We start from the raw sequence: 71,547 nt of genomic DNA on the forward strand, positions 1-71,547 counted from the left end.
AGACAATGAATAGATCTTGTTTTTGCCATGCAAGACCCTCCAAAAAGTGAACTAGTATGGGATTTGTGGCTGCCTGATTTGTGTGTCATAAAGAAGTTATTTCATTCATTCAGGAAATTGTTTGGACCTATCTATGTTATGTGTGAAGCAATATACTGGGGATCTGTGAATGAGACACATTAAGTCCCTTCCCTCAGAGAGTATACATACATGAATCTTGATTTATATCACCCAAATTGGAATGCCCATGTGAGAAACTGATCATACTAACAAAGGTCATTTAAAAAAATTTAAAACATACCCACACACACACACATATCTTCTAGCTGAATTCACAAGAAACAAAAACAAAAAGTCAACTTTCAATAGTTAATCATGAATAGTGGAATGTTACTTTCACGTAATTTGTCTCATTTTTTATAGTTCTATGAATGCAAAAGCTAACATAACAATTTGGTGGAACTCTTGTATTAATTAGTTCAGTTCTTATTTCCTAAGCACTCAGCACCAACCGGAAATATTTTAAATGTTTCTCTCTAGATGTTACCTAAAAATTTCTTAGTCCACTATCTATCTTCAGATGGAAGATTCTTTCTTCAATCTAAAAGGAATTGCATATAATGAATCTATTGGATTGAATGGTGGCCCCCAAAAAGATATGTTCATGCCCTAAAACCTAGAACCTGTGAATATTACATTATTGAAATAAAGGGCCTTTGCAGGTGTAAGTAAGGATCTTCCAATGAGGAAAGTATCTGGCTTTTCTAGGTATGCCTAAATCTAATGACAAGCGGGGTCTTAAAGACAGTCCTTGTAAGAGTTGTTTTCAGAGAAAAGACACAGAAGAGGAAAAGACACAGAGCAGAAAAGAAGGAAGCTGTGAGAACACAGAAGCAGAGTCTGGAGTGGAGCCAACCAAGTCAAGGAATGCCAGCAGCCAGCAGAAGCTGAAAGAGCCCAAGAACCTTTCAGAATTCTGACCTCCCCAACTGTGGGAAAATACCTTTCTGTTGTTTATACCCCTCAGTCTGTGATCACTGGTTACTGCAGCCCCAGGAGACAGTGAACAGAAGCATTTTGGTAAGGAACCCTAGGTTCAAGTTCCACACCTGGCAGTTAGTCCCTGTTCATTCCTTAGCAAGTCCCTTAGCCTCCCTGAGCCTCCACAGCCTTATTAGTAAAAAATGGGATAATCACACCTGTGCTACCATCCCCCAGAGTTCTGATAAGACTAAAATGAAATCATGTCTGTGAAAACACTCAGAATGCTGTAAAATTCTATGCAAAGATGTGTTATCATTGTTATTATTATTATTACTAATATTACACTTAATCTGGCATTCCAAATGAGGTTTGGAGCCTAGGCTTTTTACTCAAACCCACTCGCTGCAACTCTTTATGCAAATTAATACTTGCCTAATTTTAACAATGTCAACATTCTATCAATTCTTAATATCAAATTTTATTTATAGAATTAAGCTATCACTAATATACATGGTATACCTCTTTAGCGCTAGGATTTAATGAAGGTCTAATTACCACTAACCCCATCATCTATTTTATTTCCCTCCAGATATCTTCTACTACTGTCATACTAATTTAGTAAAGAGACCGTCTAATTGGTTTATTGCCCCATACATATTAACAAATCAGTTCGAGCTGATTTGCCTTCAACAATATCTGTGAACTCACTTAACATAATCATAATTCTTTATCTAGCTGACCTTAATTATCCCATACTGAGTTTTTCTCAGCAAAGAATGAACCATTAATAACCTGTTCTTCCTATTTTGGTTTTTCCCCAATAGGTAGATCCTGATCTACTGCCAGACCTAGTTCTTCTTTCCTAAAATGAAGTATATTTATGAAGTATAGACATAAACTAAGTATACTGGTTCCACAAGTTATGCACAAAAGTTAGTTTCATAATTCTATAATCTTCCTTTATCTATGTATGTTTATATATGAATTTTTCCATTTTTATTTCACATAAAACATCTTCAAACACATTCTAAATTATTCAGAGGTTGGTTCTACTGCCAGCTGCAAATATCTTTCCTTCAGGGCAAGTTTGACATTAAAAAAAAAAAAGGTACTTTGATAATGCAGTCTTATACCAGAATGTATTCAGAATGTATTTTCTTGTGTCTTAATCATCCTATTCTATATTGGAGTTGAATGGCGTTCAATCTGCCTAAGATCTAACTCAAAGTACCATAAAAATTTTATTGTCTGAAATGTTTCCTCTTTAGAGATCTTTAAGTAAATGTAAAAGAATGCTTCCCAAAAACCAGCTGAATGATAAAAACTTTAATGGACTCTGAGATTTGTAAATGTAATAATCACTTGCAATTATTATCATCAATAACATACATCCTTAAAATGAGACATCCTTCAAGAATGCTAAGGGTTCCTAGCAAGCCACTGAATTGTGGGTAATACATTATTTTAATATACCTTACTTCACTACCTTTCAATAGGGAGCAGTTACATCACCACCAATATGCATGCTAAGCATTCAGTTCTCAGGACGGTCACTAAAAAATTTCAAATCAAAAATTATACTTAGGGGGCGCCTGGGTGGCTCAGTGGGTTAAGTCACTGCCTTTGGCTCAGGTCATGATCTCAAGGTCCTGGGATCAAGTCCCAAATCGGGCCTTCTGCTCAGCAGGGAGCCTGCTTCCCTCTCTCTCTCTGCCTGCCTCTCCATCTACTTGTGATTTCTCTCTGTCAAATAAATAAATAAAATCTTTAAAATACAAACTATTTAAAAAAAAATTATACTTAGGATATCCACTGCCATTATTTGTATATATAGGTGAATATCACCATATGGCACTATCCATAACTTCAAATATAGGCTTTATCCCCCTACAAATGGATTTATAAATGTACTTACTGCATCATCTCAAATCAATAAGAAATTTAGTAACAACAGTCTCCTAATTTTCATGATCTCTAAATGGCCTACAAAAAAGTAAACTGTAAGCCTCTTCCAACTGTAGCCTCTACATTTTTCAGTCAGTTCCACATGAAACTGCCAAAATACTACATATTCTGTGAAATGTGTTAACTCCCCTGATAAGGAAGATCTTGCTTAAAAGTTCTAACTCTGGATCCTTGGAAGTCTTTTTAAGAAACTCAAAAAACATTCTGGGTTGCCTGGCTGGCTCAGTCAGTAGAGTATGTGACTCTTGATCTCAGGGCTGTAAGTTGGAGCCTCATGGTGGGCATAGAGATTACTTAAAAATAAAACCTTAAAAAGAAAAAGAAAGAAAGAAACTTAAAAAACATTTTTTTTTTTAAAGATTTTATTTATTTATTTGACAGAGAGAGATCACAAGTAGGCAGAGAGGCAGGCAGAGAGAGAGAAGAGGAGGAAGCCGACTCCCTGCCGAGCAGAGAGCCCGATGCGGGACTCGATCCCAGGACCCTGAGATCATGACCTGAGCCGAAGGCAGCGGCTTAACCCACTGAGCCACCCAGGTGCCCTTAAAAAACATTTTAAATAGCCGCCCATTCCCCCATCACCTATCTTAGCAACCAAAGTATAGAATCTGGCCCCTCGCCACTAGAGGGGGGTGTTTCTTCTATTGGTTTCTCTTCCCCCTAATTTGGCTCACCAGAATTTCTGGTTGAACTAGAAACAAGCCTCAAGATAAATATTCTGACCTTTATTTCCCCTTCATACTGGTCCTTTCATTTTATTTCAGGCTGTACATTGCCACTAAAATATCAACTTCAATCCCTAATTATTTGTATTACTACGCCCCATATCATACTTCCTTGCCTTTTCACAAATGAGTAACAAGCTATACAGAGCTGATTCTAGAGACTTCGACATTAGTTCCCTGGAAAATAATCAGAAAATCCAACCAAAAATGAGTATTTGTTTTTTAAAAACGGGGTTTTTTTATATGCTATAGTCATATGATTTCATTTGAATCACAATAATACTATGGGGAAAAAAAAGACAATTATTAACAAACTTTTCAAAGAAGAAACTCAATGTTTTCAAGTGACTTGCCCAATTACAGGTGCCAAATAGTAAAGCCATAATGAAGACTCAAGTACCCTCGCCCCTAGACATTTGTGGTGTTACTTAGTGTATGCCATGAGTAAAAGACAGGAGAAGAGAAAATAAATCAGTTCCTTACTGCTTTCTGTGAAGACCCCTGCTCTGAGGCAGAGCCCCTTAAAGAAGACGGAGACAAGAACTGGCCAGTCAGAATCTGCATGCACTTTATGAAGCCAGAAGAGAGGGGAGGGATGAGCTCTGACAAAACCAAATCTATCATAATAAAATCAAATCCATGGGTGGCTCAGTGGGTTAAGCCGCTGTCGGAAACTGCTGGAGACTCAAAGTAGGTATCAAATAAAAATAAATAAAAAAAAAAAAAAAAAAACCACAAATCAGAAACTGCTGGAGACAAATGCTTCAGAATGGCTGTCTGGCTGTAAATGGCAAAATCCCAGATCATGCTGGCTTACACAATAAGGAACTGTATTATCTCACAGAACTAGAAGTTCAGAGGTAGATCAGACCAGGTACAGTACAGTACAATCAGCAATTCGGCAATGTCATCAAAGGCTCAGGTTTCTTCTCTAATTCTGCCAACTTCTAGGTGAGCTTCATCCAAAGCTAGCTTCTCTCATTGTCCTAAGATGGCCTGAGCAGTTTCAGCCAACATACTCACACGTAATATCATCAGAGGAAGAAGTACCATCTCTTTCTTTTAACTCTTTTTAGGGACAAGAAACTCTTTCCCAGAAGCACTCTGGCCCCCCTCCAGACTTCCTTTCCCATCTCATTGGCCAGCATAGGTTACAGGCCATTCCTAACCCTTCACTGGCAAAGGAAATAGGATCAACCATAATTGCTTAGACCAATCATCTGGGGTAGAATGAATGCTCAAGAGTCAATCACCAAGACCATACCATGGGCAATTTATAATGATGAGTATTACTATGACATTGTTTTCACTCCAGAACAAAACTGTAATTTAATTATGCTGCTTCCATGATCATAACTATGAGGCATGTGCTTTGCCTGAGACTCAGATAATTACTCCTTGCTCACATCTCATATTTATCATCATAGATTTATTCCTCAGATACAAAACATTTTATTAAAACCTTCCTGTTCGATCCCTTATTTTTTTTAAGTCTTTAATGCAACATTTTAGAGCAAGAATGGCAAACAGGTTTGTTTCTCACATCTACTCCAGTAGAAACAGCTACCTAGAACCCACTTCAAGACAGATCCAAAGCTGAGTTTGGATCCAGTGAAAAATAGTGACATGACTCATTAGTGATATCTTCCATGACTTGGGTTTGGGTACAATACACTGAGTATTTCTGCCAACCCCTGTTTAGAGAAAATCTCTTTAAATAATTATCCTCAGTGATAGTAGATTTCTCTGTTGCAATGCCTCTTTTATTTTAGTGGGGATCCACTCCATCTTCTCCCATCTCTTCATTCTCCTCATGTAATTTACATATATATTCACATAATATACCTCAGGCATGAACTCCAAAAATTACTTTATATATAATCAATTCCACAGGAATTCTAAAAACTGACCCCTTTTGTAAGTCCATAGAAAGGCCTGGCAGAATGGCTTCACTTACAAACTGTCTTAGGTAAAGGAAGCAAAGGAGGGTCTTTGGGACCCAGTCTGGAGGTAGGCCTAGGCAGGACTGAGGGGTAGACGGAAAAAGAGAACGGCCATCAATTCCCAGTTAAAAAGGACGAGTCTATGGTTGCCAGACAAAAACCAGAAAGGAACTAAAATCTAATCCTGGGCAAAGGTGACTGATCAATAAGTGGAGGGTCCTTAAATAATGACAGACTACAAACAACATGCAGAGATTATGTGTGTAAAATGCATCTGAAAAGACAGGGAAAGGCAACAGTGGTTATTCTGGGATGAATTAATTCACGGCTTTTTTCTTTTGTCCTTCTATTCCTTATCTACATTTTTCTGAGTGTCCTGTACTGCACATACACTGCCTTCTTAATGAGGGGGAAAAAGTAAAGGAAATACGTTTTTATCTTATCGTTTGATGTTTTGGTTGTTCCAATTAACCTCTAACTGCCTTGTAGTTTTAAGATCAAGCTTGTCCAGCTATTCTCCTATGGCTGGGAAGCAAGGTTGTTTTAACTTGTTGATATCACAAGCAACAAAGTATTCTTGCAGCTAAAAATTAATTTGAAACATAAAAGGATAAAAATTATAAAAATCCCTAAAAAAATTGGTCAAAACTGTTTAATCACCCTTATAATATTCTGAAATTATCACTACTTAAAAATTTGATAACTTAGCATATTTTTAATTAAATTTATTTATTTTCAGCATAACAGTATTCATTATTTTTTCATCATACCCAGTGCTCCATCCAATCCATGCCCTCTATAATACCCACCACTTGGTACCCCAACCTCCCACCCCCCCAACTTAGCATATTTTTTAAGTCAAATCATTTTTTCACCCAAATTGCCAGTTGGCCAGTTTGCTTTCACCTAAACTGTATTTAGCCAAAATAACTTTTAAGTCAAACTGGTATTTTACAAAGAACATACTACCAGCATCAGGGGAAAGTCTAAAGGCAGAGATAAGAAATAGGATCCCCACACGACATTCAGTAATAAAGAACAAGCAAGATGGCCTGAACAAGTATGAAAAAAGAAAATCACCTAGTGCAATGGTTCAAGAGTAGAAGAAAATCTTTTATCAAGGAGCTGTAAAACTAACCCCAATAGCTTAGTAAATGTTAGTAAGGATACCAAGTTAATTAAGTTTCATCCACCTGCTTGAATTTTCTCCTTGGGTAGACAATGCTAAGGTTTTCCCCAGGTTCCCTATGAGGAAACTTAATCTGCCTGGGGTTCAAATTGAAGATGAATGTTCCCCCAAATCACTCTACAATGATACACTTTCCCAATAAATGAGGTTCTGGAGCTAGCCACTATGTGATTGGGGAATCCAAACCAGTGTTTTTGACATATTATGGTTCCCATTCCAAATTCTGGAAGGTAATATCCCATAGTGTCAGACAAAGTAGAGATGGCAGATGATGGGAATTTGTACATAAAAAAACAATCCCAATTGTACTGCCTCAGGAGTAAAGGACTCAGGTAGTGGACTTCAGGTTCTACAATAGCTGGTCATATGGCTAGAAAGAGCTAGAAGACATCTCTAGTGTGAAGTCTTCAAAGGAACGTGATTATAGTTGGGATTTCTTTTTAGCCACTTGTTCAGGGGAAAGTCCTAGAGAGCCTTCTGAGCAGTCGGTATTCACTCAAATACTAACTGACTTCCAGGCCGTTGGTGTTGCTGAGATAAACAAGGAGGTAGGAGGGCAAAAGACATCATTGCCATTAAAAAAAAAAAAAAAAAAAAAAAAAAAAAAAAGGTGTCCTATAGGAGGGAAAACAATATGTACAGAGAACTGTACATATATCCAATTACAACAAAGTAGGTGTAAAAAAAGGATAGATAAATCAGTCCCAGTTTTTGGTAAGAAGCAGAACAACATGGAGATAAACTATTCACAAACACTGTGGGAACAACTGAGGAGCCCTTGGAGATAAATGAAGTTGGACCCACCCTCCCATCACACCATACACCAAGAAAAATGAGCAAAAACTTGAGTGCAAAATAAAAACCACAAAACCCTAGAAAACAATGTGAGAGAATTCTTTCATAATCTTGAAGTGGGGCAGGCTTTTCCAACTATGGCCCCAATTCCAGAAGTTATAAAAGATTAACAAATTCAACTACATTTCAGGAAAAATCTACTTAGCAAAAACATCATAAGCAACGATAATGGGGGGGGTGTTGCAACTCATATTACAAAGGGCAAATATTATACACATCAGTTACAAGGTGGTTTTTAAATGAATCCCCCATATCCACCCAAGAAAGGCAAAGGATTAAAGACACATTTCACAAAATAGGAAATATAACTGGCTCCCAAATATATGAAAAGGTTTTCAAACTCATTCGTAAGAAATATAGAAGTTAAAACTATATCAAGAAAATGTTTTATACCTGTCAGACTGGAAAAATCCAAATGTTCAATGACACATTTTGTGGCAAGAATATGGGTAACAAGACATTCCCATACATTTCTGATGGAGGTCTACATCATACAACCTCCATGGAGGGCAATTTGGTAGTACCTATAAAACTACAATGAGATATACTCTTCGGTCAGCAACTGCACTTTTAAGAATTTACCCTATACATTTATACCAGTATGAAAAATCTATGTAACAAAACTACTTATTGCAGTATTGTTTCTAATAGCAAAAGACTGAAAATTTCCCAAATCCCCATCAATATGGGACTCATTAAAAAAAAAAAATGATGCTATATCCACACAATGATGTGGAAGAGATTTCCAAAATATATTACTAAAGTGAAATATATCTGGGGGAGGGGCACCTGGGTGGCTCCGTTGGCTAAACATCCAACTTTTGATTTCGGCTCAGGTCATGATCTCAGGGTTGTAAGATTTACCCCCACGTAGGGTTCCACGCTGGACATGGAGCCTGCTTAAGATTCTGTCTCCCTCTCCACCTGCCCCTCCCCCCCCCCCAAAAAAAAAGAGATCTATCTGGGATATTTTCCCACTGCAATGGAAAGAACTCCAAGATACACTGTTAAGTGATACACTGTTAAGTGAAAAAGGAAGAATAATGCATATAAGCTTCATTTATATAAGTGAAAAACAGAATTTATATTTGTTTTGGCCTGAATATGTATTTCGAAACTCTGGAAGGATGGGAATTGAATAGATGGGGAACAGGGTGGAAGGGAAATTTTCATTTCTAAACATTCTGTTGTTTGAATCAAGTTAATGCATTACCTTTTCAAAATTGAACACTTAAAATGCTTAATATAGTAAATGTTTAGTAGATGAAATACTTCCAGTTAGATCTACAAAATACTCTACATTTGGGACCCTCAGTCTGTGGATGCTAGATGCAAAGAAGGGCGCTTGGGGAGGCCTTAAACAGCAGCATCCAGAACTGAAAAGCCAAGCATGGTTCCGGCTGGAAACCTGATGACTAGAAGTGAAGAACTCACTGATAAATGGGTTGCTTACGCCCAGGGCAGAGACCACGAAGGAAAGAGAGAAGAGTACAATCTTGTGAAAGTACCACAGTAAAAGAGGCCCATCAAAAGAGATAAGCCACAGATTAAGATTAATTCTTAGGGTAGCTGAGGTCAAAATGTGGTCTAATTCCTTAGGATACTGAATGAGTTCTTAGTTCAAATGCGTATCACAGAGTGGTAGAACTCAGGGTGTCTGGCCCTCGATCAGGACAACTAGAAGTCTCTGCAGACTAGGGTCCATGGTGAGCCAGGGTAGTGTGGTAGCAATGGCATGGGGACAGGCAGCAGACCTCCTCTGCTGCTCTCTTATGCCTAAACTCCAAGGAAAACTCTCAGAGAAATTAGTAAGGTCATAAGGCTGGTTAGAATAAAGAAAACAGAATATTTTGAATAAACTTCCTGAAAACTACTTTCATTCATTCATCAAATGTTTACAGAGCACCAACTCTGTGCCAAGAACTGCTCTAAGTGGTCAAAAAATTCATCCCCCAAAATAAGTATGTTGGAAATCATTTAAACAAATTATCAATTTGCTTGTTAATTATTACTAACAACAAAAAGATATTTTAAAACATTTTGAGATAACAAAAGCTTCTCTTAGAAAATTTTTTTGTGAAATATGAAAAAATCACTTAATTGACAGCTATAAAATACTATGAAACTATGGAAAATGAATTTCGATTTTAATCCAACTTATTCCATTGTCTCAAGAGTGAAAACACTGACTTAACATGTGAACTTAAAATAAGACAATCATTCTCCAAAATTAGAAATAATGAAGAAATTTGTTTCAATTTTACTAAACTTCAATAGGATAAATCTTTAAAATACAGCTTTCTATTCTCATCACTAAAATTGATAAAACAGGAAAACATAACTGGAAAAGGGAACTAATTCAGAACAGATGTCAGGGAGGAATTTTTCCAGTAGTAGTGAACTATAAACATGTGGAATAAATACTGGAAAATGTATTACAGTTAAAAAAAAAATCAGAATCAGTTACTAATTACATGATCTAAGCAGGAAACCAGATACCTAAATATGTAGAACAGGCATTTAAAAAATAGCTCTAAATTAAAGGACAAACCATGTTTTTACTTCCTAAACCTCAGATAATACACAAACCTGCAATGTGTTAAAATGCAGGTATTTCTCAAAGCCTATAAAGTCGACTCTTACATATCCATAAAGATGTATCCAACTGCAAATGTAACAAGTTTGCAAACAGAATTTATTGTATTCTTTCTGCCTGATGTGCTAACGTTTTTTCAACCTAATACCTACTTGGTACTTTCCTTTTGACCAGCCTTCTTAATATTTCACCCTATCTACTTACACTCTACAAAGAGATATAAAGACTTACAACCCCACCATCACCAATCATTCTCTATGAAAAAGAGAAAAGGACAGCTAATCCTTGGCTGCTACTTCTAAGAAGAAATGGTTTATGCCTAGCATGCACTGAGGATCAGAAAGGAACTGAAACAAACAACACTATCCATTCCAATGAAAGTTTATTAATTTGTATGAAGTCAATTTGCTACTCATCCATATTCAAATGAAAGTACAAAAACAAACTCCATAGCTAAATATAAAATGACTTTTGGACTACCCAGGTTTCTGCTTGTTTCTACTTTGTGGATAAGAGAAGGCTGTGAAGCTGGCAGTACATTAACTCTCTGAGGCTACCGAGATCTCATTCCATGGCTACAATTAATTACCAAGCAGGCCAAAGCAGTTTAATATAATATTACTATTAGAAACGTACATTATATACAAAAATTATTGTCACTACAGCAACCAGGTAGTGACAGAAGACCAGACCAGAGCTGACTCTTGATTCACCATACACAAGTGGCCTAAAAAATGCTTCAACTTTAGAACCAAAACATCCTGAAAGGTCATATAGTGAGCCCAACAATGTCATTTTAAGATAATGATATTAAGGCTCCCAAAAAAGCTTAATAAACTTACCCAAAGTTGGGCAGCTTCGTGGCAGCAAAGCCAAACCCAGGCCTCTGAGAAGCAATCTAGTGCTCCCTGTGAAATACGGCATCTCACTCTTGGAGAATATGCTGAAGCAACTAAAGTACATGTGAGGAAATCTTTTTTTTTTTTCTTTTCCAGAATTGGGTAATAAGAAAAAGGGTTATGTGGTTATCTTTGCAAAGAGATATCAACTTCATCTATCATTTCTAGCTAAAATGAAGATCTTATTTTATAGGTATACATGATATCCTGAATTGACTGATCACAAAGGAGTAATAACTTATCTTCCCCAAATCACCGTGGTGTTCCAGAGTTTACCAGCAACTGGGGAAAACATGACTAAGAAATAAACTCTCTTTTTAACCACATCGCAAACCTGTTATCTACTAATGGACAAAAGATAAAAAAAAATATTTCACGAGATTTTAAAATATTATCTGCACTTACACTATCAAATAATCTTTCTCAGTTATTTTTCTTTCCGAAATCTTCCATAACATAGAAAGTCTTCCCTGATCTATTATATTGCTTTTTTCCTTTTAAAGAAAATTTTAATATTCTAAGTCACACGGGTCTCTCTCTAAAACTTCCAACAAATCTAATTCCAAAATCTCCTTGCTTAATTTACTCCAGCATATATATAGTGTCATACAAATCTAGTTAAATACATTTTGGAAGAGGTAGGAAATTAAGAAATTTTTATATTTAACTCATTATACACAGATGTTAGGGTTCTCAATTTTCTAAACCTTAAGAAATGTTTACAAAAGAAGAATGACATTTCATTTCCTAGTCTACAGCATTCAGTTCATCGCTGAAAAAAAGCAGCATAAGAGAAAGTGCAATTACAGGGAGAAAGAGGGTAGAATAAGAATCAAACCAAAGTCGATCAGGAAAAAAAATCAGAGCAAGTCTTCCTACACAGATACAACAGGTACAAGCCAAACAAGCAAATTTCCTCATATTACCTGCAACTGTCTGGGTTTGTGGCAGATACCTTGACAAGTTATCTTCAATCAGGAGAGTCAAAAGTTGATGTTAACAAAAACAACTAACATATGATCTCATTTACATCCATTCATGCCAAGAATCTCCTAATCCATGCAATTTGGGACTTATATTATGGCTGCTCTCTATTTATATTCAAACTGAGAAGGGGAAAATATTTTATGGATATTTACTATCCATGTTAAACAGGTGCCACCGAAATTTCAAAGATATGTGAAGCATGTGAAGCTTATAGTTTGACAGGGGAATAAACTATGGACATAAAAGCAGAAAAAGAAAGCAGTAAAACAAGAACTCTATAAAAGACTAAAGCATAATCTGAGTTCATTTCTTGAGCTAGTTTTATAGGGAAGATAAGATTTCAATATGCAGAGAATTAGGGGAAGAAGGGAATGTCATATAAAGGAAAACTATGAACAAATGTGGGAGGGTGAAAAGATGTTTGAAGAACAGTAAAGATACCAGTTTGACTAGAACGGGGAAATTCTGTGGAAATAAAGAAGCCAGGATGGGGAGACTCTCGGGTTTTACTTTGAAGACAACATCCAGCTGCTGGAGATTTTTGAGGAACGATAGAATGGATATGGAAGACATGGTGGTATGCAGGCAAATCAAACAGAAAATTACTACAATAGTCCCATGTTCCTGGGCCCAGAACACTTAAGTTTGTAAGTCAGTGTCATCTGCAGTTACCAAATTTTATATATACTTTTTATATTTTATATATATATGCATACATATATTCATATATAACATAGAACTCCTACAGTGACTCTAGAGACTTGGACTTACATAATTCTTTCATTTTCCCTTCCTATTTTCACCTTAGGTAACAACTTCTGGCTTGGAATTTTTATTTTACCTTTCTTTACCCAATCCTCCCATTAATACTACTCATCCTCATTCTTTGTGTATGAGCAAAATCAACAACATTAAATGTCATTGTTTATTCAAGAAGAGCATTTAAAGCAATGTTTTTAAATCCCACTTTGTTAAAGCAATTGTTTTATATCACACACAATAAATCTCCCCTAAATTTCATATTTTATTTTTCAAGAGAAAGAGCACTTTTCTTTTCTTGCAGACTACACCAAAGAAACAGAAACAAAATGAAGGTTTATTTATTATCCAGTGAATTTGTAATAATTACTTCATAGAGAGTTTTTAACAGACTGGCGGCCCCAAGTATCATAAAAATAGAAACTAACTGCTTTCTTTGCTTTGTGTGTGTAAACTAGGCCACATGTAAACGTCCCTCTTCTAGAAAAAGGACCAAACCAAGTAAATTTTCAACATTTCAGAGATTAAGGTAGTCTTATTCTATTTGATTTCCCAAAAGAAGAGCTTTCTTTTATAAAGTACTAAGTTTTATTTAATCCAAAATAGTCATCGAAAAGGTAATTTAGATTACTGAAAGTCGTATTACACATGCCTTACAGAATATTATGTTTAATTTCTAGTAAATCAAACTTATGAAAAAATATAGAATAGAGAGTAATTTGAAAAAGAAAAAGAAAAAAAAATGATTTATTCTGTTTGAGGAACTGCATAGGTTTAGGGACTTGGAATTAAAGAGAGGACAGTGTCCCAGATTGCAAGAGAGCCTTGTCTCTGCTTCCATGACTTTCCATTTGAGTGCAAAAATGTTGCCACTTATCAGTGACCACTGGAACCTCTCCAACAGTCAGCCCAGCTTCCTACCCAGAGGAGCACTAAGCCCGCTGATTGGCTCAGTGCAATCAGACAACAACCCTCAGCTCAACAGCAGTCAAGGAACAAAGATTGGCGACCTGATACTCAGGAAGGAAAGGATGTAAACGAGGCAAGGGGAGGGGGAAGCACCGAATCAACCAATCCAGACGTCCAGAAAGACATAGCCTCTCAAAGAAAGAAATGCTTTTACCTGGAGATATTTGGCCAGGGATGGATTTTTTTTTTCTTTAAGATAAACAAGGATACGGGTTTCAAATTGTAACTGAAGGAGCCCAATTCCTATGAACAAACTTAGTAGCTTTACAACTACCTTGAGTGGGCATGGACGTTTTATATATATTAACATTTAGAAAATGGGGTTTGTTCAATAAATTCATGAAAAAAAATGTCCTATTCCCTAAAAACTGAACATAATTTTAGGGTTCCTGCTTTACCGTGATTTCAGTTCTGCGTGAGATTTCAAATTGAAGAGGGAATGGGTGGGGTGCAGAACACATGAAAATTTTACAGCATGGAAATAAAAGTATTTTTAAACCTTCTTGGGGGTGAAGAATTAGGCAAGAAGTAATACGTGGAAACTGTCAAGTGCTTCTCTACACACCCACCCACCAGATACCATCGCAGCCGGGTTGGGGAGTCTCCCTCTTCTTGCCTGACAGCTTCACTTTCTTTGAGGTCTTGAGCTGGTGATCACACTGGCCCGTCATGGTATTTTCAGTTAACAAAGCAGTTACTCAACAGGGGAAAAAGCCACAAAGGAGCAGAGCAGCTGCTGCTGCACCCGTGATGCAAGTGCAGGATGAGCCCCAGGCCGCCACCGCCGCCTCGGCTCCTCCGTGACGTCCGGGAGGGGTATCCCCGGCTCTCAGGAAGTGGTGGCCGCGGGCGGCTCCGCCCCCACGCGACTAGGGGCTGGCCGGGCCGCCGGGTGGCAGGACTGCCCAGCAAGTTGGCAGACGGCTTTCGTCTCCGACACACACGCACGCCCCGCGGGCCGAGCGCCCCGCTCCCTCGCCCGCGCCTCGCCCTCGTCTCCCGTCGCAGCCCGCGCCCCCTCTCTCCCAAAGCTCACACCCACTCACCCCGACCCCCTGCGCAGAGCCTGGCCCAGCGCCGCCGGTCACTAGACAGGGTCGAGCCGGGTCCAAGATGGCGACTCCGCCCCCGCCCCCTCCGCACTCCTGGCGGGGTCAGGGCGCCCCCTCACGCGGCGGGCTCGCGCCCGAGGCCCGGCTAAAAATATCCAGGCTCGACTATATTTGGTTCTGCCGGATCCCGTCGCGGACGCGCGCACTCCGCCCCGGCACGCCCCGCCCCGCCCCGCGCACTCCGCCCCGCCCCGCCCCGCCCCGCCCCGCCCCGCGCAGCACTGAATGGAGAAGGGGCGGGGGTGACCGAGGGGAACCTACTCCGCTATCTGCGGCGCGCGCCGGCGGCGGGGCCCGGCCAACCGCCGAATTTAGTAACATCGCCTGCGTCAATCACGCGCCTCGTGTGCGTCAGCGCCGCGCGGCTCCAGGTCCTGCTCCCCCCACCCCCCAGCCTTTGAATGGATACAATGTAGCAGCGCCCTCCTTCCTTCCGAGACTGGATTGGAACCCGTGGCAGTGCAGAAGCTCGGTTCCCCTCCGCTGGGTCAACTTGCGGAGCATCCTCCCACGGTCTTCTCCACACCACCCTGTCTGAAATGGAAATGGAATCTAAGAAATATACATTTTGTATATATATAATAGTTTTGTTTTCAAGTTTCTGGTGCTAACTCGAACCTTCGATTCTGAACTGTGTGCTGTCGACAATGGGATCCTCACCCCACTGCGACACACACACACACACGCAAACATTGGGACATGTCAAAAAAAATAGAATGTCACATCTGATTTAAGAGGACTACATGGAGACCCTTCCTGTCTGCGTTGTTTCACTCAAATATTTTCTCCTCAGAAATTCATACCTCAGAGAGGTTGCTTTCACTCAGCTGCACTTTGGAACTTGGAGACTTTAACTTTGATAAATTTTTGTTTTTGTTTGCAGCGAGAAATTCACACTTAAGTTCATCATTTCCAGGAAGACATTGCTCTCCCTCACACAGTCGCCCAGGCTTTCAGCACACTATTTCATGACAAATGTGTCCCAGAAGACCAGAGCAAATCCCATGGCGAGGGACTGACTAATAAATCCTGCTGATTGATTTCGAAATATTTAATTTGGGAGATGGGGGGGCAACCCTCAAAAAGTGAAAGTGCGAGCTGAGATTTCCATTTCTGCTGGGGGGGGGTGATTTGCAACAGTCAGACCCGCTCAGCTGTTCAACACGTGTGTGTTTGTTTTACACACATTAAGTAGTTTCTGCTGCAGCGCGCACGTGGATGATGGATGGATGTGCACTCTTAGTTGGGTTACAGTGGGTCCAGTTAGGAAATCCACACCTTAGCTTAATGAAATAAGACCTTATCTTCCCGGAGCCATCTGCATCCCCGTGCGAAACACGCACTCAGCAAATGATGCGAGGAGGAGATGGATTAGCCTAGACGCTGAGGGCCAGCGAGGCTTAAACAGCTTTGGAACTGTTGCTTGAGGAAAGCGCAGCTGCACCTCAGGGAGTCTTCGGGCCGGTGCCTGACTCCTGCACCGGCTGCCAGGTCACTCGGAGAAGCTGGCTGGCGGAGCCTTCCCTTTCGGAAGAGCTGTCCTCTCCCTTACCCCCTCTCCCTGGCTCCATGCCTCGGGGCAGCCTCGGAGTCGCGCCAGCCGCACTCCTCCAACTCTACTCCACCCGAGCCTGACAGCTGGGCGGTCCCGCCTGACCCGCGGGCGGACCGCTGCACCCTCTAGCCTACTCGCGCCCTGGCGAGCAGCACGGCTGCAAAGGGGTTGGCGGCGCGAGTCCAAAAGGCCCCCCTGCCGGGGCTGGCCGCGCGGCGCAGTTTCCATTGTGCAGCCCTGAGAATGGTCGGGGAACGCGCGCGCGCGCGCGCACATGCACACACACACACACACACACACACACACCCTCCCTCGCACACGCGGAACCGGCTGGGCCAGGGGAGGGAGGAGGAGGGTGACGTAGCGTCCCATGGCGTCACATTGACGTCTCGCATTCCAGGCACTCTATGGAGAGGCCGCTAGGGCTCCTGTGGCATAAATGACGTGCCGAGAGAGCGAGCGAACGCGCTGCCGGGAGAGCGGAGTCTCCTGCCTCCCGCCCCCCACCCCTCCAGCTCCTGCTCCTCCTCCGCTCCCCACACACAGACAAGCTCACACCCGCTCCCTCACTCGCACACACAGACACGCGCGCACACAAGCTCCTCACACACACTCCACTCTCTCCCGCGCGCTCACACCCCTCTCGCCCTGCGCCCTCGCCGGTGCCGAGCCGCGCGGCAGCCGGACGCCCCTCCTGGACTCACTTTGCAACGCTGACAGCGCCGGCGGTGGCCTCGGAGGTGGGAACTGCGGCGGCATCCTCCCCCCGGGTCGCGGCCGGAGCCAGGACGCCCGCGGAACCCCTCGCCGGCACTCTCCCATGAGTCTGGATCGCAGCATCCCCTGCCAGACGCTCACCACCTCTGGGAGCCGCTGGGCTTGTACACAGCAGCCCTTCCGGGACAGCAGCTGTGACTCCCCCCCAGTGCAGATTTCGGGGCAGCTCTCTAGAAACTCGCTCTAAAGACGGAACCGCCACAGCACTCAAGTACGTATGCGATTCGCCCAGTTAATTGGGGGACTTGCTAAAAAGTTGGCGCGCTGGGAAGCGTCGCTCCTGAAATTGACAACTTTGCGTGTGGGGTTTTTTCCCCCCTCGGCTCGTCGCTCCGGTTTTGCTCGCAGAGCGGCCGGGTGGGTTCTGATGTGAAACTTTTCCCCTGTAGCGGGCCCGCGGGGATCTCTGGAGCTCGTGGGATTCCTCCCCCCACCCGAAGAGGCGAAAAGCCTCTAACAAAGAGGAGGACCGGGATTTGTTCAGTAGCAGCTCCAGCGATGTAATTCAGGGTATTTCGGCTCTAGTTGTCATGGTAATGATGCTCTCGGCGGCGGCGGCGGCGGCGGCAGCGGCAGGGAGTTGCAGCTCCGGTGATGAACGGCAGTAATTTTCTTGCCTTTTAACCAGGCTTGAAAATAGGGGCTCCGGTGGGTCCAAGTTAATATACCTAATGGTGACTCCCATCTGGTTGACTGGGAGGAAGCTTGGGAGGGAAGGGGCACGGGCAGCAGCGGCTGGAGTTCGCAAAGTCTCTCGGATGATCTCTGGAAAGAGGGCGTAATTGTAGGAATGTGGCTTATTGTATTGAAATGAGCCTGGGGCTCCGCTAGGCACGTCTGCCTGGCGTAGCCTACTTGCCGGTGTACACTTTAACCTTCAGAGGTAATCGGGTGTAATTGCCTACTCCCGAGCCCGGACACGCGTGGGGATGGTGTTCGTTTCCTTCGGGCCTTGGCTTGGTGTGGGCATGTTTTACTCTTAACTGGCAGAACTCGCGCTTTTGGAGAAGTTGCTCTGAGTGTTTTACTCTTAATAGAAACAAATGAAAGTTCTCAGTGGTGAGCGGGGAGCGGTTATGAGAGCGCAGCCTAGGGAGACTGACGACCTAAGGCACCTCTCGAACCCGCTGGAAGCTTGGGTCAGGACGGAGAGAGAAAGCATTTGTCCCTTGAGTCTAAAGAACGTTCCTGGACATTGTCTTTTATTTATGCCTCCGGATTCTTCCGAGGGAAGAGCTGCAAGGAGTTTGGTGATCACAAATGTTGGGCTGTTCTCCCAGAGTCTTAGGGTGCCAGGCGAGAGGTGAATGGCAAATCCGTCCTGAATCCTCTATTTCGACGACGGAGAAATATTTTACAGAACTGAGTTGAGAGGGAAGAAAAAGCTGCCCAACGGGGCTACTGGGCACAATGAATGAAGTTGGAGCTCATTCGAGTTATCTTACCTGGATAAGGTGATCCTACTGTGACTATCAAAGATTGCTCAGGCCAAGCCACCTCCACACCGGCTCCCTCCTCTCCGCACCCACCCACTCCCTTCCCTGAGACCGCGCGCTCGCAGAAATTCTCCCCCGCGGTTTGTCTCCTCTCCCTTGGTCTTTCTGAGAATCTCCGTCTTTCCCTTTCTGTCGGTCTCTCCTCCACTCCTACTGCCCCCGCCCAACCTCCGCCCCCGCTCCCCAGGTTTGGAAACTCCGCGGAGGAGCCCCGGTCACAATGGTGCGTTTCACGGTTTCCTCCACACACTTCACCACGGGGAGGGGAACATGGGGGTGTTCCTTTCGTCTGCCCACGAGAAAGAAAGGAGCTTTGACAGAGGTAGTTATTTCTACCTAATTTACAACCCCGAGGCTCAGTGCTCCCGGCCCCGGCGGCCGCGAGCCGGAGCGGCGGAACGTGTTTCCAGGCGCAGAGGCTTTGCCTAGGTAACCGGCCATGGGAGTGGGCGGGGGTGGGGGCGGTGGGGGGAGCGTTGGGGCTCTTGGCTCCGCTGCAGGAAACGTGGTGTGGCTCTTTCCGCGAACGCGCGGCGCTCGAGGGGAGCCCTTTCCTTAAGGAGACGCAACCTCGCCGATCCTCGGAGAAACACTCCGCTCGAAAGGACCCAGGGGAGGGCAAGAATGAGGGCACCTACTGCAGGAGGTGGTGGCAGGTTGCTGGAGACCCGTATTGCAAATTCTGGGTGGACGGAAAGCTCCTGTTACAGCCGTGGGAAGATCCGCCCGTGCCTGCGCTAGAGCGAGCGCAAGATTTCCGTACGATCGGCTGGGACAGGGCTGGGGCGGGGTGGCAAGGGAATCCCCCGTTTCCTGGCTTTCGAGGGCTTACCGGACCTGGGGGTTCCGATACCCCCTCTCCCTCTTCCTTCAGGCAAGCCGCTGGCGCAGGGGCGGCGGGGGACAAAACTTAACACGCCCCTCTCGGCCCGCGCACTCCCGAGGTTTTTTGGGGTTGTGTTTTGGTTTTTTTCAATTTCACCTTCCGAATCCTCGAGATATGAACGGGTCCAGGCAAAGGGGGCGCTGTAGACCAGAGTTTGGGGCAGTGGACCTTTCCCCCAAGGCCCGCGGACCTGCGATTCCAGCTACAAAGTTTCGCTGAGGCTGTGCGCAGAGACGCTCGCCCCGGAGCCGCGCTCGGCGCCCTCCGGAATGTGCCCCCTCGGGGCCGCCGGATGGCCCAGAGCCTCGAAGTCGCCCACCCTCAGGGATACCTCCTGCTGGGTGCAGGGGGCCTGCCTCCTCCCACCCTACCAGCCTAGAACTCCAACTGCCTGGTCCCCTTGTTTCCAGCGCCGGGCTGTTTCCACTGTGTCCTTTTGTTTGCTTGACCCCTGGCCCCCAAAACTCGCGGCTAATAGAAGCTAAGCTCTATTAGCATTTAGAATGAAAAGCGCAGACTTTCTTAATTCCCCGGGGCATTCACGCATTCGTTCCGGACCTTGTGCATTTCCTATGCAACGTGTAAATTCTGTATTTGAGGAGGGCGGGGTGGGGGGGCCGTGGAGTTGGAAAATGACTATTTTCCGCTCGTGAACACTCACTGACTCCTCGAATTCGGTCGAAACTCTTCCTCAGGTGCTCTTTCTTTGGTTTTCCTGACTTGGCGAGCTCAGAACCAATTGTGGGGACAAGAGAGATCAATTCCTGGGCGATGACAGAATGCACGTATTTTTAGTCTAGATTTGGGTGCCACAAAACGGCGGTGAGCACAGTGGGTGCCTGACTACCTTTCTGCGCACCGCCCCCCCCCAGAAGGAGGTGTGATGCTTCTTGCCCAGGAACCCCATTCACCTTAATCACTGCTTCTTTGCCCTTACAATTCTTTGTAATTAACGTAGCATTCATAGTGACCTCCCCCCCCGCCCCACCCCAAACCACCCTCTCCCAATACACCCAGCCCCGGCCACGACGACCAGCCTGGTCGCACTTTAAGCTCTGTCTCTCCCGGTGCCCGCAGAGCCTCCTGCGGAAGAGCGCAGTCCGGCAAGCCCCGGTCCTGAGCCTGGACCCTCAGCGGAGCCGGGTAGCACTGCCACCGCTTCCCCTCGCCGGACGTCCCCGCCTCCCACCCTCTCAGCCTCCGCTGGAGAGACCCACAGCCCCACCATTCAGCGCGCAAGATATCCTCCAGGTAGGTCTAAAGGCATGACGCCTTATTCCTCTCAGACTGGGAGAGGTGGGGGCAGGGGTGGGGGGGATGCACACACCCAACAGGCGGGCTGTTCCACTTGCCCAGCACCAGGGCAGTGACTGTTGACCATGCATTTCACAGAACAGGTGGCCTCCTTGCACGAAGCTCCTCTGTATACCACACCCTGTTGCTACCTAGTAGAGCAGCCAGATTTAATTAAGCGTTGCATTTCTCAAAAATATTTTTCCTTAAAACAAACAAAAAAAAAGTCATATGCCAATAGATTAGGATCTTATTATACACTTTAATGTCTCCATTTTTGCTCTCCTTTTATATCCAGTTTATGCATGTAAAAGTTATGGACTCTCTTTGAGCAGTACAGAGCATTTATGTTTGTACAGAACCCAAATCATTTGATGCAGAAGTTTGGATTATTAAAGCGCAGAGGAAAAGAGAAAAAGCATTTGAGCTGAAAACCAAGGAGTAAATTCTAATTGGGCAAAAGAAAGGATTGCAGGTTTGACTTTTAACACCTCTTTATGCCTTTGTTAAAGAGATATCAGGTGCCTGGACTGTGTAATCACCAAAGATAGGCAGATCAATAGAACTTCGGAGCAAGCAAACTCATATTCTAGCTGGAAACCCCAGAAAGACACAAAGAAGAGCAATGCATAGGGACTGGCAAGGGAAGATGACAGAAGATTAATGGAGAAATCCTAGAGGTGCTGAAGGAAGAACAGATGGAACATTGGGCAGTGTTCTTTCTTTTAAATCATTAACCTTTCATTTCACCCTAACAAGACAGCAGAATAAGTAATCCTTGAACTTCAAACTAGTGAGTGTTTTTAAGGCCCTTCTTGGAAAATGAAGGCTTGAACTGGCCTCTCCTTATCACCGCTTCTTCCCACAGGCCCTCATCACCTTTTTTCACGTCAAGATTTCATCCCATACACGCATGACTCAATCAGATTTGGAAACGTGGGTAAGAGAAAGATGTCAAAGGAAATATGAAGTACTCACTTTTTTTTATTGGTCACAACTTCTAGACCATAGACTCCAAACAGAGGTGAAGCACCTGCTTTCCCTTTGGTTCAGAAAAACCAACCACCAGAAACTGCCCCTTTTATCATTTCTAATTAGCTATGGAGAAAGAGAAATAATAAGATTTTTTAAAAATCAGCCACTAGATCCAGTAATTTCCAAGGCCTTCTCATCCAGCTCACCTCTCTGAACTATAATAAGCGTCCTGGATACTAGTCACTTCAGGGGCTCAACATAATCAACTGGCAGAGAAATTGAACCTACTAAGGAACTGCTTTCTTTTGCAGAGGTACTAATTCTTCTGTCATAAGAAAATTTGTAGGCTAACTCACCTCTTATAGTAGCTGTAGACTGTTGTCTTAAAACAGCCACTGATATATTTTATTAGTCAGAATTGGGGGATACATATATATGTGTGTATATATATATATATATATATATATATATATATACTGTATACTGCAGAGAGCATGTTTGGTGGGTGTTTTGTTGCAGCTGCTGATCTTTTTCTTTGCAGATGGCATAAACTCCCCCGAGTCCATTTCCTGGGCCTGTGTTCCCACCTCTCCACCTAACTGGCTGAAGTCATCACTAGGGGTCCAGTTTGTGTAGGCTGTTAGCTGTGTTTGGAGAAATGGGGAGGGGGTGGGAGAAAGCGACCACAACATGTGTGGGTAGGCTCAGTTGGCACTCATAAAATGTTAGAATGTCAGTCTTCCTTGGCCAGTAAGTCTTGCAAAGGACACTTTTTTTTTTTTTTAAGTAACTCAGATTTCTAAATCAATGCATGTGACTTTGGGGACTAGTGGCCTCTTTCCCCAAAAATAAACCAAGAGAGCATTCACTGGCTTTCTTTTTGTCCTCCCAACTTGTGGCCAAGACCACCCCCAATTAGTTTATAGGGTTCAAAACTCCTTCATCAAAACATGACTGGGCTTATGAAAGAAGGAGTCAAATTTCCGAGATCTGGTAGAGAACAAAGGCAAGAGAGAGAAGGTGGGCAGAGGTCCCCAAGAGGCCTGGTTTTGGCATCCTGTGGCCCCTTAGTCTGTCAGGAATTCCGCTTTCTCCCAGGAAGAAAGTAAGCATGAAGCTTTAAATCTACTCTACCGGAAGGAGAAAAGGATGCCACTTCCCCTCCCATTTCCCAGATGAGAGAACAATGAACCCAGTGGTACCTGTCAGCCAAGAGAGAGTGCTGACTTGCTTCTGACAGACCCTTTTCCCTGTCCTGCAGATATGCCCTGCGTGCAAGCCCAGTATAGCCCTTCGCCTCCAGGTTCCAGTTATGCAGTGCAGACCTACGGCTCGGAATACACCACGGAGATTATGAACCCCGACTACGCCAAACTGACCATGGACCTTGGCAGCACTGAGATCACGGCCACCGCCACCACGTCCCTGCCCAGCTTCAGTACCTTCATGGAAGGCTACTCGAGCAACTACGAACTCAAGCCCTCCTGCCTGTACCAAATGCAGCCATCGGGGCCACGGCCCCTGATCAAGATGGAGGAGGGCCGCGCGCACGACTACCACCATCACCATCATCACCACCATCACCACCACCACCAGCAGCAGCAGCCACAGCAGCCCCAGCAGCAGCCATCCATTCCGCCCCCATCCGGCCCGGAGGACGAGGTGCTGCCCAGCACCTCCATGTACTTCAAGCAGTCCCCGCCATCTACGCCCACCACGCCGGGCTTCCCCCCGCAGGCGGGGGCGCTGTGGGACGACGCGCTGCCCTCGGCGCAGGGTTGCATCGCTCCGGGCCCGCTGCTCGACCCGCCGATGAAGGCCGTGCCCACCGTGCCTGGCGCGCGCTTCCCGCTCTTCCACTTCAAGCCCTCGCCGCCGCACCCGCCCGCGCCTAGCCCGGCCGGGGGCCACCACCTGGGCTACGACCCGACGGCCGCCGCCGCGCTCAGCCTGCCGCTGGGAGCCGCCGCTGCCGCTGCCGCCGCCGCCGCCAGCAGCCAGGCCGCCGCGCTCGAGGGCCACCCGTACGGGCTGCCGCTGGCCAAGAGGGCGGCCGCGCTGGCCTTCCCGCCGCTGGGCCTCACGGCCTCCCCCACGGCGTCCAGCTTGCTGGGCGAGAGCCCCAACCTGCCGTCGCCGCCCAACAGGAGCTCGTCGTCGGGCGAGGGCACGTGCGCCGTGTGCGGGGACAACGCCGCCTGCCAGCACTACGGGGTGCGCACCTGCGAGGGCTGCAAGGGCTTCTTCAAGGTGAGCGCAAGCCTCCTCCTGGCGCCCCCTTCCCCTCTGCAGCCAGCCTCCTCTCCCACCTGCCAAGTGAGCGTCCAAGAGGGTCCTTCCCCTTCCAGAAGTGGCATTATTATACTGTGCGTGTCTGTAGCCTTTCCTAGCACCGTCACACCCACTCTCTCAGAGGTTTTTAACTTGAGGTCCATGACCTGGACTCCAGGGAGCTGTGAACCTCCCAACTTGGCTTTACCTTATGAACATTTTTCTGGAGAGAACCTTCAGCAGATTCTCAAAAGGACCCCCTAGCCTTTAAAAAAAAAAAAAAAAAAATTCAGAAGCCTCATTGTATTCCTCCTCTGTCCATGCAGGGTATCGGAGGGCATGGGGTCTGTATTCCAGGCCCTGGACATTTATATCTCACTTAATCCTCATATAAGAGCTGGGATTCTAGAAGCAGACAGACCTGAGATTGAATTCTGACCACCCACTAGCCATTTTTATTAATAGTATCTTGAAGGTAGGTATTAATTATCCTTGCTTCACAGATGAGGAAGTGGAGACTCAGAGAGGTTATTCAAATTATCCCAAGACACACACTCTGAGAACTCTTCGCAGGTCTGCACCAGCAGAATAAACAGGAGCAACTGGCTGGTTGCAGGCTGGGGCAGCTCCCTCTGTAGAAGACAGAAGCTGGGGTCTCACCGGTCCCCTCCATCTCCATGCACACACAGTGCCAGGTGTGGATACTGTTCATTATCTCATAGACCCAAAGGAGAATTTTACAGGCTCTTCGGCTTCCTCCATATCTTACCCCTGAGTAGGCTGAGGCCTAGAAAGAGAAGCCCTGTGCGTTCTATAAATGGTGATTTAGTGGCATGTTTGGCCGTTCCCGCTGGTTTCCTTCAACACTTGGGGTCAGTGCTCTTTCTACTGTTGAGGAAGAAGAGGCCTTGTTCTCTTGCCACTCAACTTTTGCTACTGACTCCCAGACTTCTGCAGACACTTAATTCTGTGCCACCCTCTCTACTCCCTTGGCCGTTATATCAGGCATTTGCAAACCCATAAATGTTCTCGCACAAAAGCCACTCCCTGGCCTCCAGGGCCTGGCAGAGTGGAGGGAAAAGGGACGCTAGATGCTGATTGGGTAACTGGTATTTGGAGGCCAATAGGATATATCTGGGAGTGGGAGTGTGCTAAAATTGGAGTCAGAACACTCAAATAGGAGTCCTTGATCTGTCACCTACCAATCCAACATACCATGTTGAGCATGGTATGTCTTTCTAGGCTTCCATTTTCCAATCAGGTGAATAAAATTCAGAGAAGGGCCATGAGTATCAAATTAGATAAAACAGTTATGAACACACTTATTTAAAGGGCCATAAAACAGTAGTTCATTATTAAATGAAAACTACCAAGTATTTATTAAAATGCACATGTGTGTGGATTGGTATGCCTACCAGCAAGCAACAGTTATTTTTGATCTGGGGTTAGACATCATGCGACTAATTAAATTCTGCAGATAAATGAGAAAATGCTTGTGGAAGGACTTTTTAGTATGTCTAGTGCCATATAGGAGGTATGCAGAAATATAATGTTTTAAATGTAGAACCCTCAGTTTAGCCATTTTTTTTTCCTGTCTGAACTGCTCACGCTTTACCAGGGTTCTTTCCAAGTTAACCACATTCCTGTAGCAGATTTCATTTTCACAGTATTTCAGTGGAAATGCTGAAGGGCAATGAAACAGGCAGCCAAAAAGGGTAAAAGAAAGAAAAACAATTAAGAGAAGTACGATTAACCCACAAATATAATCACTTCTGAATAATTGAGAGTTAACCAAAATACAGGAGTGGTAATACATTCCTCGTCTAGAAATGTCAATTAAGTGTTCCCCAACAGCGTCCTTTTCTGCAGCAATGCCTTGAAAACAAATCCATACTCAAAAGGGGGGGGTAGGATGGGGGAGAACCACCCCACAGATCTGTTAATTAAAGGAACAGGAGCAGGTTTTACCCAGTGGCTTTCTACCATTAAATTGAATTCTTTAAAAATGTGACATGAGGTGCAGTTAATGATGGGAATTCAGTGATTGAACCATAACGATCTCTCCCTGTCCTTAAACTGTGCAGACACACACAAATGTGGGGAAGGTTTCAGGTTATTGGGAAGATATATACCTGAAGCAAAATGCCACCAGCACTCAAACTGGCAGGTAGCCTTGAGGATGATGGCAAGAAAGAGAGTTTCAGAAATTACTGCATGTCCAATGAAAGAGAGCTTCATTCAGGAAACATAAGTTTCCTACCCTTACAGACTGTTGAGAATTTAAATGCTGGAAACTCAGAGATGTGTTTGTGTTTTGGAATTTTGCATTTTAAACTAAATGGATCTGGCTTTGGTAGATTTTTAAAGTCGTAGAAGCCATTTAGAAACCATTCCCGAAAATGAAATTAAAAGGTGATGGGGTGAAAACTAATTCATGGGGCTTGAGAACTGCTAAAAGTAAAAGATTAAAAGTGAATCTAGAATTTTGGACCCAAAATAGATCACCAATCCTAAATTATCTGGATTCCTTCCTTCCTTCCTTCCTTCTTTTCTCTCTTTCATTCTTTCTTTAATGCGGCCCGGGCTTACTAAATAAATTCCAACTTTCTGCTCTATTTGGATATTGTATAGATCCAGGTAATCTCTGAATAATTTCACCCTAAGTAGTAAATACACATCCACTTGTACAAATTTTTTTTAATTTTTTTAATCATTTTTTAAAATCTGGAGCATAAAACATGCTTCATTATTTCTCTATGTGTCATTTTCAAATTATATGTGATGCTGAAGAATAAGACATCATTTTATATCCAAGTCTAAGGTTTATGTTGTATTGTTTACAATATGGCTATTTTGATGTCTATGTCAGTAGTCATTTACGAGATAACCTATTAATAGGAATTTTTATTGAAAATTTATGGCTCTCATATTTCCTTTTTTTTTCTTTTTTAAAAATCTTTTTGTTGGGTCGTTTTTTTTTTTTTTTTTTTTTTTTTTTGGTGTGGATTTTAGTAACCAATTTTAAGATTTTACTTTCAAAAGTCAGAAATCATCAATTTACCCTAGATCTCCTCTTAAGAAAATATTCTCTTAATATATATTATCTTAATAACTTAAAGATAAAATAAATGATATAGACAGATTAAGCGATAGTTATTTTTTGCATAAAAATATTTCCTATATGTTTTAACTAGTCAAGTCCTGATTTTGCTTTTTATGATTTCATCTCTATTGGGGAACAAAGCCAGTTACTGTGATATTTGACTTACAATAGTGATAGCCAACAAAGTACATCCCAGATAATTTTGATTTTATTTTAATAAGGTCAGCAATAATCAGGGGAGTGGAACAAGTAGAAAATTGTTCCCAAAGGGATATTAAAAGTGGAGATAATCTAATCCTCCAAGGTATGATATGTTGACCTGGTAATTTCAGATATGATTTTATCATTCAGACTTGGGTGTCTCCTGAGACTTGCTTCAGAACAATCCAAGATGATTTTCATTGTCAGCAGCTAACACTAATAAAATTGTTTTTCCTGCAGGCTAGCGTGTTAGGAAATTAAATTTATCTAATTATACGAATTGCACTGTCGCTTTTCACATTGTAATTAAAATACATCTTGTCAGGTCCTACCTCTTTCCAGAAACTATTAGTTGACTATCTCTGTATTGTGTTTTCCCAGAGAACGGTTCAGAAAAATGCAAAATATGTTTGCCTGGCAAATAAAAACTGCCCTGTAGACAAGAGACGTCGAAACCGATGTCAGTACTGTCGATTTCAGAAGTGTCTCAGTGTTGGCATGGTTAAAGAAGGTACGGATATAATGATCTTTATTCAGCTTGCGTATACCTTTTCTATCACTGAGAAAAATGTTAATACTCATGTTGGGATGGTGAATTTTCCTAGTTGCCTTTTCTTTCCAACATTTTACTTTTATGGTGTGTATTACCATTTAAAAATAGCCGAGGACTACTTATTCTAATTTCTCAAAATCAATAGAGAGCTTGTGTACATACATCTCTGTTCTATTTAAGAAGGAGACTTTCAGGGCTAATTCATTACCAGATGTAAGTATGAGTGATTTTTATGCTGCTTGTTTCAACTCTCATTAAATCATTGTGGGGATAGAATTCCAAACTCATTGCCACTTTTAAATGGTTGGTCTCGTTAAGGATTGCTCTACTGTAATGTGTTTTGATACTTTTTGGTGCTTTATGGCTCTTTATGGATATCTTTGAAGACATTTTTTTCTTTCTTTCTCTTGGCATCAGTTGTCCGTACAGACAGTCTGAAAGGGAGGAGAGGTCGGCTGCCTTCCAAACCAAAGAGCCCATTACAGCAGGAACCTTCTCAGCCCTCTCCACCTTCTCCTCCGATCTGTATGATGAACGCCCTTGTCCGAGCTTTAACAGACTCAACACCCAGAGATCTCGATTACTCGAGAGTAAGTTTTATGATGTCCTGCTTTTCGAATGAATGATCCGGTCTCTGTTCATGATACTAGTAACATGAGTTGATTGAATGACTTTGCAGCTGGCGCTGGACTGAACAGTTTTCATACCTTTCCTATATTTCTCTCTTCATTTAGCAATTCTGGTGCATCTGTTGTGCCCAATCATTTTTGCCTTATTGGGTCTCTAAATGCCTTAACAAATGACTCTGACAGTGCTGCACCTGTCACACCATTGTTGCAGAATTCCTGGTGGTTGTGTCGATGAAAATCTGCACAGGTGAATTGCGGTGTGTAGGTTTCTTTCGTGGTTTAGAGGAAGGGACCAACACTTTTTTCATATTGTGATCAAACCATCTGGGTGAGCCTCAAGTTATCCCTCACCAGTTTACCCAATTGCATCAGCACTGATTGACCTGCTGCTTATTCAGGGGATTAGACCACTGATGGAGAGGAGCGAGTTCTGGCCTTGACATTGTGAGGTGTCGGGAGTATCGGGATGGAACGCTGCCTCTGCTGTTCCCTGCCAGTGTCACCTGGCTCCTGCTCATGGCTTTCTCATCCCTACAGTGGAGATGATTATAATATTTAACCCCAGAGGGATGTTTGGAACATCAGTCACACACGAATGATGGCTTTGAAAACCGTAAATGAGTACCAGTACTGTTATTTAAGTCAACCAAAGCATACCACTATTTTTATTTCTCATAAGATGTGGTCAAATATCATCAGTTTGAACTCTGAAAATTCCCAGAAATTTGTATAACACAGAGAAGAACCATGAGAAGGAATTTTCTGAGCAAATGTATAAACATCACTGGACTCAGAAAAGCAAGCTTCTAATAAGACAGGGTCTCACCAGAGAGGGAAAGGAAGGAAAAATACCACAATTATTGGGTTATTTCTGCATGCTAGACATTATAGTCTATTGTCTCGTCTCACCACTTAAAGAACCATGAACTGCAAGGATAGTCCCCCACTCTCTAACCCAAGAAAACTTAGAAACACAGTTTACACACAGATGAGAGAGAAGAGCCAATCCAGGGATCTCCAGTTGGTTGATCTGGCTTGGCAGCGACTACCAGATTGCCCTCTCCAGGTCTAATCAGTATTTCAGACTTCTGATGGAAGAGCTGGCAAAGAGTGTATGTGTGTGTGTGTGTGTGTGTGTGTCTGCTGTGTGCCCTCCTTCTGGGCTGCAATGCTGACAGAAATGAAGGGGTGATTGGTAAACCTGCTGCGATCCTCCCTCCTTCATCCTCACTCTCATTATAGTCTGTGAAGCTTCCTCTCCACACCTAATCACAAGACTTCAAATGAGAAGCATGGCAGACCCTTAGCACCAAAGGTTGAGGACTCTTATTCTGATTATAAGTAGCATCTCTTAACTAAAGTCAAGTCTCAAATAATAGTCTAACAGAATAATGCAGTGGTTAAGGGTTTAGGCCGTGGAACCATGCAGGCCTAGAAGAAAATCCCAGCACCGTCATTTAGTAGATGCATGACCTTGAGCAACCAATGAAACCTTGTAATGCCTCAGTTGCCTCATCTGTGTTATGGAGTGATAATAATAATATCTACTTTCTGGGGTGGTCTGTGAAGAAGAGTCAATAAGATGATACTTGTCAAAGCTTTAGCACAGTGCCCTGTACATTATCTCCCTGACCAACCTTTCTTTCTTTACCATTTGTTAAATGTTTGAACTACACATGATGGGTAAGGTAGCCGTACCATTAAGGTAAGCGTTATCACCTATTTCACAGATGATGAGTTGAAAACTGGGAAAGGGTAAGGGAGTGACATGCCCAAAGTCACATAGGTGACATTTGTCAAAGAGAGAATTAGAAGCAAAGGATATTGGACCAAACACCCCAACAATCTCTGGGGACCCACGGACCCCAAACTCTGTGTTCCTTGATACCATGCTTCACCATGTCTTTGGTTTCAACGAGAGTGGGTGCTAGAAAAGCATTCAGAAATAATGACCTCTCCTCCCTGAAGCACCTTTGGACCTCCCCACATGCAATTTGTCTGAATTCATGAAGCTGCTCCACAGTGCCTACGCCGAGCCTGTAGGACGGTCTGACGTTGTTCCAGGCATTGGAAATCACTACTGATGGTCAGTCCAGAGAACTTGGGCCCCCAGAGTGATTTTTTGGCCCTAAATTATCCAATTATTGGCCTACATGGCCTAATTAGTCATTCAGTAGCAAGCCCTCCCCAGCACTTTGAGTTGTCCCAGCTGGGAACTGTCTCCACACGGAAAAATCAATCCAGTGTGTTTGCTTGCCTCTGCACTATTCAGTGTGTTAGACTAGAGTCATCATCCTCATCAACAAACATTTATCCAATTTAATTGTTAGCTTTGTCCAAAATAGCAGATTGACCATACCAGAGTCTGGGTCACATTGATACTACCTTTTGGTGCCTTGCTCAATTTTGTAAAGCATATTTATTTTAATTGCATTGTTTTGGAATCAGGTTGAACCTCATAAGTTGGATTCTCCTGCTTTTAGATAGCTTTACAAAATTATCAAAACTTGGACCAAAATCAATTAAATTAAAAGACTTTTTAAAAATACAGTGAGTTTTCATCAAAAACTTGGATGAAGGCATAGAAGGCATGCTGATCACATTTGCAGATGACAGAAATCTGGGAGGGATCGCTAATATGATGGATGTCAGTATCAACATTCAGAGTGATTTCGACAGGTTGGAACAAGATGGGCTGAAGCCATCACGAAGAAAGTTAACAAAAATAAATGTGAAGCTCAGCATTTAGAATTTCAAAACATGGGAGAGCCTTGGCCCATCAGTAGTTCTTGTTAAGAAGATCTTGGGACTTTATTCCATACACTCTCAATATGAACCAACAAAACTTATGTGTGATGGAAGGAAGGGATGCTGAATTACCTTGGGTTGCTGTTGTAGAAATGCAGGACCAGAATCAAGTTGGGAGTGGACACATGGGCTCTGTTCTGTGAGATCACACTTCAAGGGTTAAGTCCATTCCCAAAATGGAGTTTAAGAGGGACGTGGAGACACACCATTTATGGAAACCTGTAAGGGATGATTGGAGGAAACGAAAATATCTAGACAGAAAGTGAGGTTTGGCAGGATTAGGTTACTCTTTTACCCTGTGGAAAGAGGACTGCTGCTCCCAAGGGCAGATCTAGAAGAAGCAGCAGCGGGGGGAGGGGGTGCGTCCAGCTCATTCTGAAGATAAGGATGAGCTCTCTTAGCTACAAGAGTTACTGTGGAAGCATGAGCTCATCAACACATGAAGTAAATAAGGAGAACACATAACAGGATTTCTCACAGGCAGAGAAGTTATTTTGAATATTGAATTCCTTCCAACTCTAAGATTTTATGATGGTGGGGTTTACCTTATTATTTCTAAATGCAAGTAATTTTATATTTATATGATTTTAGATATATATGTGAATGTGTATGTGAATATATGTTAAGAAACTTGTTTTTTAACAAGATTGAACTTGCTTTGTTCTCTAAAAAACATTACCATAAAATGAATGAAGCAAAATGAATTTATTGAGTGCCTACTTTGAGCTAGGCAACATCACATATGTTCTTAACATAATTTCACTTAAGCCACAGCTTTATGTGCTGTAATTCATTGTTTCCGTCATTTTTTTAAAGAATGTCATTCATTGAAATTCAGTTTTCATAATATCTTCTCCTGATATGTATTCAAATGTATAGAACTGCAGGTGACTTTGAGATCATCTAATCCAACCACCTTATTTTCAGAGGAGTAAATAGAAGCTTCCAGAGCCTAAGGGTCTTGCCCAAGATCAGGGGCAGAGCTAGAGCTAGATCTGAATCTCATCACTCAAGGTATTAAGTTCCTATTTCACCATACTGCCTTGTCTCTGTAATGAAAATTTACTAGTTTTTTTTTTTTTAATGAAGCTTTACTACGTTTTTAAAAATTACAATAATAGTAATATATACCCATTGGTTTTTTTAAAAAAGGCAAACCATTTAGAAGAGGACGAAGTGAAAAATGAAATTCTCCTCTTCATTTATTCCTGACTAATCCCACTCTTCAGTGGTAACAAATGTTAACATTCTAATGTGTGTCCATAGTTTATTACATTTTAAATAAGAATTTGCCCTGTCGGATTTGGGTCAGACAGTTGATTTGACCAAGACAATTTGTTGACAATGCCAGTTTCTCCCTTGAATTGGGCAAGTGGAGAAATGAGACAATGTTTGCCAAATAGGTATGTTCCAACCTTGCTCCAGCGTGTATGTCTCTAAGGTCGTGAGTGAGTGGTTTTCCCTGATTGTGGGAAAGGGAGGTGGAACAGTTGGGTTCCAAGTCACAGAGGGAATTCATGCATGTGTGAGAGGCCAGAAAGAGAGCTTCTCGCTCTGGGAAGTGTTCCTGGCTCTGGGACCTTCACTTCTCCTTTGGGCCAAACTTCTCTCCTTCAAAAGTGAGCTCGGATCATTGTATATCAGTGCAGTCAAAACATGTCACATTTGATTTGTTTCTTCTCAAAATGTAGCTGTTCTCTGCCCCACAGTTGCTTTTAATTTAGCAATACAAGTATATATAGATATGGGGTTTGGCTTTGGGGCCTGCATTATTACTAATGAGAAAATATACTTAACGTTCTCATTAGTTGGTCATTTCAAGTATTCTTCAGCAAATTGGGATGTTTCTCGGTAATTGGTGTCACTTAGGGTAGTAACAGACTCCAAAAACGAGAGATGTCGCTCGGATAAAACCAGGCACCAGCAAATGGCATTTAAATATGTTAACAAGATTTCAGGCCAGTCCCTGTGCCACAGCGGGCCTCAGCTGCCTTGTCTGAATGGTGAGGAGATCGGACTAAATGCCCCGCCATGATCCCTCCCAGGCTTCTCCTTCTGGACCCTCTGACTGTTAGCCCTGCTCTAATTCTGCTACCGGTTGAGCTCAGCATTTCCCGGAGTGTGGTGCCCAGGAAGATCCAGGGTGTTTGCTTAAAAATTCAGATTCCTGGGCCACACCCAGACCTACTGAATCAGAACTGGGACAGGGGGGACGAAGCAGACAGGAATCTGCATTTTAACAAGCGCCTTGGGTGACTCGTTGCCGCACTAAGGTTTGAGAACCACCAGTATAGTTTAATAAAAACAATCCAGTTTTACCTCTAATCTTATGTTTCCCAGCTTTTTTTTGAGACTAGAGGGAATTAGGGATAGACATATAAATTTTCAGAAAGTAAATAAATATAAAGTCGTATAATAAATAATTACAGATTGGGCTCTTGGGTGTCAGGTACTGTTCTATAGCAATGAACACATTGAAGAGAATCCCCTGCCTACAGCTGACATAGCCTGAAGGAGAGAGAAAGTAAGCAAAGGTATCACTGTAGTGACGCCATTAGTGGGAGAAGAGGGTTTTCTGTTTCTTTTGTTTTTTAGCAGGGAAGGGGGTTAGAAAAGAAAGATGGCGGTGGGGCGGGTGTTGGGGGGGACATACTTGTTGCCAATTTTTTTTAAGCATCACTTTTTAAAGTGTAAAAACCTAGGAATATGTCTGCACAGTTGGCTCATGTAATGATCACATCTAAAATGTATAAAGAAATAGAAAGACCCAGGGGGAAGTAACATTCTGAAGGGAGATAAAGGTTCTTAGGACATTCTACATATTCAGCCTGGACTAGCAGTGAGGTGGAGCAAATACCAGATTCCGTTTTGCTCTGAAAACCTCACATTACTCTTGTGCCGGGGCTGGCGTTCCCGGAGGCTCTCACTTAATTCGCATTCGAACAATTTATTTTAGGCCTTTAGGGTTGTTGTTGAAGTCTGACCTGCCCAGCCCTAGTATGGTCTTATGCAGAATGGAGACTTGCTTCAGCTTGAGATTCTCACTCTAGGTCATTCGGAGAAACTTCCATCAGACAGCGATAGCCTCTTCTAAATGGTTAGTAAATGTCATACGGTGTCTCTGACCAGAGGTAAAGCAAATTTTAGATGGATCGATTATTCACACAGGCTGAAATAAAAATCCTAAACAGGAAAAAAGATTTATTTTTTTTTAAAGTCTTTCTCAATTTGACCTAAATTCGATGGGAATGATCAATAAATGAACATTTCTAGATTTTCTCTGGTGAACCCCAAAATTGCCTAGCCCAGAAACAGAGTGATGTAGGGAGCCCAGAAGCTGAGAATGGGGATCAGATTCTTCCACCTGCAAATTCCAGTCTTCCTTGGCAAGGTTTTATAAAAAACTTCTAGGCCAGGTAAGAAAGGATCCAAAATGTTTTGTTCTCTTCCTTTAAATCTTACGTTCAACAAAGGGGACCTTTGGTTTGTTTTTTCCTCTAGCATTGGGTGCTGACCCACCAGTCAACCCCAAGTTACTGGTGGCTCAGGCTGAATCCAGTTTGTCCCCCAAATTCCAGACCGTGGGCCAGAATCACTGCAGGTGAAACCCAGAGGGTCTGGCTGGAGTCCGGCGTGCCAGGCCTGCTGGCTTTTCTCCTTGCTGAACTCCATCGGAGACAATTGCACAAACATAGTAGGCAGGGTCTGCACCTCCCTGTGTGCAGGACGCATGAAATGTGAGCCCAGCAGGGATGAGGCCTGCAGAGAATGCTGGATGGAAGCTAAGCACTCCAGAGGATTCTGAGCAGAGAGATTACTGAGTTGTGAGCCATGGTTTCAGGGAGGTCAGTGCAGGAGTTCGCTATTAGGTCCTATTCCCAGGGACAAGTTTACAACCTTTGGTCTTTTTCCTCTCCATTTAACACACTATTTTAAGACAAAATAATGCTAAATCAGTGCCAAATTCTAGGCAGTAACACCATAGCTGGTATGATTAACAACATTTAGAATCATCAAATTCAAGAGCCATCACATGGAACATTCGCCAGGATAGTTGATAGTCTGGGCCATAAAAATGCACCCTAACAAATTTAAAAGAATGAAAACAGACGACGTGTGCCATCAAACCGCAATGTAACTAAACTAGAAATCAATAGCAGACAGCTGAATGCAGAGAGCCAGAAGATATCTTAAAAATCAAGTAGCCCGGTCACTTCCTTCTCCAGAGAAGTTAAGTAACTTGGCTAGGGCTGCAGAGCAAGTCAATGCCGGAGCCTGGAGGAGGACCCCATGACCTACTGCCTGGTCCAAAATTCTTTTCTCTACTCCAGATAGCACGCGGGAGTTTCACATGTAGTACTATCAGCTTTCTAATGGGGGTTCTGCTCTAATCCCCACTTTACAGAGGAGAAAACCGAGGCTCAGAAAAGTGAAGTAATTTATCCCAGGTAACTACAGGCAGAGCTACATTCTTTCACAAATTAGGGGCCTAGACAAATCTAGGATTAAAGCATCTGGGCCCCTTGTCTGATGGTGTCTTTTGGTATTTCATGATGCCTCTTGGGGAAGCACAAAGGGGAAAAAGAGAGAGAGACCCAGTTAAGGCAAGTACCTCATTTCCTCCTAAGTGTTTCCTTAGTCAGCTCCTGGCGCTTCTTGGCTGTTCCTCCGGCAGCCAGGTTAGGGCATTGTGACAAACCGAAGCACTCCCCTGACTGTTTTTTCACTGAGCAATATTCAACAACTTATTGGGGGTCAGTTATGTGCGGTCACTGTGCTGTTGACAAAACATGGGACCAAATACACACGCAGACACCTCCGATGAGAGCAAAGCAAAAACGCTATTTAAAACTATCCCACAGGCTACCAGCTAGGAACATCAGACATATTAACAGCCAGGGAGTGTAGAAGGGGGAGTCACGGTGCCATGTTTAAGTCTTGGCTGGACCACTATTGGTTGTGTACCTTGGGAAAGTCTTCACCTCCCTGAGTGCCCCTGAGCCTCATTTTTCTCACCTGTAAAATACGGATTAAAATCCATACCCCGCAGGAACTAAGACAAAGGACACAAACATACATAAGGCTGCATGAGGGCGAAGAAAATGATGTGCGTACTTCCATGAGTATTTCTGCCGATCTGTTGTGCTTCTGTTGTTGTTTGACCCTTGATTACTATCTTCCTCTATCAATCTTCCTGCCCAGAGCAGCAAAGACATTTTCCTCCAGTGACTCAAACAAAACCCTGAGTCTACCAGGATATCCAAAAGCTGGACAAGGACTGTATTCCTACTTGTACCTTTCTTCTCCTGGGATCCTTTAGATCAGTGCCGTCCTGTAGAATATTCTGCAGTGATCAAAATATTCCACGTGACATATGGCTTTAGAGCACTAGAAATACGGCCAACGCAACTGAGAAACTGGGGTTTTTATTTCGTTTTTCATGAATTTAAGTAGCCATAAGTCCTGAGTCTGATAGCACATGACTGCTTGGGCCCTGCTAAGGAGACACCCCCCTCCTCTGGCCTGGTTTGTTTTATCTTAAAGAAATCCACCTGCAACAAGCAAAAATCATTCTCTTCTCCTATTGGTTAATTCTGTGGTTCCTGGAATCCAGTGTGCATGAGAATCAGCTGGAGGTCTCCATAAAACAGTCCCTCCTAGTCTCAGAGTTTCTGCTTCTATAGGTCTGGGTTGGGACCCAAGATGTTCCTTTCCGGCACAGTCCCAGGTGTTGCTGGTGCTGCTGGCCCAGGGACTACACTTTGAGAACTGTGACTGAATCAGCATCCCAGAGACAGCTATGCTTTGGTGGAATCAGTAGACCCTGGAGGCCTGTTGGACACAGACCTCAGGGGTAATGATTCTCCTTAACAGCTCTTTGGAATCACCTGGGGGGCCTTTGAAATTCCTGATGACCAGTCCCCACCCAGACCTGTTAAATTCAAATCTCCATGCAGATGAGCTAGACAAGGTGTTTTGTAGAACTTGATTTCAGTCTTACATCAGGATGGAAAACCACTGCACTAATGGATGTCACCAGGTTTCTTTTGTCTGTTAAGATATAACACAATGTGGGTGCCTGGGTGGCTCAGTCTTAAGCGTCTGCCTTCGGCTCAGGCCATGATCCCAGGGTCCTGGGATCGAGCTCCGCATCCGGCTCCCTGCTTAGCAGGAAGCCTGCTTCTCCCGCTCACACTACCCCTGCTTGTGTTCCCTCTCTCACTGTGTCTCTCTTTGTGAAATGAATAAATAAAAATCTTAAAAACAACAACAACAAAAAAGAGGTAACATAATTTGCTCTGTTTACATTGTGAGAATCAGATGAGACTAAATACAAAAAAAAGAAAAAAATGTTTTACAACCATGGGACCTAAAAATGAGGTTTTAGGCTGTGACTGTCTTGGAAAAGCTAATTTGCGAATGTTGCTGCCGCCCCAATGGACCTGCGCTAACGCAGCTCTCTGCGGTTTGCCTTCTAGTACTGTCCGGCTGAACAGGCTGCGGCAGGCACGGATGCCGAGCACGTGCAACAGTTCTACAACCTCCTGACAGCCTCCATCGATGTGTCCAGAAGCTGGGCAGAAAAGATCCCCGGATTTACTGATCTCCCCAAAGAAGATCAGACGTTACTTATAGAATCAGCCTTTTTGGAGCTGTTTGTTCTCAGACTTTCCATCAGGTAATTACTATGATTTTATTTTATTTTTAAGTTCTCCCCTTGCTTTGGAGAAGTTGGAAACCTGCTGGGTTTCTAACGGAGTCGTCGGTAAAGTTTGCTCAGGAAGGAAATAGGAAAGATGGTCAGGCATGAATGAAACTAGGCTGTGGGTGAGAGCACTTGCCTGGGAGCCAGGACTCCTGGGTTCTAGTCTCAGTTCCAAAATGGACTTGCTCTAGGACCCTGAGCCGGTCCCTGGCCTCCCCTGATACTCACTTTGCTTTGTGCTATGAGGAGGTCAGATCTGTTGATCTCTGAAGCCCATGGCAGTTCCAACATTCTATGATTCTAGGAAGATTCTCTCATGGTGCATAAGGCATTTCCTGGCAGTCAGTAATTTGTTTTGAGCTTTGCATTTACCTCATGGGTTTCTATTTAACAAGGGGCTGTTCGAGTACACCAGATGGGGCTCTAAAGAGTTCCCACAGCTTCTCAACCCCACATGTTTACTCCAAGAGAATAGCTTTTGGATCAAAAGACTTGGTCCAACCTATCCTACTCAGTGACACCAAAGACAAAGAGGGGGTGATTTTCGAAAAAGCTGGAACCTGGGATCTGAGCTTCTCTCTAAGCTTTTCATATCTAAGTGTTACCAGAAACTCTTGTGCAAAGTGCAGATTCCCAGGCCTCATTCTCAGCTCTTTTGGTTTGGAGCTACTTTGGAAGAAGTCCAGAAATCTGCATTTTTAACTCATGCTCCAGTGATTCTGATGCCAGTGGCCTGAGGTCCGTGTTTTAAACTCTGAGACTGAATCCTTCTGTCTTTTGCATGCCTCTGGGGCAGGAGAGACAGAGGTGGAGTTCCATTTAGGAGGGTCAGTCATTAGCATAATGATAGCCAATCTCATGTCCACAGAAGGCAAGCCAGCAACAGGACCGTCCTCTGTTGGGCAGGCAGCAACGGATTAAGTAAGGGATAAGTTGCTTGCCGGCAGGTGCCATGTATGTACTATTCACCAAATTTTTTCCAGTGCCTGGCTCCAGGAATGGCATATACCTGGGGCTAAGGACATAATTGCTAAGGGAATGAATGAATAAAGCTACTCATCCAAGAAGCCCAGATCAAGAGATATTAACTTGTTAATGTAATAGGCTGAAAGAGAAATATGTAGCAAGAGACTGGAAAATTAAAGGAAAAATAAGATTCAAGTAAGGACCATAGAGAAGTCAGAATTTATTACACCTAATACTCATTGAGCTCCTCTTCGGTACCAGGCCCTGTGCGTGGGCTTTCAAATACCTTATTGAGTTCTCACAACAATGGCAGGAGGTAGTAATCAGAATTTCCTTTTTTATAGATAAGGAAAGGGAGAGATGAAAGGCTTGCCCCCAGGTCCATGGCTAAGTGGTGACGTCTAGGTGTTCCAGAGCATAGTGATGGGCATAATATAAACTATCAGACCAATTTAGAAACAGCCCTCCGCAGCCCCACTGTTAAAAAGACAGAAGGAGACTTCCAACAACAATTACTTGGGACTTTGGGTCACTTTTAATTTCTGGGATTGACTTCTGGCAATTGCAAGGACTTGGTGTTCTTAGAGTCTGCACAGTGGAATTGTAGTGTCTAGGCTCAGGTCTTATCGGTTTTTGACATTTAAGAATAAAAGGGAGAAGTCCTGGCCAAGGAGCCCTGAAGGGAACAGCCTCACGTTCACTACAGAGAGAGGCGGCGCCTGGGGCTTCACGTCCATCCTCCCCGAGTGCCTTCTCCTCCCTGTCCCATCCCTCGGGGGACAGCACCTGATTCGAGTAATAACAAAGCAGGGGCTCCACCGCCTGCTACCCAGGGCTGCCCTTCACCCAGAAAGTTCACGCAGACAAGTGGCAGTGGAGGTTGATCCCAGGAGTACAGTCTTGTCCATCGAGAATATCTGGGAAGGTTGCACAGCACCATGCCGGGGGCTTCTGAATGCTGCCTCATGGCTGTTTAGGTGCCTTTGTGTTCTGATGTTGGACCGACTGAGCGCATGTTTGATGTGTCTCCATCTCCCACCCACCCCCACAACTTTGTCTTGTAGGTCAAACACTGCTGAAGATAAGTTTGTGTTCTGCAATGGACTTGTCCTGCATCGACTTCAGTGCCTTCGTGGATTTGGGGAGTGGCTCGACTCCATTAAAGACTTTTCCTTAAGTTTGCAGAGCCTGAACCTTGATATCCAAGCCTTAGCATGCCTGTCAGCACTGAGCATGATCACAGGTAAGTGCCACCCTGCTCACCGAGGTGACTGTGTCCCCCTTCCTCTCCTTCCCTACGTTAATGGTGGATTCCGGCATTGGCGGTCACACACACACATCCAGAAAATTGGGGAAATGACTGCCACTTAGAACCAGCCTTGGCTTGCGGCAACTAAAACCAACACGTTGCCACATCCCTATGGAAATGAGTGTTGAGTCCAGCGAGTGAGTCAACAAGTGTTCACTGATTTTGGCCCTCTGCTCATGTTGGTGGGTTTTCAGAGATGAAGGCACGCATCCCTGGAGGAGCTAGAATGTGCACACGAATGCATGGGAGACAGGGTGCTGTGCCAGGGCAGGCTGTGGGCATGGGTACAAAGTGCCGAGTCATCAAAGGTGGTGTGCTTCTCTAAAGAGGTAACATGTTACAAACGTGAATGGTCCTTGATAAAAGCACAGGGTATCTCCAGGCTAAAATGGAAGGACTGAGAATTCTGGGGATACATAAAAATTTGCTAAACCCATTAAATTTCTCTAATTTGTCATAAGTTTTAAGAAGGAAATGAGCAAAAAAGATAGAGTGCTGGAAAGGGAGCCGGGCCTGGCAGGGAAGTATGGGGCGAGGCACAAAGAGCCTTTTGTACATCAGTGAGGAGGTCCGAGGTCATTCAGGGAGTAGTGGGGATCCATGGAAAGTGTTGACCTGGGGAGCATCAGAGCCAGGCTTGCATTTTAGACAGAGCTACCCCGACAGCTGGTTTTGAGCACCAGCAAGAGGGAAAGGGCCAGTCCGGGTATAGGAGCTGTGGGGTTAGAGGAGAGCTACTGAGGTTTACATCTTTGTGTATTTTTTTTCCTCATTAAGTAGAAATTAATAGATGCCGATGAGCCTGGGACATGTGAGTGCTAGACTGTCCCCTCCTGGAGATACTGGGCAGCTCAGAGCAGAGAACACAGGGAAGAAATTAGGAGATGGTGCTGTGGGTCCCGTCTCTGCCTCCAGCCTGTTGTGTGCCCTACGGTTACAGCTTCCCGGCCCACTGCCCTCTGTGGGGAGGTTTGCTCAGGGAGCTTGGTATAGCAGAAGCAGCATGGACTATGGAATCCGGCACCCCCACACTGTAATCTGGGGCCCTGTATTCAATAAGCATGTGCTATTCAGTAATGCATTTCATTTCTCCAGACTGCAATCTGTAAAATGGGGATAACAGCCCCTATTCTAGGAGATAGCAGTAAGGATTTCGGGAAAAAGGTTTGTGATGTAGCCAGACTGGATTCGGACTAGGCGCTCATTCCACCTGTATTCCATCCTGGAATGACGGTGACAGGGATCCCCTCAAGGTTGGCCTATGCCTGCCCCTTCCCCTTGAAAACCCTAGGGAGTCCAAAATCGAACTCGGTGCCATGAGGAAGCTGATGGTGGCTTTAGGAGGCGTTACGTTTGGTGAACTTCTCCTCGGCTGCTTGAGAGGCTCCAAGGAGGACACAAGTATTGAGGAAATGAAGCTGCACTCGCCCGGCACTCAGGCATGGGGGGCCCCGTCCTTCCCGGGGTAGTCCTGGTCCCTGCCCTTGATCTTGGCAGCCTGTGCAGAGCTATCCTAGGTGCTGTGGGAAATGCCCACAGGAAAAATAAGCTCCTCTTCTCTCTTTTCCACACATTGCAGTGCTTTGTGATTTGCTGGTTGGGAGGGGGTTTGAAATGTATGAAAGCATCAGGAAAGGGCAGGAAAGGGGACGTCCGGAAAGCATCAGTGTGCGTTGTTCCAGATCTTCGTTTCCAATGGACTGTGGCCTCCCAGGAAATCCTGACTTTGGAATAAGCTCCGTTGATGGTCCCAGGTGATGGTGGGGCTCTGATCAGCTGGGCTCCTGGCATCAGAAAACTCATCCCCAAATTATCTGCTCCTAAACCACAGGGAAGAATCATGAAAAGGAAACAGGCTGTTAGAAGTTTAGCCAATCTCTTTTCCAGGGAAATTATTAAGAACCTGGGCAGTATTAAAAGTTAGCACACATGTCGTAGCTTTTGTTTTCTACTTCTTTTTATCTGCCTCTTCCACCTGTCTCTAGGCCTCCTTGTGAAAAACTTGGTGGTGAGGTGGGGCAGGAAATGGTTTGTTTCAGATCACTCCCATGCCTCACAGTTGTGGTTATCAAATGTTTTTTAAGTCACCAGTTTATCTGCCCTAATTGTTTTCTTTCACCTGTTCCCCATCCCTGACATGGGAGCAACAGAAATGCTTTGCTTCTGATGGGATCCTGGTGAGATGAAGTCTGGCAACAGTTCATTATGTTTCATACATAAGAAGACCCCCCCCAAACAGCAAGTTAGTGTGGAATTACTATTTTATAAGTATCCATTCATTAACTAAATATCGAGGGCCTACCATATGCCAGGGCTGGTGTCAGTCTCTCAGGATGCAAAGATAAGCCATGCATCAATTCTACTATTAGAAAGGGTAGAACCTTCTAGAAAGTCATGTGTGATTAGGGATGCAATGAACTTAATGTGTGACAGTTAGTGTCCAGGTCCTTAAAAGAAATAGATTTGGTGCAGGGGAAGTCCAGATTACTGTTCACTTTTTTTGGGCAGAGAAAGGTGGAGGCACTGGTCATGTATGGCTTCCCAAGGAGGTAGGGTGTAGCCACGAGAAGATGCAGAGGAAGGACATTCCAGATCAAGAAAATAGCATCACAAAGGCTTCAGCACCTTTGGGGAGAAACAAGTAAGCGGTGTTGCGTTACACCTGTGTTGAAACCCAAACCCACATCTAATCTGGTTAGAAAGAAGAACCAAAAGAGTGCAGGCTATCATACTTGAAGAGTGTCGATCCTGTGGTGAGCATGAGACAGAAGACATCATGTCCACAATGGGTCCTGGGGTCTCTGCTTCTGGTGGTGAAAGCCACACTTTGGGGGAATTTAAAGGATTTTCAGGGAAAAGATTGATTCGATATGATATTTATCTTATGACGATCGAGCATCCGAGTAAAATGTCTTTCCTATGCAGTAAAAAGGGAAACAAGATCGGAAAGGCCATTTTAGACCAGATGGTGGGGAGGGAATCTTGAGTGCCCAAATGTCATTTGGCATCATTACACTAAAAGAATGTTCTCCATGGCTTTCTTTGCCCGCTCCGATCTTCTGTCAAGTGAGAACAGAACTCCTTTCTCTTATGCCTAGAGTCTTTTTCTTGGTCTTATTAGAACATGAATTCTAAGATTGGAGAGCAGGGAGAGAGGTTGAAGCAGGGACAGAAAGCAATGAACAGTGACAGAAGGACCAGGCAGGTGGCTGATCTTGCCATACCCTCTACCCCGCTCATTCTACATGGTTACCTGGTTACCCTGTTTTTATATCATGTATAGCCATCAGAGGCATTGCAAAGAAAATGAAGTGTAAAACTTTGGCAATATCATTTTTTTTAAAAAGGGTGGGGATTGTCTTGGAATTTAGAAATTGGAGGTCTGAGTTCAAGTCTTCACTGCTAATTCCTAGCTGTGCAGTCTTGGGCTAGTTTCTTACACACACTCCCCTCTTTCTCTCTCTCTTTTTTCTTTATACTCTCTGAATCTCAGTTTTCTTATTTTTCACAGGCATACTTGCTTCTACTCGTAGGTTTCCTATAAAGATTAAATGAGCTAATGTGTACTTCGAAGAGAAAAAATATTAGACCAATCTTTATTATTATTATGTTAAATTCTATTTTCTTACCTCTGGGAAGAGCTGGCTATTCTCCTGAGAATCCATAACAATTTCCTGTATCCTTACAATTGCACATACACATTATATTAAGTAATTTATTTGTGTCTCTTCTTCTGTAACTAGACTGTGGGTTTCTTGAAGGACAGGGAGAGTCTTATTCATCTTTATAATTACCTTGATATTTAAGTGTCTGGCACATAGCAAACATTGGTCAAATGAATGGGTTCATTGTAAATTGCAGAAAGCGTCCCATATTAGGAAAATTAATTATTTTTAACCTACCACTTTGTTATTAGAAAATAGTCTGAATTCCTGAGGACTACCATATTTCAATTCAGATTAATTCAGTAATATTTATTGAGCATCTGCTATGCACCAGACACACAATCCCTCATCCTCAAAGAGTTTGTGGTTTCCTTGGGGAGACAGACATATACTCTAATAACCCAAAGACAGACAGACTGGAAAGCAGTATTATAGCCTAAGCATAGACTGCTGACCAGCTTGTGGCTTCCTCATGAGCACGGGCTCGGTGTCTCTGGGGACTGGCCTCCAGTAAAGGATGTTATGTATGCAGTGAGAAGTAGCAGTGAGATGACTTCCCCAAGAAAGAAGTGGAGCTCAGAGCGGAGCAGGAAGGTCCTGTTTGTTGGTTGGTGTTAGCACTCCTTTGTGGCTGGAACTGGATGACAGTTGTCTCTGAGTTGGCCTGTACCCTGAGACCTGCTCAGAAAGCGAAGGAATTGCATGTCATTATTGGGTCTTCTGACGGCTACCATTACCCTATCTTCATTCCCTGCTGCTTGCCAGAAGGAAGAGAATTAGTTTCTTGTATGTGCCCAAGAGACAGAACTGGGAACTGTAAAATCATAAACATAAAACATAAAGAAAAACTTTGTAATAGAACTATTTGATACTGGGACAAGTGGCTTTGAGAAGTTCGATTTATGGAGACTGGACGAACGCTGGGTACAGACAGGCTCAGGCATCTCACTGGGACCAGGCTTCCCCAGTGTTTGTGGGCATGAACTCCCTAAGCATCTTGTTAAACTGCACATTCTGATGAGGCTGGTTCAGGACAGGGTCTAAGATTCTGCATTTCTAGCAAGCTGCCAGGTGATGTTGATGTGGCTACTGTAGGGACCACACTTGAGTAGCAAGGGGCAATGAAAGCTATTGGTAATTGGGATTCTAGGAAATTAATAATAACCACCATTTAAAAATACCCAGTGCCAGGCAGTGTGCCAAGGGCTTTACATGTGCTCTTTGGTTTAATGTCGTTTAGTAAGTAGATTTGGAAGGACCTGGGATGGATTACAGCAGAGATGGGCAGCAGAGGGACCAGCCAGGAGCTGGTTGGAAACAATGTAGGTCATAGTTACAGAAGTCCTAGCCCAGAGGCAGTGAGATTGAGAGGAGGAGCTAAATGCAAGGCACATCACAGAGATGATAATCAGAGTTTTTGCGATGGATTAACTAACTATGATGGTCAGTGGGGAGGAGTCATTAGACATGGTTATGAGAGCAGTGGGGAGGTCCGCGAAATCCTTCATAGGTAAACTCAGAGAAGTAGCTGATTTGAAGAGGATGTTAATGAGTTGAGTTCTTAGACATAGAGGATACTTGCTAATAATTTTTAAGTACTTAACTCTATGCTGCCATTGTCCCAGACACTTCACATGTGTTAATTCATTTAAGTCTCACTACAACTCAAGGGGTAGCTATCCTTATCAGCCCTATTTTACAAATGTGGAAACAGACCCAAAGTAGCCAGGCTCATAAGTGGCAGAGCCAGGTTCTCCCTCTGGGAAATCTGGCTCCAAAGCTTCCAATGGGGTAGGTTTTAGAGTTTGTGAAGTTCTTTACCGTTGTGCCCTGCTCATTAACTCCCAACTTGTCTATTTATTCTGAGCAACCCACATGTTTAGTATCAGTTCATCGTATTTTACAGGTCATTGTTCCTCCATATATATATTCATTGAACAGATAGTTATTGGTGTCTCCTTTGTAGTATATATATACATAGTAGTGCTGCATGTATAAGAGTGGGCAAACACAGCCCATACCCCCATGGAGCTTACACTTAATGGAGGAGGCGGACGAGAGTCAGACAGTTGAGTTTTTAGACAGTTGAGTTTTTAGACATAGAGAATACTTGCTAATAATTTTATTACAGGGCGATATCTGATTTCGCCCTTTTATATCCTTCAGAGGGAAAAAAAATAGAACACTGTAGGAGAACATGATCTAAACTAGAGCAAAAAGGAAGGTCCCCTTGAAGAAATACTTGATTTGCAATCTACAGGATAAGTAGATCTTAACTAGGGAAAAAGGGGAAACCATGAGCATGGGCATTAATAGCTCTATTATTTCCCTCAATCTCTCCCTCTCTCTCCCTCTTTTCTCTCTTCTATTCCTTCCCTCTCCCCCTCCCTCCCTCCTCTCTCCTTCTCCCACCTCCCTCTGCCCTTATAGCTAAAATTGCATAGGAATTCAACAGTTTCTTTAGATACTAACACCACACAGGGCAGGGATAGGATCTGTTATCTGTCTGTTTTGTTCACTGCTCTACCCCCAATGACTATGACTATAACAATGCTAGGCACAGAATAGGCACTCAGTACATATTTGTCCAAAGAAGTAATTAACCACTTATATAATTAGGTACACAGAAAGTAGGAAGGGGCTATAGGAGTTATAGGGGCTGAATTCATCTCATGATGAAAAACATTCTCATATGTTCAAGGCATCCTGGTATAAAAGAAACATGTCTGGACTTGGAGCAAAAGAAATTAGCCATTAGCTAAATTTGACTATGGGCAAGTCACTTAACTCTCTGAGCCTGAGCCTTCTTATCTATTAAATAAAGATCATCTTTGTCCTGTCCAATTCACAAGGATATTGAGAGGGTGTGATAAAATAATCTAAGTAAAAGAGCAGAACATAAAGTGCTACCAAGTACATTGTTAATTTTTTTTAAGATTTTTTTTTTTAATTTAAGAGAGAGAGACAGTGAGAGAGAACATGAGAAGGGAGAAGGTCAGAGGGAGAAGCAGACTCCCCGTGGAGCTGGGAGCCCGATGCTGGACTCGATCCCCGGATTCCGGGATCATGAGCTGAGCCCAAGGCAGTTGCTTAACCAACTGAGCCACCCAGGCGACCCCTAAGCACTAGCTGGTGCTGGGCACTTTGTGACATCTCCACAGGGATTTTTGTCTTGGGTGGGAGTGTGAACTAAATGACTCAAATCCTTTCCGGCTCATATGTACTATGATTGTGACACATAAATCCATTACTTAGCCGTTTCTATAAGATGAGTCTTTAAGTTTTGGATAGAGAGAGCTGAGTTAAAATGCAAAAATATTTATAGTATGATGTAGTGTGATGTAGGTCAAAGAGCAAGAAATGCCAAAGAGCTTGTGTTCTTGTTTAATGGTGGACGAAGATCTTACAGTAAAATCTGTGTGTGATTCTCTAGGAAGGGGGAAATCCAAATGTCTGATTTCCCCAGGTTTGTTGAAGTCTCTGTCTGTCAGCACTGCAGCCATATTTAGCAGGCACTAAAGAGAAAGGAGGTCCCTTACACGAAAACATCAGTGATTGGGGTTTTCAGGAATTGCAGATTACTAGGAAGGTCCCTGCCACTCAGGGACTCTCTGGTGACTTGGAAATCTTGCTGGCTGCTGGCAGTAGTTTGCATGGAGACTGAATTTTATCTCAGCCCTTTTGAAAAGGTAAAGAAACCACAAATCCAGTAGCTGTTCAAAGCAACAAAGAAGGTGCCTTCGGCTTCTAACAGGAGTGTCTCTGAATTCCTCAAGGAATTTCAGGCCTAGGGTTGATCCAGCTGGCAGGGAGGTATCGATCTCCACTTGAATTCGCTGAATAAATAATGGTTGCCATAGTTATTGAGCAGTCACAACTGGTTGGAGAGCAGGGAGAACTCTGAGGCACCTTCTGTGAGTTTGGCCGTGAGAAAGTCTAGTTATTAGGTTCCATAATCAACCCCCTCCCCAAATCCAGTCAGCACTGTGCTCCATTTCTTTGCCTGAAGACAAATATGGGATCTTGAATATAACGCAAGACATGGGGCACTGGAAGGAAGGCAAAGTTGAAATCAATGGATTGGTATTTTATTCTGGGAAAAGCATCTCTCCCTGGGTTGTGAACCTAATTCGATATAGCTTGGTATTAATAGAATTTACTATCAGCAAGATGACTGTTTGATCATGTTACAGCTGGGAGAGAGACCAAATCCCAGATCATTCTAGGCTAGCAGTTTAATAGACAAACACTGCTAACTTGGAAATTTTAAAAGAAAGGAAAAGAGCTAAATGAGAAGCTCAGAAATATTCTCACTTTTCTGTTTCCTTTCACCCTTTTCTATATGCAGAAATAAAATTTGCATAGGTGTCATCACATCTTAGATACCATTTTATATTCTGTTCTTTCTTTAATGGGATACTTTATAGTTTTCCATGTTGCTTCACAGCCTTCCCATGTGTCCTTTCTGATGTTTACAGAATCTTCCATTATGTGCATATGCCATTTAGCAGTATCCCTATTCTTCTACCCCTTAACTTTTTCCCAGATTTTTTTTTTTTAACAGATACTGCTACCCCCAAATGTGTTCATGCATACAGTTTGGGTCTTCTTCTGAATTTTTCCTTCAGATAAATTCCCAAGAGCGGCATTACTTGGTCAGAGGCTATGAACATTTTACAGCTCTTGAAGTTACTGCCAAACTTGCAGTCTGCTTTTTTGCTGTGATGGGGCCAGGGGCGGGGTGGGGGTGGTGGGGAAAACTTTAAGAACACCGTTGCAGGCAGAATTTCTCTTGAAGGTCAGTCCTGGGTACATCTTTTGAGACTAAACAAAGGGGCTATGTATGCAGTAAAGATAAACGGAGAGGACAGGTTTGCACCTGGGCTGATTAGCTCACAGTTTTCTGGGAAAAGCAGACTTGTGCCCTGCAAAGCTTGGGAAGTAGGGAACTTTACTGCCTTTTGACTGACCCCACGGTTGCCAACCATTTGCCAGGCGGCAGGCACCATTGTGGGTGCTGACCATACCACGTGTGTAGCACACTGCAGCTGGCAGAAGGTCTTCAGGTAACATCATCTTAATTAAGCCTGACAATAATCCATGGAAGTAGATTTTATTATAATCATATTTTTCTTTCAATTTATTGTGCAATATTTAGGACACACAGAAAAGGGGGGCCCTGGCTGGCTCAGTCCATAGAACATGCAACTCTTGATCTCAGGGTTGTGAATTTGAGCCCTACATTGGGTCTACAGATGACTTAAAAAATAAAATCTTGGGGTGCCTGGGTGGCTTAGCCAGTTAAGTGTCCATCTCTTGATTTCAGCCCAGGTTGTGATCTCAAGGTTGTGAGATTGAGCCTCACGTCAGACTCAGTGCTGGGCATAGAGCCTGCTCAATATTCTCTCTCTCTCTCTCCCCTCTGCAACCCCCACCAAGCTCCCTTCCCCTGCTCTAACACACCCACGTACATATGCACGTGCACACTCTCTCTTTCTCTTAAAAAATAAAATAAAATCTTAAAAAAAGACACACAGAAGGAAATGAAGAATACAATAAAGACTTGTATGTCTACCTCCCTGTAATCCCCATTTTGCTAGAAGGACATTGAGCCTTAAAGAAATGAGGTCACATGGCTAGTAAGTAACAGAACCAGACCTGAAGCCCAGCTCTGTCTGGCTGCAAGTCCAGTGCCCTTTGCTCTATATTGTGGTGCACGGAGATGAGACGCCTGCAAGTTATAATCCAACCGAGATGCTGGCAGTTTTCATGGTTGTAGTTTAATGTAAATATGACACATCAGAGCCAGAAGGGACCTTAGAGGTCATTAAGTCTGACCTCCTTCTTTTTTTTTTTTTTTTTTTTTTTTTTTTAGAATTTATATATTTATTTGACAGAGAGGGATCACAAGTAGGCAGAGAGGCAGGCAGAGAGAGAGAGGAGGAAGCAGGCTCCCTGCCGAGCAGAGAGCCCGATGCGGGACTCGATCCCAGGACCCTGGGATCATGACTCGAGCCGAAGGCAGTGGCTTAACCCACTGAGCCACCCAGGCGCCCCTGACCTCCTTCTTTTAAAACAAGCCCTAAAGAGGGAGGGACTCACCCAGCTCCTACACAACAAGCCAGCCTGGGGAACAGTGCAGATCTCCGGGTCCCTCGGCCTGCTTTGATTTAGGGCAAGAGAAGAAATGCCTGGATCTTGCTTCATTTTACTAATTGACTATTTTTTTGTTTCTGTTTTAAGGAAATAACTTCCCTAACAAAAATTTCCCCAACTGAGGTTTAGGAGAATACTTATCTTGATGAGCATTGAGTAACATGTAGGATTAATGAATTGCTGAACACTTTTGTACACCTGAAACGAATATAAAGCGATATGTTAATTATACTGGAATTTTTAAAAAATTAAAATATATATATATATATATATACCCAACTGAAAAAAATAACTGAGAAAAACGAGACACCATTGCTTGATTTCCCTTTGGAAGAGTTATTGTTTTACATGTAAATATACTTAGAAATAAAAAAAATCCTGACTGAGATAAGTAGGGCCAAGCCCTTCTCTCAGGAAAGAGACTTTGGTATCTAATTGCTGAGGGAGAGCAAAGTGATTGGTACTGGATGCGAGTAAGTCCTTTCTGATTAGAGATGCAAAATCACTCTGGGGTAGGAGGACAAAATCTTTGGGACTTTGAGAAAATCACTTAAAATAAAATAGGAGATTATAATATTTAACATGGGGATCCTTTTATGTATTGTTTTATAAAACACGAGATACAGGTGTTCATGTCTTGCTACATTGTAAAATGCCTGCAGCGCCTCTTTCTGGGCCTCTTCCCTTCTCGTTGACTTTGCCATCTCCACAGCAGGAAGACGTGTATTTTGTACAGGACGCCAGGTGTAGGTCAATAGCTGTTTCAAGGGGGGCCACAAACAAGGAAAAGAAAAGCCAGATTCCTCTCAGTGCTGGTTAGCATGAAAACACAAGAAATGTGCTTTGTGCTGGATCTCATGGGGCAGCCTTTGCATTAGCAAATGGTACTAACAGGACCCCTCCCCCTCCACCTGTTAAGATGGGAACATTAATTCGTTTGCCTGGATGTGTTTCTCTATCACTCTGATAAAGAGTTGCTTCCTGACCAGGCTTTTGTAGGACGATGTATGCAAAGTAATTACCTCTCTGTCACTCATTCAGTGTGACTGTGTGCCAGGAACGGTGTGCTTCCCCTAAGCTGGTACTCCCAGAAACTGCCAGAAAATTAAGAACAATTATTATCTTCATTTTGTAAGGAAACTGGGGCTCAGAAATTAAGAGGCTAACTCAGGGGAACACAGTGAGGAAGTGGCAGGACTGGGATTCAAAGCCTGGTGCCGTTTGATACCAAAGGCTATGAGTGACCTCTAAGAGGGAGGCACTTGGATTGTAAAATGCCATCCCAACTGGTGGAAGAAGACATGGCCCTCTATTCAAGATTCAGAGCTTCTTAAGATGGGGATGCCTGGGGCACCTGGCTGGCTCAGTCAGCTGAGTATCTGCCTTCGGCTCAAGTCATGATCTCAGGGTCCTGGGATCGAGCCCCACATAGGGCTCCCTGCTCAGCAGGGAATCTTCTCTCTCTCTCTCTCTCTCTCTGCCCCTCCCCACCCCCACTCATGCTTTATCCCTCCCTATCTTTCTCAAATAAATAAATAAAATCTAAAAAAAAAAAAAAATGAGTTGCCTGGTTGGCTCAGTCGGTACAGCATCTGACTCTTGATCTCAGGGTCATGAGTTCAAGCCCCATGTTGAGTGTGGAGCCTACTTTTAAAAAAAGAAAAAAGCAAAAACAGAAAACAACAAACATCTTAAGATGTCACCACCTCCTCAACTTGTCCTTTTCTCTCCTTCTGCAGAACGTCATGGGTTAAAAGAACCAAAGAGAGTGGAGGAGCTATGCAACAAGATCACAAGCAGCTTGAAAGACCACCAGAGTAAGGGACAGGCCTTGGAGCCCAGCGAGCCCAAGGTCCTGGGCGCGCTGGTGGAACTGCGCAAGCTCTGCACCCTGGGCCTCCAGCGCATCTTCTACCTGAAGCTGGAAGACTTGGTGTCTCCACCTTCCATCATCGACAAGCTCTTCCTGGACACCCTGCCTTTCTGAACAGGAGCAGCCAGAGCGGGGAGCTGCCTCAGTGGCCAGCACCTTCTTGCTAAGCAGCAGAGGAATGGGTCTGGACACCTACCGTTTTCTGTCCTTCCTTAAGAGGAGAAGCAGCTCCTGTAGAAAAGACTTTTTTTTTTCTTTCTGGCACTTTTCCTTACAACCTAAAGCCAGAAAACTTGCAGAGTATTGTGTTGGGGTTGTGTTTTATATTTAGGCTTTGGGGTTGGTTGTGGGAGGGGAGGGTATAGTTCATGAGGGTTTTCTAAGAAATTGCTAACAAAGCACTTTTGGACGATGCTATCCCAGCAGGAAAAAAAAAAAAAAAAAAGGATAATACAACTGTTTTAAAACTTTCTGGGGAATACAATTATAGTTGCTTTGTATTTAAAAACAAGAACAGCCAAGGGTTGTTCGCCAGGGTAGGAGGTATCTTGACGTTGATCTTTAGAATACACTTCCTGTATCAAGGGTATATATGTGATGCAAATGAGGCAGAAATTCTCTCTTCTTAATTTCTCTCTTCCTTTATTTTATTTTAACAAAAGGTGAAAGATGACAATTACCTAGAAATCAGACATAGCAAAATGATAACGGCTGTTCGTTTCCATATACAAGTGCAATTTTTAAAGTGCTGTCTTGCTGAGTCGTGTTTATTAACTCTCCTTTATTTCGTATGGAGATAAAAAAAGGAGGCAGTCGTGTTGGCAAATGACACATGTTAATTTTCCTAGCGAGGCTTTTTCCATCTGTAGAACCCTTCTGAGGTACAGTCCATCCAAGACTTTGGGTCATTTTAAATGGATCCAGATCTTTGTCCAGCTGTCCTGCAAGGGGCTCAGATCACAAAATAGAATGCATACAGCCATCTCAGCTGCGTTCTGTCAATCCAGACAGAGTTCCCTAAACTTGCTTCAGTTAATAGCAGCTGACCGACACGTTCATTCACAAGCCCCAGGAGCTTTCAGTGAGTCTCAAGCGTATGATCCCTAAATAAGAACATGCAAAGAAGTAGGAACTGATCATACAGGGTAAACACCAGAGGTAACAAGATTTTTTAAATCTATATAATTTAATTTCTGTTGTTGATTACAAAGACAATTTTGGAGAGCAAGCGAGTCTTATTTTAAAAAATAATAGTATGAATGTGACTACTAGACAGGATTAGTGGGCTGCGTTTCAACATTCCGTGTTCGTACTCCCTTTTGTATGTTTATACTGTCGATGCCATATTACTATGAGATAATTTGTTGCATAGTGTCCTTATTTGTATAAACATTTGTATGCACGTTCTATTGTAATAGCTTTGCCTGTATTTACTGCAAGACCACCAGCTCCTGGAAGCTGAGTTACAGAGTACTTAAATGGGGTGTTCACAGTGACTTGGATACACCAATTAGAAATTAAATAAACAAATATATATATAAATATAGCAGGTTACATATATATATATATTTATAATGTGTCTTTTTATTAACCATTTGTACAATAAATGTTACTTCCCATGCAGTTATTTTATGATTCATTTGCAGTGACTTTTAAGGCAGTACTGTTTAGCACTTTGATATGAAAATTTTGCTTATGTTTTGCTAAATTCGAATAATGTTTGAAGATTTTTAGGTCTAAAAGTCTTTATATTATATATTCTGTATCAAGTCAAAATATCTTTGGCCATTTTGCTAAGAAACAAACTATGAATGTGAAACTGATGTCACAGTAGTTTCTGTTAGCTTTAAATCATTTTTGCTTTAGTCTTTTTCAAGAAAAAAATAACAAAACTATGCTGTTTATATTGTCATTAAATTATACAATCAAACAAATGCCAAATGAATTGCCGAATTGCTGCAAAGGATAACCCAGATAGCAAAGCATATGTTTTTCCCCCCACCAAGAGTCATTCTGATATTTGATTATGTATTATGTTTGTGTGTGCTTTTATGGAAGATTATTATTTTTATATCCAGGTGATAGGGTCTGCAATGTTGGGCTCTTGGGACATTAGACTTGTCAACTGCTCCCCCACCCCTTCAAAACTCATAGAGGAGAAAACTGGGACCCAGAGAAAGAAAAAATTGCCCAAGGTCCAACAGGCTAGTACCAGAACCAAGACTAGGACCTAATTCTCCTTTCCATAGTGTTTTTTACTCAACTTATTGCATCTATAGGAAAACAGGCTTTTAAAAATAACCACTAATATTTACATTTTACCTGATAACCATAAGTAGTACTTTTGCATTAATTTTTTTTGAGCTTATATACAAACATAATAAACATTATTAAATATCAGGAAAGCTAACATTTTGTACAAGGTAGCTTTGGACCAAATTCAAATTGAATTTGAATAAATTAGAAATGCTGTGCATACATAACCCTTTTGTGCACCATTAGTATTGGAAAGTTATTCCTTGTTTTCTGTCATGTCCATAAAAGAAAACAAACAGAAAAATCACAGCCCTGGAGAAACGCTGTTACTTTTCATTTTTAAACCTATCAGATTAAAGGAAAAGACTTTTTAGCCGTGATTGGTTGGCAGGAATGAAGGTTTTTAGTTATAGGTCCAGACACTAGTGTTGAAAATAAAGGTTATAGCCAGTGTTCTTCTGTCTTCCATAGTTGTAAGAACTATGAGAGCCTCCCACATAATCCATCAATTCACCTCTCTTCTTTTGTCTTAACGTTGACACACAAGTTTATACATATAGAGTGGATGACCAAACTAGCTCAGAAGAGGACAGCAAGAATTAAAGCAGGTGATTCTTCCCTTGTGGGAGAGCTCTCTCAGTGAGAATATGCCTTCTATGGGCAGAAATCAGGAATCCACCAGCTGTTAATGGAGAGTGCCTTGCTTTCATTTCAGACAGCAGAGTTTTCCAGAGTTTCTCTGCTCTTCTAACAGCATTGCTCCTTAGTGTGTGTTAACCTGTGGTTTGAAAGAAATGCTCTTGTACATTAACAATGTAAATTTAAATGATTAAATTAAATTACATTTTATCAGTGGCTACCGGTGTGTTGAATAAGCATGCTTCATTTAACAGTATTCTCTTCATCATGTATAAAATGGTATTTGCTGTGAGCTCTTAAACACATCCACAAATGGATTTTTTTAAAGGCTTACTAATGCTGAAAAATTAATAGGCATTCTGGATTGGAAATATATTAAAACTCACTGATTGGGAAGAAGGACATTCTAAATTCAATAACCGTGTATTGACTACTTCCTGTGGACAAAGCACTGCTGTGTGCTCTAGGAGATACAAACATGCAGAGTGTTTGAAGCTATTTTCTTTCATATATATATGTGTGTGTTTGTGTGTATATACATACATATATGAATATGAAATATATATATTTAATAGAGCCTAAAATATTCTTTAAGGGTATGAAGGATTCATTCTTATATCAAGATTTTACAAGAATCAGGATTCGAGTTCTCCACGATTGATCAGTACTCTTTGCCTTTGCCTTTTTGCTGACACCATTATCCTACATTGCCTAGAAAGCCCTCTTTGTGGGCAATGCAAATGCAACTTTCCTTCAACTCTGCCCCAAACATCATATATTCAGGATTAGGGCAAATGTATTACTTGTGTGTGCGCTGACGCGTCCAAAAAAGAAATGTGGAGCTCTACTTAGTTCATCAGTTCATACACAAAGAATTTTCTGTGGCATCTAAGTGCTATATTCAGTCTAGGGGCCAACCCTTCTTCTTGCTTCTCAGCGGTGCCTTCATTTCCTGAACTATATACAGTGTGATTAGTAAGAAAAGAATGAGAGATATGGTGGAGCTCCATCTTGCATATGGATTTAAATACAGGTGCTTAGCAAAAGTGCACTCCAGAGGCAGAAGTCTGGTTTGAACGAGGAGGGAGGTGGGAAATTCAGGACTAAATAAGGGGCAGATGTCTGTAGTTGAAATTTCCTAAGTTCAGTGCACAAACACAACAAAGGAAGCTAATTGTTACCTTTTTTTTTAATCGGATGCACAGTTTAGTGATGTTAAGTACATCCCCACTGTTGTTTAACCAATGGCCAGAGCTCTTTTCATCTCACACAACTGAAATTCTGTAGCCATTAAAAAAGAATCACCAAGGGGGAGGAGCAAGATGGCGGAGGAGTGGGAGACCTAATATCATCAGGTCCCTGGATTTCAACTAGATAGTTATCAAACCATTCTGAACCCCTACAAACTCAAGAGGAGGTCAAAGGGAAGAAGAGCAGCAATTGCAGGAACAGAAAAGTGACCACTTTCTGGAAGGTAGGACATGCAGAGAAGTGAATCTAAGGCAATACACAGGAAGATAGACCATGGGGAGAGGGGCTGCCTCCCAGCAAGCGGTGGAGCAGCAGAGCATAAAATCAGAACTTTTTTAAGGCTGCTCCATTGAAGGACATTGCTCCAGAGGCTAAGTAGGGGGCAGAGCTGTCATGGAGACAGTATGGCCTCAGAACCTGCCGGGTCACAGAAAGACCAGGGGTGTCTGAGTGTGGCAGAGCTGCCAGGTATCATAGCAGGGAGGCTGGCTGCAAAGAGCCGAGGAGTGAGCTCTCAGCTTGGTGTTACCTTAAACTGTGATTCCAGGCACAGTTCAACCACTGCTCTTTGAGCAGGGACCCCACAAGCGGCAGATCCGGAAAGACCCCCTCCTTCCTCCTCCAGGAGAAGGAGCACAGGAGTGTGCATCAGGAATCTGCTAGGTTTGGGGACTCCAAACGGGACCATGGACCAGAGATAGAAATTCTCGGTCACAGGCTGGGTGAGCACAGAGTGCAGCTGGAGACCAAGGAGACAGGAGGGATTGACTGCTTTTCTCTGGGGTACACAGAGGAATGGGTCCTGAACTCTCGGCCCCTATGGGCTGGATATTGGGAGGCCATCATTTTCATTCCTGTCCTCCAAAGCTCTATGGAAATATTCAGGGAACAAAAGCTCCCAGGGTGAACTCGAGCACATTACAGCCCAGCCCCTGGCAAGGGTGGAGCAGTTCCACCTCGGGCAAAGACATTTGAGAATCAGGGCAACAAGTCCCTCCCCCAGAAGATCAACAAGAACATCCAGCCAGACCAAGTTCACCAATCAATGAGAACTGCTAAACTTTAGACCTATAGGAATACAGCCCATAGAATTCATGGCTATCCCCCCATGATTCTTTAGTCTTTCAAAGTTAATTTTTTTAATTTATTTTTCTTATTCTATTTTTTTATTTTTCCTCTTTCCTATTTTAACATTTTTAACTATTTTATCTTATCAATACCTTTTAAAAATCTTTTAAATTTTTTATTATTATAGTCATATTCTACCCCTTCATTGTATTTAACCTTATTTTTTGTATACATTTAGGTTTTTCTTTCTTTGAATTTTGGTATAAAGTTTCTTGTAATAGATCAAAATATACCCTAAATCTAGCATATGGCTTTGTTCTAGTCTCTAGCCTGATCATACTCTTTCCTCTTTTTTTTCTTTTTTCAGCTGACTTCTCATCTTATCAATTCCTTTTTTAGAATCTTTTTAAATTTTCATCTTTATAGACTTATTCCATCTCTTTGTCATGTTTACCCTTATTTTTGTATATACATAAGATTTTCTTTCTTTAAAATTTTGGGAGAAAGTTTCTTCTAACAGACCAAAATACATCCAAAATCAAATGTGTGGCTCTGTTCTATTCATATATATATATATATATATATATAGGCATCAGGGAAGTACAATGAAAACAATTTTATATTATATATATATATATTATATTATATATTATATTATATATATATAAACAATTTTATATTATATATTATATTATATATAATATATAATAATATATTATATTATATTATATTATATTATATATAATATTATAGGCCTCTTCTGATTTGGTTAGTATATGTTTTTCTGGGGTTGTTGCTACCCTTTTAGTATTTTGTTCTCTCATTCATCTGTTCTTATCTGGATAAAATGACAAGGTGGAAAAACTCACCTCAAAAAAAAAAAAGAACAAGAGGCAGTACCAATGGCTAGGGACCTAATCAATACAGACATTGCTAATATGTCAGAACTAGAGTTCAGAATGATGATCATCAAGGTGCTAGCTGGGCTCGATAAAAGCATGGAAAATACAGGAGAATCCCTTTCTGGATAAATAAAAGAACTAAAATCTAACCAAGTTGAAATTTAAAAAGTTATTAATGAGATGTACTAAAAAATGGAGGCTCTTACTGCTAGGATAAATGAAGCAGAAAAGAGAATTAGTGATATAGAAGACCAAATGACGGAGAATAAAGAAGCTGAGAAAAAGAGAGATAAACATGGGCGCCTGGGTGGCTCAGTGGGTTAAGCTGCTGCCTTCGGCTCGGGTCATGATCTCAGGATCCTGGGATCGAGGCCCGCATTGGGGTCTCTGCTCAGCAGGGAGCCTGCTTCCCTCTCTCTCTCTCTGTCTGCCTCTCTGTCTACTTGTGATCTCTCTCTGTCAAATAAATAAATAAAATCTTTAAAAAAAAAAAAAGAGAGAGATAAACAACTACTGGATCACGAGGGGACAATTCAAGAGATGAGTGATATCATATGAAAGAAAATTTTTAGAATAATTGGGAGCCCAGAAGAAGAAGTGGGGTTGGGGTGGGGGGGTAGAAGGTATATTGGAGCATATTATAGCAGAGAATTTCCCTAATTTGGTGAAGGGAACAAGCATCAAAATCCAGCAGGCACAGAGAATATCCCTCAAAATCAATAAAAATAGGCCCATACCCCATCCTCTTATAGTAAAACTTACAAGTCTCAGAGACAAAGAGAAAATCCTGAAAGCAGCTCAGGACAGGAGGTCTGTAACCTACAACAGTAGAAATATTAGATTGCCAACAGACCTATCCACAAAGGATAGACCTATCCTGGCAGGCCGGAAAGGACTGGCATGATATATTCAGAGCACTAAACGAAAAAAGTATGCAGCCAAGAATACTATATCCTGCTAGGTTGTCATTGAAAATAGAAAGAGAGATAAAAAGCTTCCAGGACAAATAAAAACTAAAATTAAAAGAATTTGCAAACGCCCTTCAGGAAATATTGAAAGGGGTCTTCTAAGCAAGGAGAGAGCCTGAAAGTAACAGACCAGAAAGGAACAGAGACAATATACAGTAACAGTCACCTTACAGGCAATGCAATGGCACTAAATTCATATCTTTCAGTAGTTACCCTTAATGTAAATGGGCTAAATGCCCCAATCAAAAGACATGGGGGTGGGTCAGAATGGATAAAAAAAAAAAGAAGACCCTCTGATTTGTATTTCCCTGATGCCCAAAGAACAAATGATCCAATCAAGAAATGAGGATTTCTTCAGAAGACATCAACAGACATTTCTGCAAAGAAGACATCCAAATGGCCAACAGACACATGAAAATGTGCTTAACATCACTCGGCATCAGGGAAATACAAATCAAAACCACAATGAGACACCACCTCACACCAGTTGGAATGGCTAAAGTTAACAAGTCAGGAAACGACAGATTTTGACAAGGATGTGGAAAAAGGGTTACCCTCCTACACTGTTGGTGGGAATGCAAGCTGGTGCAGTCACTCTGGAAAACAGTATGGAGGTTCCTCAAAAAGTTGAAAATAGAGCTACCCTACAACCCAGCAATTGCACTACTGGGTATTTACCCTAAACATACAAATGCAGGGATCCAAAGGGGCCTGTGCACCCAATTGTTTATAGCAGCAATGTCCACAATAGCTAAATTATGAAAAGAACCTAAATGTCCATCAAAAGATGAATGGATAAAGAAGATATGGTGTATATATAAAATGGAATACTATGCAGTCATCAAAAAACAAAACCCTGCCATTTGCAACAACATGGATGAAACTAGAGGGTATTATGCTAAGCGAAATTAAGTCAATCAGAGAAAGAGAATTATCATATGATCTCTCAGATATGAGGTATTTGAGAAGCAGGGCAGGTGATCATAGGGGGTAGGGAAGTTAAAAATGAAACAAGATGGGACCAGGGAGGGAGACAAACCGTAAGAAACTCTTAATCTCAAGAAACTCTTAATTTCCCATGGAATCTTGGCTGTCAATAGCTGTCCTCCTTTGGACTTGAAAACCACCTCTCCACATTCACTAAACCCATAATGAACAGCCTCATCCCACCCAGAATTTACTTTTGCTGTCCCTGCAGAGAGATGTTAGAGCATAACAGAAAACCAAGCTGTCCTTAAGCATCACAGGATTGTTCTCTTCCTAGCAGCCTGGCCTGTATTTGCCCATTGAATATAATGTGTCTCCTAACACACTTTCTACCTTTGATTCCTAAAATCCTCATTTCTTCACCCTCACCATCTCATCCTTGTTCATTTTTTCCTTCCAGTTTCTAGCCAATTTTTCAGAATCACACAAAACATTTTTATGTGTATATATAGAAAAAAACACATGTAAGTATACTACCTAACAAACCTACTTGTGTATGTTTCATTGTCCATTTACACATACTTAAGGTTTCTCTTATTTTAAAAAATAAAGAGTACATCCTTTATATTTATATTTTTGCTTTTTTATACTGCCAGGATTCCATGGGAAATTAAAATAATATAAAATTGGAAAAATAAAACTGATTAAAAAGAACAAAGTAAAATATATACACAAAAAATGCAAGTAATTTAAAACCAAAAAATAATTATAAAAATGATTTTTAAGGTCACTGTTTTTATTTTATTTTATTGCCTCTTTTTTTAATCATTTTACTTTTTTTCCAACATGATAAGTGACATTTCTAGCAAGTTCCCGGGTGATGTTGATGTTATGGTCCTGGGTCTACACTTTCTAAAACACTCATCCAGAGACATCCTTGCCTATATTTATCAGAAGATGTGTACAAAAGTATTCATCCCCTATTCTTCCACCACTATGCCCACCTCCCCTCTGGTAACCATCAGTTAGTTCTCTATTGTTAAGAGTCTGTTTCTTGGTTTGTCTCTCTCATTCTCCACATGTTCATTTCTTCTATTTCTTAAATTCCTCATATGAGTGAGATCATATGGTATTTGTCTCTCTCTGACTGACTCACTTCGCTTAGTATTATAGAGTATAAAATGATTTAAACATATAAAACAATAATATAACAAACACCTATGAACATACCATCCAACACAAGAATGGTTGGAGTCTCTTTGTTTGCCCAGTTGTATTCTCCTTTTCTCCCCATTAGCCTGAATTATGGTTTATTCTTGCATATATATATACATTCCTAAACAACTTACTCTTGAGAGTTAACAATTTTAAAAGTTTATATTAGTGGTATCATAAAGTACATACTCTTCTGAAATTTGTTTCTTTGCCCAAAATTATATTGGGATTTATCCATGATGTCATATAGCTCTAATTGATTAATTTTCACTGCTCTATAGTACTTCTTTTAGTACATTACAATTTCTTTATTCATTTTCCTGTCAGTGGATATCTAAGTTGTTCCCATGTTCTTGCTATTTCAAGCCATAAAACTACGAACATTTTTGTACACATCTCCTTAGAAACTAGACAAGAATCCCTCTAGACTAGTGGTTTTCAAAAGTATGGTCCCGGGACGAATATCATCAGCAGCACCTGGAACATGTTAGAAATGCAAATTTTCAGGGGCGTCTGTGTGGCTCAGTCAGTTAAGCTTCTGCCTTTAACTCAGGTCACAATCCTGGGGTCCTGGGATGGAGCCCCAGTGTGGGCTCCCCACTTGGTGGGGAGTCTCCTTCTTCCTCTCTGCAATCTCTCTCGCTCTTGCTCTCTCTCAAATAAATAAATAAATAAATAAAATCTTTTAAAAAAACGTAATGCAAATGTTCAGGCCCCACCCAAACATACTGAATCAGAAACCAGTCTGGGTCTCAACAAGCCTTCCACGTGATCATGATGTATACAAAAGTTTGAATCACTGCCGTAGGCTTACCAAGAAGTAGAACTACAAGACTATGGGATACACAAATCTTCTCTTTTACTAAGTACTCCAATTTGCTTCAAAAGGGTTTGTACCAGTTTACGATCTCAACAATAATGTATGAGAATTCCTACTGTTCTAGAATTTCCCCCACACTTGGAGTCATCAGAATTTTTCATTTTAGCTAGTCCAGTGGTTATAAAATGGCATCTTATTGTGCTTTGTACAATTATTAATAGAATTGCCAACAGCATTTATCGACAGGTCTTTGTGTGAACATGTTTTATTTCCTCTAAAGTAAAAACCTAGGAGTGGAAATACCGGGCAGGTTTAAGCTTATAGGAAGCTGCCAAAACTTTCTACGTAGAGATAGATTATCTGACCAAGCACATGGTTGTTCAGGATAAATACATTTCTCAGATTTCCTTGCAGTAAGGCGTGGTCTTGGCCCATGTAAGTGGATGTAAAGCAAAGTATCATCTGGTTACCATCTCCTATATGTCACTCTTCCCTTCCAGATGGCATTTGACAGTGGCCTTCTAGAGACAACATTATTATTGTCTGCCCCTATGGGAGGAAATTTCAAGTTGGAGAAAAGTCAAGAGTCATATCACGATAGGTTGTATTTTAGGATGGCTTATACATGCTGCTGGTCTTGGAACAGAGCTGATGTGTACTGTAACCCACATATTAGCTTGGGCCTCTTCTACTCAAGATCTAGAAAGGATTGTTTCAAACTCACTAATACACAAAGAGAAAAATCCAAAGACTTCCTCAAGATACCTGCAAATTCTGGGGGCGCCTGGGTGGCTTAGTGGGTTAAGCCTCTGCCTTCGGCCCAAGTCATAATCTCAGGGTCCTGGCATCAAGCCCCACATTGGGCTCTCTGCCGGGCAGGGAGCTTGCTTCCCCCTCTCTCTCTGCCTGCCTCTCTGCCTACTTGTGATCTCTCTCTCTCTAATAAATAAATAAATAAAATTTAAAAAAAAAAAAAGATACCCGCAAATTCTGCCAATTTTTACATTAGTTCTAGCTTTGGAGTCCCACGTCTGTTTGTTGAGCTCTGCTAATGCACTGTCTTGCTGTACTTCTGGTGTCATCTCGATTTCTGGTGTTGCTGTTGAAGTGGGACTTCGATGTTTTCCTTGTTTTCCATCCCAAAATCACATACAGGACTTTCCCAGGTTCTAGAAACCTGTCTTAAGCAACAGCTGGTATCTTGCCTCTTGTTTATTCCTCTCTCCATCTTCCATCTGGAACATGGATGCTACCTTAGACTATGGAGATAAAGGTACCTCCTAGGAATTGGAGAAAAGTAAGTTGGAAGGAATAAAGGTCTAAGAGAGTTTTTGTTTTCTTTTTTTTGTTTTGTTTTGTTTTGTTTTGGGTGGGTTTTGTGGGGGGTTTTGGTTGTTTTTGTTTTGTTTTGTTTTTTAGGTTTTGTTGTTGTTGTTGTTTTTGGGTTTTTTTTTTTGAGAAGAGATACCCTCTCAGCCCTTGGTTGTTTGTTTCTAAACTTTGCATAAAAGAGAAATAAATTCCTTGCTTAAATCACTTTATTTTGAATTTTTTGTTACTCAAAGCTGAACTATATCCTAAGACATACAAGATGCAAAAAAACAGTCCATCTGCAACATATGTTAAAAAAAAAAAAAAAGTCAAGAGTATTAAGGATAGTGACTCAGTATGAATCATTCATGTTTTGAGGCTACCAAATGAGCCAAAGTTAACCTTAGGTCACAATTATTTGTTTATTTATTCTCCTTGATTCATTCAGCCTTAAACGAGGTCCTGTGTTTCTAGATCTTCATAACCTTATATCTTCATAACCCTATAATCTTAATTCTTTTTTCTTATGGTTTCTCTCTTATCACCTTCTAATTTCACTTTTGCCACTAACCACCTTATTCAGCATTTTCCAATTCCTATTCCCAAAAGAGAAAATCCAATAGATTTAGCTCAACTTTTCTTTCTAGGCCAACTTTAGGTCTCTGAACAATCTGCAAATTAGGTGCCCTTTAGACATCTCTGGTCTAATCAGCTATGGTTGAAGAAGAATATGCATTGACCTTTCAGAAAATATTGTGACTTGGGAGCCTGGGTGGCTCAGTCAGTTAAGTGTCCAACTCTTAATTTCAGCTCAGGTGATGATCTCAGTCAGGGTTGTGGGATAGAGCCTCATGATGGGCTCTTCACTTAGTAGGGAGTCTGCTGGAGATTCTCTCTCTCCCTCTCCCTTTGCCCCTCCCCCCACCGGCTTACCCTCTTGCTTGCTCTCTAAAATAAATAAATAATTCTTAAGAAGAAAGAAAGAAAGAAAGAAAGAAAGAAAGAAAGAAAAAATACTGTGACATGAATAGTCTCACTCTGAAAGGGCTATAAATATAGTGGTACTGTGACTTTCAGGTCTAGTATTGTAGGAAGCTTGACTTGGCTAATGGAGCCAATTATGGAAGGCAGCTTTGGTACGATCATTACTTCTTGATTTCCTTAGTGCCTAGCACAATGCCTGGTTCCCTAGAAACCCTTAGAAAATGCTTCCTGAGTGAATTTAAGATAGCTATTCACTGATGGGGCTGAGAGATGGGAAACATATCAAATTCCCAAATTTCATATGTCATTTCAAAATTGGCATGTAGAGCCAATGGTCTAGTTTAATATTTCTCTGAACTTCAATGTTAAAGAGAGAGAGAGAGAGAGAGAGAGAGAAAATCAACACAATCACAGGGAAGGTTTGTTTTTTTTTTCCTTTCCTTTAGAAAGCAGCTGTCAGTTTAACTTATCCCAAAATACTGTCAGTGATGAGCATGACTGAAAATGCGTTTTATCTGTAATTAGAGAGATTACATTAAACACTATTATTTGCAGACACACATTGAATTAACCCTAATCGAGGCTAGCAAATAGTAGAGCCTGCCTATTTTTTGCCCCAAAATTTTTAGAAAATTGTGACAGTTGACACACGAGGGACAATGCTGACTAGATTTCTTTCCATCAAATACCAGACAGTAATTGTAATTGCCTTTAAAAATGTTTTAAGCAGTTTTGTTAGTAAATCAGAAGTTGCCACAAATCATGCTGAATAGTTTCTAAACATGGGGGTTGTTGACTGTGCATTCCAATATGAGTTTAATGAATTGATTTTCTAAGGAATTTAACTTTGCATCTGTTTTCAGGTGTAATTAATTCACTCTGATTAATGTGATTAGCATGGATATCAGTGGATTACACATGATGCCCTTTATTTATTCACTTATTTTTAATTTGCCACACTGTCCATTGGGAAATTATATAAGTATTTTGGGGGGAAACATCTTTCTGGTGACTCTGATCACATTGGATTACTGCATAGCGGAATCCTGGCAGGAATTTACTAATTATTCACGGGCTGTGCAACAATGTACTTTTGTTTGAAGGACCTATTAAAGTTTACACAGTGCTTGCTTTTAAAGAACTTGTAATTCAGAAGGGAAGATGAGACAAACGGTCCAATGTAAGTCACTCACAAGGAAGAATGTCTGTCCTCAGATTCTTCTTTGTCTGAGCACCTGTCACCTACTCTCCTTAAATAATGCTATTCCTTAGAATGGGCCCCCTCTTCTCTAATGCCTTCCACTATCTTGAACAGTCCTATTCCACTTCAACCACCTTGAAGCATGAATATCCCCAAATCTAAATGTCTACCTCACAAAGCTATATGTCTAATTCATATATGGAATGTAAGAAACAAAATGTTGAACATAACAGGGGTGAGGGTAGGGATAGAGAGGGAAACCATAAAGGAGACTCTTGACTCTAGGGAACAAACTGAGGGTTGCGGAAGGGGAGGGCGGTGGGGGAGATAGGTTAAATGGGTGATAGGTATTAAGGAGGGCACTTGTGACGAGCGCTGGGTGTTGTATGTAAGTGATGAATCACTAAATCCTACACCTGAAACTAACATTATGCTGTATATTAACTAACTAGAATTTAAATAAAAACTTGAAAGAAAAATAAGAAGAAAGAAAATCTTCTCTGGAGAGAGCATTTCTGCATTAGTCAAAGGCAGTATGGACACTACATCAAAAACTAATGATGTACTGTATGTTGGCTAACTGAACATAATAATAAATTAATAATAAATAAATATGTAAAAAGAAATAATGATACACCACATGATTTAGTATTTTTTCATCCATCAGCTATGTATTGAGTGCCTGCTCTCTGCTAGGCACAGCGTACGGCACTGAGCTAGGCTCTGAAATATAATGCTGAGTAAAACCATGGTATGATGATTTTTATTTCTTTTGTATACATCCTCTTTATTGATTCACCAGTCAAAAGACACTTGGGCTGCTTCCGTAGTTTGGCTGTTGTTGATAATGCTGCTATAAACATTAGGGTGCATGTATCCCTTTGAATTGGTATTTTTGTGTCCTTTGGGTAAATATCTGTTCATGCAATTGCTGGATCCTAGGGCAGCTCTGTTTTTAACTTTTTGAAGAGCCTCCATACTGTTTTCACAGTGGCTGCACCAGCTTGCATGCCCAGGAACAGTGCAAGAGAGTTCCCCTTTCTCCAAATCCTCGCCAACACCTGTTGTTTCCTGTGTTGTTAACTTTAGCCATTCTGACTGGAGTGAAGCGCTATCTCAGACACAATGACGTTTTAAAATGTGAACCCAGGCAATCCATTGAGACTTAGATATCCCATCTGTAAAATGGAGACAATGATGCCATTACATAATATAGATCCCACAAGAAATATTAAATAGAAGACTATATTAAGATCTAGTTCAGTGTCTGTCTCATTGACTCTCAATAAGGATATTCAACAAATGGCAGTTAGTTCTTACTTTTATGTTAGAACTAGCCACTCTAAAGTGTTAGGCAAAAGCTAGTTGCAATTATTTTTAGCATTATTTCATAGGCTCCTCATTCAGCTTACCCAGGTAGTCAGTTAGGCTTTCACAATATGAGAATAGACCCCAAAAAACTGAAGACATGGCAGAACTTTGGGGGTTGTAGAACATAGAGTTTCTTTAAGATTATAGGGGTTTAAGTGTTAGTAATCATTTGCAAACTTCCCTCCAAAAACCTGTTCCATGTTGACATACTATTTGATTAATTGTAATTCTTCCAGATAAATTGCAGTTGGCTCAGAAGCCAAAAAAAACCAAAAAAACCCAAAAAACCCAAAACTAAGAAAATATGATCATTCTTATGATATTCTAAGATTTCAAGTATCACCTTGTTGGAAAGGAAAGGGATATGGAGATAAAAAGAAAACTCCTATTTATTCTTAAAGACTGAATGAGGTACCACCAAACAATAGAATGCTAAAATTCCTATGGAAATGGTACAGATTTGAATTTATTGATATGAGAAAAAACAACAAAGACGGCAATATATATGTATGTCATTTTGATTTTTTAAAATAGAATAAGGCTTATTTATATGTCTCAACATAGAAAAAAGTCTGGAAAGATACACACCAAATTGTTAACAGTATTTCTTTCTTCGTGAAATAATTATGATACTAATTCAAAGATTAGTCAGTGGTTTCTAGATTTTATCTGATGACTAAATAGGATGGGCATAATAAGCATTTAGGAAAAAGAAAATGCGTCCACAAGTCCTACACGGAATAAGTAAATCTGAGGAAGACCTCAGGCAATAGTTCTTTATCTTGGGTGCATAGTAGGATCATCTGGAGAGTTTTTTAAACATCTCAGTTGACAGGCTGCCCCTAAGACCAATTAAATGAAAGTTTCTGGGGCTAAAACCCAGGTTTCAGTATTTTTTGAAGCTCCCGGGTGTTTTCTATGTGTAGCTAAGGTGAGGACTCTGCCTCAGGTGACTTTCTCCTGCATTCCCTTGCTCTTGGTAGGCCTCCAGGGCCCTGCTTAGGGTGGAGGGGAGCTAGACCCATCCCCACAGCAAAGCTAGTCTACCAGGAGGACCTCAGTGCTACTTGGCTTCCAATATCAATGCAATTTTATTAAAACTTCAGAATAATTTTGAAATGGAGTAGAGCAAGAAATTACTTCAGCCACTGGATGGATGTAGGGATCAGCAATGGAAGAGGGATATGAGTTAGAATATCTGGGTTTCTTGTGAGGTGTGCTGTCTAACAACTGTGTGGTCTTCGACAAGTGACTTTACTCTTTTTTTTAAGATTATTGATTTATTTATTTGACAGAGAGAGATTACAAGTAGGCAGAGAAGCAGGCAGAGAGAGAGAGGAGGAAGCAGGCTCCCTGCTGAGCAGAGAGCCTGATGCGGGACTCGATCCCAGGACCCTGAGATCATGACCTGAGCCGAAGGCAGCAGCTTAACCCACTGAGCCACCCAGGCGCCCCTCTTTTTTTTGTTTTTAATTTATTTATTTGACAGACAGAGACCACAAGTAGGCAGAAAGGCAGGGGCCGGGGGAAGCAGGCTCTCCACCAAGCAGAGAGCCCAATGTGGGGCTCAATCCCAGGACCCTGGACCGTGATCTGAGCTGAAGGCAGAGGCTTTAACCCACTGAGCCACCCAGGCACCCCAAGTGACTTTACTCTTAGTCTCAGATTCCTCATAGCTCTGCCTCTCTAGGTTGCTACTAGGATTGAGTGATCTAAAACTCATTAAGAATTTTGCAAAATGTGAAATTCTACATAAGTATTATTAGTTTCATTATTTTGTAGCTAATAATATGAAGAACATACTCAGGAAAAGATGATATCTGAGGAAGACACGAGAAAGGTTGACTTAATCTTCCTAGGAAGACCTGGGCCCCTGGATAGGCAGGGAGACCTAAATTCAAAGACAATTAAATAGGGGGCAAATCCATGGACTGAAATTAAAAGCGCTTGACAGCCCAAACATGAAACATTTCTTTCTGAGAAATCCAAAGAAGAGACTCTGAGAAAGATCTTCCCTTTGCCTTTCTGATGACTTCCAGGAATTTATCCCAAAGTGGTGATGCCCCTGAATAAATAGGTTTTCTTCTCATAATTAAGCCAAAGGTTCTGGGAATGGGCTGAGCACAAGACTGAATTCATTACTGAGATTGCTCACAATTTAATTCAGGTCCCAAGGAGGTGGTATCTATGTGTCACCAGAAAAAAGAGTCCTTGCATCTAACAACAGTCTACATACGTCCTTATACTGACTTTTTATTTTCCTCTGGACTTAATCTATTCTCTGAAAAATAATAGGCCCTGGAAGGAACTTTACTGTAACACTGTCTGTGGGAGGAGCTCAGCAATGGGGCCATTTGGGATATCACTCAACATCAGTAGTGACTAGAGGAAGTTGAAGGCCCCTAAAGAATAGGGGCAAAGATTTTTCACCTTTGTATTCCCTGCAAGTCACATAACACAGGACCTAGGAGAAAAGTATACAATGAATCAATGCCTTGCAAACTTCTCCTGCAGTTTCCTAGCAGTTTCCTCCTTTTCTTGTTATTTCCTCCACAGTTCCTGGCCGCGGTAAAAAGTTAATAATTATTTATGGAATGAACAGCATTTCCACCACATCTAACACACTGAAAATGTCCACTGTTGTGTAAGCATGTTTTCCTTTTGCCCATCTTAGCCCACCATAGGCTGCAACCTCTCCTAAATGGATTCACTGCCCCACATTTTGAAGATAAATAAACCGTAGCATGTAGATGTTACATTCTACTTGTGTAATTTAATTAGATCTTCATAACTTCGAGAAGAATGACTATTGCAGTCATCCAGGCAAAAGATAAAGGAAAATATAAAAGAAGAGTGACAGTAGGAGGAAGAAAAGTAGGAAGCTTTCAGACCAGGTTTCTGGCTTGGACACCTGAGTGGATGATGGTGCTCTTCACCGAGATATGAAGGAGGCACAGTTTTGAGGGGAAATATGGTAAGTTTAATTATGGACATGCTGACTTCATAGACAGCTATTACCCAGGTGGTGGTGTTGAGTTGACTTCTGGGCATGCAGATATGAAACTCAGAGGAGACATCTGGATAGATATATTCTTGAGCATCATTAGCATATAATAATAACAGAAATCCAGCAAGAATGAGTATAGAGAGAAGACAGTGAAAGTAGTTTTAGGAAGAAAGATGTGCCAGACCAGTCGCAGAGAAGTGAGGAGAATGCTAAAAATGGATACAGCCAGCAGTAAAGAAGAGGAGTTAGTGTGGAAGGGGACATTAGGTCAAGGGAGAGATTTTTGAAGATGGCAAAGACATGTTTAAATGCCAACGGGAAAGAACAAGGTGGGCCCACTGAGCATTTCTGTATCTGTGTGTCCATCACCACACCATTGCCATTGAGCACAATGACTCTCAGAGAATATTGGTCACTGCTTCATTTCTGCCTTTGAAACCTAGCACAAGTTCTTCTCTTAGCCAAGTCTATCTCAGAATCATACAGTTCTCCGTTTATCCAAGTTGACACATCACAATCTGGCACAGTCCCATTTACTTGGTATCCACGCAAACTTTTTTAACCATATTTAATTCCCAAACAAAACCAGCAACAGGACCATGCTTTTGTATAACATGATTAAATTACCCTTTCTACAACTGAAAACTTGTTAACCTTCTCCTAATAAAACAGTACACCAAAGTCTACGTTGTCTATCCTGAAGAGCACAGTTTTGTCACCCACCCAGCACTAAATTGAGCCTTGAAAAGCTATTACATAATTCAACCAGGTCAGTTGCTTCCAAGGTGTAGGAAGACTAGTACTGCATTCATTCTCTGTAAAATGAGTTTCCTGGTCAGAATCAAGACTGATGGGACACCATTATTGTGAATAAAGCATTCTGGACATCCACAGATAAGTAGTTTCGGAAGAAACGTTGCAGGAAGGGATGGTGAATCTATACCCAAACTAATTATCTATTCAGGTAAGAACAATGCATTTCTCTTCTATGGTGGAAATGGTCCAATGTAATCAGCCTGATGCCAGGTGGCTTTAGAAATAATGCCCTGTCTCCTCTTGGTGTTGGTCTTTACTGTTGGCAGCTGGGGACTCAGGAATGGAAATAACCAGACTGGCTTTGGTGAGAGAAAAACCCTGTTGCTGCATGATCTCTATCCTTGCAACTATGGCCCCTTTATTTATGAAGCATTGGGCAAGTACAGAAGTGACTGGGAAAAGTCACTTATGACATCCATAAGACAGGTCCTCCTGTCTACTATTAAGATCCTTCTCTGGTAAGATTGGTCTTTGGTGAGCATTCATCTGGGACACACATATCATATTCTGAGTTCATTCAAGAAGGTCTATCTTCATATCTCTTCTCCAAAACTCATTGCCTCTGATTCTTCTATGATCTTCCTTCCAAGTCCATAACCAATCAAT

General features: G+C 42.2%; 1 protein-coding gene across 3 annotated transcripts; it reads left to right on the forward strand.

The window, feature by feature from the left end:
- The first annotated feature begins 16,976 nt into the window (after positions 1–16,976).
- Positions 16,977–55,316, forward strand: NR4A3 (nuclear receptor subfamily 4 group A member 3). 3 transcript variants are annotated; one of them, XM_045081626.1, is made up of 8 exons: positions 16,977–17,526; positions 20,775–20,948; positions 23,227–24,215; positions 27,922–28,051; positions 28,511–28,683; positions 38,010–38,209; positions 40,267–40,445; positions 52,072–55,316. In XM_045081626.1, the coding sequence occupies exons 3-8, from the start codon at positions 23,229–23,231 to the stop codon at positions 52,317–52,319; spliced, it is 1,917 nt and encodes a 638-aa protein (XP_044937561.1). In that variant the 5' UTR covers positions 16,977–17,526; positions 20,775–20,948; positions 23,227–23,228; the 3' UTR covers positions 52,320–55,316. The 3 variants fall into 3 exon arrangements, with proteins under 3 accessions (XP_044937561.1, XP_012909264.2, XP_044937562.1); XM_013053810.2 differs by lacking the exon at positions 16,977–17,526 and adding an exon at positions 21,859–21,930; XM_045081627.1 differs by lacking the exons at positions 16,977–17,526; positions 20,775–20,948 and adding an exon at positions 20,988–22,278.
- Positions 55,317–71,547: the final 16,231 nt, after the last annotated feature.

Source organism: Mustela putorius, unplaced genomic scaffold, assembly GCF_011764305.1.
Source record: "Mustela putorius furo isolate JIRA1106 unplaced genomic scaffold, ASM1176430v1.1 tig00000580_pilon_pilon_pilon, whole genome shotgun sequence".
NCBI lineage: Eukaryota > Metazoa > Chordata > Mammalia > Carnivora > Mustelidae > Mustela > Mustela putorius.

Bases quoted from the DNA above. Each gene is read 5' to 3' on its own strand.
- NR4A3 (XM_045081626.1), top strand. From the start codon at position 23,229: ATGCCCTGCGTGCAAGCCCAGTATAGCCCTTCGCCTCCAGGTTCCAGT. The intron at 24,216-27,921 runs GTGAGCGCAAGC...GTGTTTTCCCAG, and splicing joins GCTGCAAGGGCTTCTTCAAG to AGAACGGTTCAGAAAAATGC. The intron at 38,210-40,266 runs GTAATTACTATG...TTTGTCTTGTAG, and splicing joins GTTCTCAGACTTTCCATCAG to GTCAAACACTGCTGAAGATA.